We start from the raw sequence: 72,089 nt of genomic DNA on the forward strand, positions 1-72,089 counted from the left end.
TGTCATTCTACTGTAATTATCACTTATCATCTTAATAATAATTTTAAATAAGTTATTACTTTATTCTGATTTAATTCTCGTGGTTTAGATGGAACATATTTTGCTTTTAATTAATTTATGGGTGAAAATCATTTACATCCCTCATGTTTACTCTAAAAATCAAACTCATCCTCCAACTTTAAACAATTATCATTTTCATCCTTTTATCCTGCGCAATGTCTTACCCTTTGACATTTTCAACTCCCCATATACGTAATTCCTTTTTATATTATCTAGATATTTTTTAATGAAGTTATTTATTCATAATTTAAATAATATTATATCTTATTATGTAATTCAATCCAAGTTCAAAAACATTATAAATAAAATAATCATATTATAAATTTATTATAAGATGTATTGCTGCTTTATTATTATTATTATTTTAATATTATGTAGATTAAAATGCATATAACGTATGTCGGTGTGTGTGATTTAAGTTCTACTATTTTTATTATTCTTCATGTGTATATAAAGTTCCGAGTTTTGATTGTTATTAGTAGATTTTTTCTAAATTATAATTTAAGTTTAGGTAAAGTGTAATAGATATTTTTTGCAATTTACTATATGATTTACCTCTAATTTACGCCCATCATTTTTTTATTACTTGCATTGTATAGTTTATAAAGAATTTTACTCTTTTTCTTATTGTAAATAGATTGAGTTTTGATTGCTATTAATAAAATTACTGATAAGAGTAAATTATTTATTGTAATTTTTTTTATTTTTCACATTATTTCACTACTGAACGTCATTAACTTATGTGCTTGACTACTTCTTACTTTTTTTGGTTTCGAAAAAGTTTCTTTAATTTGTCTATAGGTAAGTCGATAACATAAATTGAAATTTAAAAAAATCATTATATTAAAGAATAAAAATAAGAGATAAAAATTTTAGAGGGTAAAATAGGTATTTTAAGAAGTCACCTTTAATATGAGGAGCAGAATGATAATTGTTTAAAGTTGGAGGATGAGTTTGATTCTTAAAGCAAACTTGGGGAATGTAAATAATTTTCACCCTTAATTTATGTGTAGTTCGTGTCTTCGTGAAGCTAACGAACAGTTTAAAACTTGAAGGATTTATTAAATGAAGAAAAGAAATATAATAATTTCGTGAAGGCGCGGTTAAGATTTCCTTCACCTTCTATTTTATTTTCTATTGTTCTAAATATGTAGTTATGTACTAATAATTATGTTACTGTTATAAAAAAAAATCAAATTATGATGGATGTCTACTCTTCCTCCATGATCTTCTCAAATTCTTAATGACATATTCAATGACATATTTCTATGCTTAATGACATATTCAATGACATATTTTTCTTCACTTTTCATGCTTATATAAAGGCCTTGTAATAGATAAGAAAATGCACACAATTGAAGAAGAAAATCTCTTCCTTCTCTCTATCTCTATTTCTTGTTCATGTTTTATTAAATAGCTTTTATTTCATAACAACGTGTCTTGTTCATGTTTTACTAAATTATTTTTATTTTATAACACGTTATCAGCACGAATTGCTCATTTCATGATCTTCTACGTCAAGACTATGTAAATTATAAGCAGACAATGAGATCAAGTACAATGAAAAATATCTTGGATGATAATACAAAGATAAGTTTTACATCCATCTAAACCCATTCATATTTTTATATCTTTGCATTAACTTTATGTGCAGTATTTAGTTAAAATATTTTTTTCAATTGCATCCACTGAAATAAAGAACTGGAAAGGTATGTCTTTATTTGCTACATCTCTTATAGGACAAATATAATATTCCAACGTATATATATGTTCTGACCTTTTACATACTATGATAGATAATTATTAAGGTAATTTAGTAATAATATTTTTACCATCACATGATGTATTTCATTGAAAGTAAAATTATCAAATATGTAGGCGATTTTACAGTACCTTGCAAATTTGGCATTCGAATATACAATCAATATAAATTCATTATAGTTATAATTTATAATAGTCACAGTTATGCATTAAGCCTTAAATATTTTTGCTGGAAACATAAGGCTCATTCTTCTGTATTGGATTTTTTTGGTGAAGTTCTTATAGTCTTTGAAATATAAGTGGTTATAGGTTATCTGCATCTTTCCCCTAATTAATTTATTAAAATATAAAAGTGATTGTATCATTTTAAAAAAAAATGGCATATATCCTAACTAGCATTTCTATTGCAGAGAAACTGTTTCAAGATTGAAATAGTTATATATGTCTTCTTGAAACTTAATTTACTTATGCCTATAATTATTAAGTAATAATATTTTAAAGGCTCGAGTGCGAGTCCTAGTGAATTTTGGCCTATTATGTCAAAGATTGAGGGTAAGATTATGGGTTCAAGTCCCAATGCACTATGTTGATAAAAAAATGCTGGATTCAAGTTACAACGTATTATGGCCTAGCATGCCTTTATATGGGTAAGGCATTGGGTTTGAGTCCTAATGCACCATATTGATAATAATAATAATAATAACTAAAGAAAAAAATATATTTTTCATGAAAAAACATGAAGCTTGTCCCACTTGATTTGCTCCATTCTTGAAGTGAATGTGATAGCAGTGCATGATAAGTCTAAATAAAGACAAGTGATTGAAAAATGAATGTTGGCATGCGAAAGGCCAAAATAATAATAGTTATTACTATGGTAATTATAAAAAGGGAGAACAAGACAATGTTTACTATCAAATTGGTATGAAAAAAATAAAATAAAGCACATTGTATGATTATACTCCATTCTTTGAAGAGAATGTGACCTGTGATAAATATTGAGAATGCATACTTATTCCTGAAAGTGAATGTGAAAATATATATGTGATAAAGATTATGCATAATAGTGTACTAGTGCATGGTTGGATAAATACTATAACTCACCTCTAAGGGGGGTTTGAGACAAAGAAAGATAATGAATATTATTGTATACTTATATGAATATATCATTGGTCGCATACATGTGATACGCTAAATATTTTGTCAAGCCTTATGAAAGTTATTAAAAGTAAAATTAAAGCAAGAAATTATTTTGCTTATGATGATTTTGAACATGACAATTATTATGATATGATTCTCTGTGTGAAGGAGACATTCATTATATGGATGGTGTGACAAAAGATCTTGTAGTAAAAAAACAGTTAAGAGATCTGAAAGAACTAATTTGTTACTACCCGAATGAATGAAATTGTTCATGACATTAATCTTGTAGTAAGTCTCAAAAGAAATATTTTGATTTACAAATATATTAGCCAAAGTGGTTGGCATATTGAGACTATAAATGAAAAGAAGATTGAATATCTTTATATTACTATAATCATACCGGGTAAAATATGAAATGTTACCTGACTTTTCTTCTATTTGTACTACACAAGTATAAGCATGATGATGCAATCACAAGCCACAAGTAAACTAGAGATTTACTGAAATAAATATTAGTTGGCATGACCGGTTGACCATCTCGGTTCAATTATGATGCAAAAATTTAATTGAGAATTATATTGGCATATATTGAAGAAATATAAGATTCTTCAAGAATTCTCTTCTGCTGCTTATTCTCATGATATACCAGTTAAGGTTGGGATTGAATCCCTTGATTTATGGAACGAATTAAAGGTGATAAATATGGGCCCAGTCACCTTCCATGTGAACCGTTTACTATTATATGATTTTAATAGATGCATCTATTCTATGGTCACATGTGCATTTGTTATCAACTTGCAGTTTGGCTTTTGCAAGATTGATTGCTCAAATTATTAGAGCACATTTCCATAATATAAATTATGATGATTTATCTTGATAATACTGGTTTAAATCCAAGTTGGTTTAGCAGAAATTGTATGCCTCCAATTATATCTAAACCATTGGTTATGAGAACAAAATTGCCAAAATAAAATTTGATATGTGATATATTATTTAATATATAATAACACTTGTACGCATCTAGCCAAATTATGATTAGTTTTCCCTATCACAATCGGTTCAGGGTCAGAAATCAAATAATTTCCATCTAGAAATATGAATGTGCTATATGATTTAATTGTTCCACCATAATGCACAAAGATGGATCCCCAAATAAGGCTAGGGATATTTGTTGGTGATCCCAACAATAGGGGGAGAAAATGGGCAGCTGAAAAAGTAATGCATGTAATGAATTATTATAAGTACATCTAGATCCTCGTACGAGAAAATGTGAACTTGAAGTTCAAGTGATAATTCATTTGCAAAATATTGCCAGGCGTATTTGCTGACCCAAAACTAAATGTCATATTCAGCTGCTAATGCTCTAAATAAAATAAAGTTCATAATTAATAGAGTCTATGGCATGCATGAAGCATAATAGACTAATCGGTTCCAAAGATAAAACTCCTTGAAGAAGGAGAGGAGCAAATGTTCAAGATGGTCATAATAAGGAGGCAAGTGCAAGAGCACCACGACATAACACTCCATAAGACCTCATGGGAGAGGCTCAGGTACCTGAAGATAATAAGATAAAGAGATCTCAATAAGTTATGCCTTTATTGGGTAATAGTAGAACCAATATAAAATGATCGTTGACGATATTGTTAATATAATGTAGCGCTCAATATTATTAATATTGACGAGGATCTTGAGCTCAAATCTTTTCATGAAATTTGGACAGATAAATGATTGGCCAAATGAAAAATACGCAATGAAAATTAATTTTACCTGAAAAATATGAAGTTGGACGGATAGTCCCAACATCTGAAAGTATAAAGCCAGTGGAGGTATAAATGTGTTCTTGTGCGAAAAAAAAAGGTCAAGTCGATAAACATAAAGACTACTTGTGTCACAAGAAAATTTATAAATATCCTGGCATTGATTATATAGAGACATGTTCTCCTGTGGTGGATGTCGCCATTTCAGATTTTAATCTGGCAATACAAGAAAAATGTGATATGCGTATAATGGAAATTATTGAGGATTTAAATTATTCTGAAGCATATTAAGGTTTCCAAGAAATTTATTAAATAAAGCTTCAAAAATTCTTATACGGATTGAAACAATCAGGGCGCATGTGGTATAATCGCCTGAGTGAGTACCTGTTGAAAGAAGGGTACAAGAATGATTCAATTTGTCCTTGTGTCTTTATAAAAAGATCTGGATCTAAATTTGTTATAATCACCGTATATGTTGATGATTTAAATATCATTGGAACTCCTAGGGAGCTTCCTAAAGCAGTCGACTATTTAAAGAAAGAATTTGAAATGAAAGATCTTGGAAAGACGAAAATTTGTCTTGGTCTACAAATTGAGTATATGAAAGATGAAATTTTTGTCCATCAATCAGCATACACTAAAATAATTTTAAAGCGATTATATATGGATAAAAGCACATCCATTCCGACCTCATGAAAATAACGAAGAGCTTCTTAGTCCCGAAGTACCATATCTTAGTGCAATTGGTGCACTAATGTATCTTTCTAACATTACAAGGTCTGACATAACTTTTTCAGTTAATGTCTTAACAAGATATAGCTCTGCTCCTACAAGGAGACATTGGAATGGAATCAAACACATATTGCGGTATCTAAAAGGGACTACCGATATGGGATTATTTTATGACAATGATTGCAGTCCCGATCTTGTTGGTTATGCCGATGCTGGGTATTTATATTACCCATACAAGGCTCGATCTCAAACAAGCTATGTGTTTACATATGGAGACACTGCCATATCTTGGCGATCGACTAAGCAATCAATCGTGGCTACTTCATTTAATCATGCTGAGATAATTGCTATTCATGAAGCAAGTCGAGAATGTGTATGGTTGAGATCTATAATACATCTTATTCGAGACAAATGTGGTTTAAAGTGTGACAAACTACCCACAATTTTGTATGAAGACAATGCAGCATGCATAGCCCAATTGAAGGAAGGATTCATAAAGGGGATAGGACAAAGCAAATATTACCAAAGTTATTTTTCACACATGATCTTCAAAAGAATGGTGATATCAATATGCAACAGATCCGTTCAAGTGATAATATGGCTGATCTGTTCACCAAATCTCTACCGACGTCAACCTTCAAGAAATTAGTGTACAAGATTGGGATGCGAAGTCTCAAGGGTGTGAATTGATGCTCTCATCAGGGGGAGTTAATACGCGTTGTATTCTTTTATCCTTACAAGGTTTTGTCCCACTCGGTTTTCCTTGCAAGATTTTTAACGAGGCAACCAAAAGGCGTATTTCTAAATATGTGTACTCTTTTTCCTTCACTAGGATTTTTTTCCCATAGTGTTTTTTTTTCCTAATAAAGTTTTAACGAGGCACATTATCTATGGACATACAAGGGGGAGTGTTATAAGAAAAATCAAATTATGATGAATGTCTACTCTTCCTCCATGATCTTCTCAAATGCTTAATGACATATTCAATGACATATTTCTATGCTTAATGACATATTCAATGACATATTTTTCTTCATTTTTCATGCCTATATAAAGGCCTTGTAATAGATAAGAAAATGCACACAATTGAAGAAGAAAATCTCTTCCTTCTCTCTATCTCTATTTCTTGTTCATGTTTTATTAAATTACTTTTATTTCATAACAACATGTCTTGTTCATGTTTTACTAAATTATTTTTATTTTATAACAGTTACGTCATTTAGCACCATTCAAAAGCACATATTTAAATTGATTGAAGAATTCGATAAGAAAAGATTGATTAAAATCAACCACACCGAGTTCAATAAATTAAACTTGGATAATGATTTCTGTTAAATTTTTTTCGTAACGAGTGTTTTTAATCAATTGTAATGGGGCTTTAGAGGGTGTTTGGATTGGCTTTTAAGCTGGTCAAATTAATTTTTAAGTTCTTTTTTTTTGCGTTTGAAAAAATTAAAATGTGCTTAAAATAAGTTTAAAACTGCTTAAAATAAGTCTAAAATAATATGTTGGGCAACCCCAATTTATTATTTTTTGGCTTAAAAACTATTTATGCTGAAAAGTCATTTATTTTTGTGATGACCCAAAAGGGTCATCTTTAAATTTAATAATAAATTTTGTGTTCTAAGACCTCAAAAAGCACTATTTATCATTCATCGACTTGCGTGCACAGTTCGTATAATTTTCCGGAAAGTTTTTATGTGAAAAATGGATTAAAATGTCAAATAGAGCCTTAAAACTCAACTGAGTTCACTTTGGTAAATATTTTGAGCAAACGAACTCGGATCAGTATTTTGACAGTTCCAGTAGGTCTGTATCGTGATTTGGGACTTGGGCGTATGCCCGGAATTTAATTTGGAGGTCCTTAGCTCAAGTTATGATCATTTAAGGGAAACTAGAAATTTAAAGGCCAAAGATTTTCAAAGTTTGAACACGGATTTGACTTTTTGATATCGGGGCCGGAATCCGATTCGAAAAATTGAAATAGATATGTTATGTCATTTGTGACTTGTCTGTCGAATTTGGTGAGAAACAGAGTTTATTTGACGTGATTCGGATGTTCGGTTGTGAAAATAGAAGTTTTAAAGTTTTCTTAAAAATATCATTTGATTTGGTATCCGATTCGTAGTTCTATGAGCTATTTTGGTATTTTGTTCGCGCGAGCGAGTTCGTATGAGGTTTTTGGACTTGTGTGCATGTTTGGTTTGGAGCCTCGAGAGCTCGGGTGAGTTTCGGATAGCCTACAGACTATTTGAACTTTGAAAAAAATCTGGTTTTTGAGCTTCTACTGTCATCTGGTGCATGGTGCTTCGCGATCGCGAAGAGTAAATGTTAAGCCGTGAGTTTTATCTTTCGTGTTCGCGAAGATAGGCACGCGATCGCGGAAGGTTAGCTTCCAGTGCACTGCGAACGCGTAGAGTGGGTCGCGTCCACATAGAAGGAATGAAGGCAGAAGCTGGGCACGCATTTGTGCTACGCGATTGCAAAAATCAGTACCCGATCGCGTAAGGTTGAGAAAATGTTCTCCGCGATCGCATGGCCATTTGCGCGATCGCGTAGAGTTAAAATTCTGGGCAACCAAAACATGATTCGCGATCGCAAAGAATTATCCGTGATCGCGAAGATTAAAATGGACCTAGGCAAAAATTGTTCGACGCGATCGCGAACGAATTACCGCGATCGCGATGAGTAAAAATCTGGGCAAACATAACTTAAGTTCTAGAAATGGGATTTCGTTCTATTTTCCAGAACTTTCTACTTATGATCGTCATGAATTGAATTATAATCAAATCGCTTTGGGTCGCTTACCAATGTCAGTAATTAATGATTACACAATTCGAACAATTTCGAATTTACCTCAAATAAAAAATGAATAAACCCTAAATTCGAAAAAAAAAAAATTCCGAATTACGAAGGCTTAGTTCGGATCTAAAAGAATGATATTTTTGCTTGGTCAATTCAAACTAGTGGTTGGTTAATGAGACTCCTAACTTAATTTAGATTGGAAAACAAAACGGATTTCTATATTATAGTTATAATAATAGTAATGGTTTCAAAGTAGATAAATGATATCAAAAATCGATAGGCTTAAACTACTCGTTCGACGAATAAAGAATTGATAGTGGTCCAATAAAATAAAAGCATCTACGTCAATTCATACCCATTACAATTTCATTCAATTAACAATTAAGAAGTATCATAAAAAAGTGAAAAACTTCTTTTTTCCTGGTCAGGTCAATAAAGTCATGAAATTCTTCGTTTTTGATTTTTTATAAAAAATGGATTTATCTGAACCAATACATGATTTTCTTTTAGTCTTTCTAGGATCGGGTCTTATATTAGGGGGTCTAGGAGTGGTATTACTTCCCAATCCAATTTATTCTGCCTTTTCCTTGGGATTGGTTCTTGTTTGTACATCGTTATTCTATATTCTATCTAACTCCTATTTTGTAGCTGCTGCGCAGCTACTTATTTACGTAGGAGCTATAAATGTTTTAATCATTTTTGCTGTGATGTTCATGAATGGTTCAGAATATTACAAAGATTTTCATCTTTGGACCGTAGGAGATGGAATTACTTCGATGGTTTGTATAAGTCTTTTTATTTCACTAATTACTACTATTTCAGATACGTCATGGTACGGGATTATTTGGACTACAAGATCAAACCAGATTATAGAGCAAGATTTTATAAGTAATAGTCAACAAATTGGAATTCATTTATCAACAGATTTTTTTCTTCCATTTGCTTCTATTGGAACACAAGATTCCCCTTTTCTGTGGAAAAGCCCCGTATCAATAATTCTGATTTTACGTATGGACAATTCCTCAATATCTTGTTCATTCGCAACAAAATATTTTCTTTGTGCGTCGGTAAAAAAAACATGCTTTTTGGGGGAGAGATACTATTTCACCAATCGAGTCACAGGTATCTAACATATTCATACCTAACGATTTTCCACAAAGTGGTGACGAAACGTATAACTTGTACAAATCTTTTCATTTTCCAAGTCGATCCGATCCATTCGTTTGTAGAGCTATTTACTCGATCGCAGACATTTCTGGAACACCTCTAACAGAGGGGCAAATAGTCAATTTTGAAAGAACTTATTGTCAACCTCTTTCAGATATGAATCTATCTGATTCAGAAGGGAAGAACTTGCATCAGTATCTCAATTTCAATTCAAACATGGGTTTGATTCACACTCCATGTTCTGATTCAACATTCGGGCTCAAGCTGAATATTAATAATAGAGGAATGGGGGTAGAATAGAAGATCTAGGGCAAGAGTATTATACAAGATACTTAAATGATTACTTCAGTTTGAAATATACTTTAGAAAAATCGTTGTATTTTACTATGACTTTGCTTTACTATTACTTTATTTTCTTGATTTTAATCTTTTACTTTTAGAATTGGATTTCAAGTTAGTAACTTCTATTTTATCCTTTCTTCGTTTTGAATCGAAAATAGAAGAGTTGAGTAAATCAAAAATCCAAAGGAGGTTCATGGCCAAGGGGAAAGATGTCCGAGTAACGGTGATTTTGGAATGTACTAGTTGTGTCCGAAACAGTGTTGATAAGGTATCAAGAGGTATTTCCAGATATATTACTCAAAAGAACCGGCACAATACGCCTAATCGATTAGAATTGAAAAAATTCTGTCCCTATTGTTACAAACATACGATTCATGGGGAGATAAAGAAATAGAGCGAACCAAGTACCTGTGTCTTACCCTTTCAAGAAAGGGTAAAAAATGCCATTATATATATAACATATTTAAATAGAAAATAAACAAATCCTATTTTTTAAAAATCCTATTTTGGGTGGATTTAAACTGAAATTTAAACTGAATTAGAATTAAGGTGGACAATTAGCTAGAGCAGCGGGTGCTGTAGCGAAACTGATTGCAAAAGAGGGAAAATCGGCCACATTAAAATTACCTTCTGGGGAGGTCCGTTTGATATCCAAAAACTGCTCAGCAACAGTCGGACAAGTGGGGAATGTTGGGGTGAACCAAAAAAGTTTAGCGAGTCAAATAACGCTGTTTAGGAATCCATAATTCTTCAAGAAGACAAGATTAACCCGGAAGGGTTTTTAGAAAAAAAGCGTACCAATCCGGCAAACAAAGCAAAAACAACGGCTCCTACATAAATACAATAGAATTGAAATGCTGCCCTATTGGTCTAATTCCTGCTTCCCCTTGGTATCGGTAAAGGGGCTGGTAAGCGCTTCCCGAATAGATTCCTTTCTCTTCCCCGGACACCGAACAAAGGGAACCCTGGCTTCACTTGTCGTAGTAAGACCACCCCTCTATAAGCTTTCCCTATCGCTCTGATGAACCTCTTTCCGCCTGTTCTCTAGAGTTCAAGAACAGATTCTTGCCTATCCCTTATTTGTCACCCTGAAGAGGAACAAGGATCTTTCCCCCGCAAAGGAGGCGACTGTGCACTTTTTTGAAAGGAAGCTTTAGCATCAGAGAAAGCTAGTTCGGGGTCGGTGAACAAAAGAAGGCTAGATCTTCAGTAGAGAAAGAGATAGACTGAGATCAGTCCCAGTGTTGGGCAGAGCCCATTGTCAAAGGATCGTTTCACTGGAATGCTTGCTTGAATATAGCTACTCCCATTAAAAGGAATTTTTCACTCTATACGGTATGGCTACAAACCGAATGAAGAAGTCGGAAGCAGTTCATCGCCTGTGGGAGCTTGCTGATAGTGAGGAAGCCATAATCTATCTATCGGATTGCCTATTTGTCTATCTGTCTGGTGAAGAGAGAATGGAAGAGACTCTCAATAGGGCAAGCACAAAATACCTCGTTCGAGTCCCCGGACGAAGGTGAGACCAACCTTATTATGATTAGCGAAGTCCTTTCCAACTCCGTCGAATGGTTTCACTCCTCTTTTCCCCTTCTGTCAGTTCCTTGTCAGTCAGTCGACTCCCCTCCCTCAAAAGATTGTCGAACTTCACTAATTAGGCCGGTCTCATCATTCACGCAATTCCCCCGTCCATCGATTGATCACGCGAGTACCAGAGTCTGTCCGGGTGGGTTCAAGCTAAAGCAGGAGAAGAGAGTTAGCTTTCTGCTGAGTGAGCCCGAACATGAGCGGACGCACACTAGATCAGAGCAAGTTTAGCTGGCCCAATGGCGCAGACTAACCGGGCAAGGTAATCGGCTAATCGGGAATTCATCTTCAGAGCTAAGTCCCAAGGAGACAGGTTGAAATGTACGGGTGTAGGTTAGTGTCTCGTCCTATAAATGATAGCCTTTGAAGGCCGCCCACGGGATGCGCTGTACGGTAGTAGTTTATGTTAGCTGCTTATCCGGTGCCTTCTTTACGACTTTCGACCAAGCCATTATTGAAGAAACTCTTGTTTAGTCAGGACGTCGTTCCCGTCCCTTGTGGTGCTTTTTCAACCCCTTGCTTTGACTTGGTAAATTTCATCTGGATTCGCTCCAATTCCAAGAGATACCGCATTATCTGCATCACCAGTTCTAGGCGTATACTATGTTCCAGAGCCTTTAGTTTAGTTGCAGAGCTAGAAGCTACTATATATAGATAGTGCCCGAAAACTAGGTGCAAAGAACCAACCAGACTGACCTAGTGGATAAATCAGAAATACAGAAACAAAAACAGCAATTGGACCAGAGAATGCGATTGCATTATAAGGTCTCAATTGAACAGATCGAGCAAGCCTAAAGGCCCTTTACTAATATAATAGAAGGTAAGGCAGTCAAGCCCTATCTAAGTAAAGCTACGGCTCCTTGGTGGGAATGAAAAGGCGGTACCCCTATCACAACAAGGCAAGTTCAGTTGGCGGACCACTTTTTGCCGGGGGAGGAATCGTTTTTGTAGTAAAAAAAGCTTATGCACCTAGCTCGCTGGAAGCTAAGAGAAAACCTTAAAAACTTATTTCGAGCAGGGTCCTCTGCTGGCATATTCATTCTTTTTCTTTATTATATTATGTATGGCGTTTCCAAGTTGATGTTTTTTTTAGCACGCGTGCCTCCGTCCCAAAAAAAGATGTATATTCCGGACATTTTGTCGTGGGTGCTACTAGAAAAAATTGTTATCCGACCGATGGATTCCCCGGTTTTTGGATTTTCATTTCTTTATGTAAAAAAGAGTTGGATCAAAGGCCTCGTCTTTGTACCCTTCCGTAGAGGAGGGGCCTTCAAGCGTACAAAGTGTTAAGAAAGATTGGTTTTTTCCTGAATTAGCCGGCCCACACTTCGGCTACTAATAATGGGATAAGACCTTACTACTATATAGGATATGTTACCCTCTCTCCAGTGAGTGCAGTGAAGGACTCTCGCCTCACCCGCCCGTTTGACTTATGGCATCATCGACTTGCTTTTCAATCAAAGCGATTTCATAACCATAAAGAAAGACCTCTCTTTCGGGATCAGTCCCGTCCCTAGATGTAGTAGTCAATCAGCGGGACATTCAAAGAAGCTATGCACCTTCACTGAATGTTAATGAAAGAAAGCCCTTTCATCCTAATCTCATCTACTGAAAAGGGGGCCGGGCGTAGCACGTTCTTTTTTGGGACACATAGGCAATTTGCAGGAAGTAAACGAAGTCTTTCCTTACGAAATCCACTCCTGAAGTCACGTCTTTCAGTACTGGGACTGAAGTAAAGTACTTTCGAGTTGCTCTTTGCCCAAAGCCCTCCTTCCGACTTAGTTAGAAATACCAACTCTAAATAGCTTTAGCATTTCTTGAGTGGAAAAGGTATTTATAGATTCTAGAGCTCAGGGGAAGGTTTGGAACCCTAGTAGCAGAATGGAATCAGTTTACCTCTCTGTACTTTGTTTCAAATAAGCGCCTTGAAGCTAGCTAATCCAGCCAGCAAGCCATAAAAGAAAGGGGAAAATTAGTAAAGGTGCCCTGCGCGAAACTAACTCTTCTAAAACCTGAAATGGGGAAGGAGAAAGAAAGGAAGGACTAGCTATTCGATTGATTGACTTTTTATTACCCCGTCTGCTCTCTTGTTCATATATTGGTTTTTAGATTTGATTCCCCGTATGCTCTAGTATAGAGAAAGGTAGCCTTTTTTTTATAGGTAAGACATGGGGCAATAAGCCCGCTTTCACAAATTCCCGTCTTTCTCGATCGAAAGCTAAGCGTGCCAAACCATCTAAGCAAAGTCCTATTTGTCAAAGAAGAGAGCCAAGACAAGCTCAAGTCATCCGGGATAAGAGAAGGTCCTATCCTAATAAGCCGGGGTAGGACCGGTCGAATAAGCAGTAATTCATCTTTGCGTAGATGAAGAATGGGCTACTTCCTCACAGATTGAAGACTTTAATACATCCTTTCATGTAGGAGAGTCTTTGATGGGCTTTGAATTTGGATAGATCCAGTGGGCCTTCTTGCATGGACTTGGGCTTGCTTACTGGCTTCGCTGAGGATGGGATTCCCTACCCGATGAGTCTGGCTAGGCTATTAGGCACCTTTGGTCTAGGCTTTCTCAGGCCTATCCAGAAGTCTGAAGTTCCGTCTACAGAAGGTCTAATTCTGAGCCGAAGCTCTATTTATTGCCCTATTCCCTTTCCTGACCAAAGTCACTAAGGAGGGGCCGGGGCGGACTGCAATTCGTCTGAGCTTAGTCTTCTCTTCTGAGACGATTGGAGGCTGGGGAAAGGGCACTCTTGAAGAAGGGCCTGCCGTACGTAATTTTTACAATTAATTGTTACTTGTCATTGTTTGTTCATAATTAAATTATAATTATTATATGCTTGTTGTATTATAATTTTATATTAATTGTTGCATTTATTGGAGTAATTCCTTTTATAAGAATTGGCAATGGATATATTGGAGGAGCGAGTTGCATGCCGCAACAGAAATGAAAGTGAATATATTGGAGGAGCGGGTTGCACGCCGCAACAGAATTGATGGAAATGAATATATTGGAGGAGCGGGTTGCACGCCGCAACAGAATTGATTGAAAAGATATATTGGGATCGGGTTGCATGCCGCAACAAAATTGACTATGAATATGTTGTGGGATCGGGTTGCACGCCGCAACGAAAACTGATTGAAATAATAATTGGTTATGACTGCCGAGTTGGTTTCAACTGTTGAAAAGAGATACTTGTTTTATTTCTATTATTGTTGTTATTATTGTTATTGCATACAGGTTAATGTATGTGACCTGCCTTAGCCTCGTAATTACTTCGTCGAGGTTAGGCTCGGCACTTATCAGTACATGGGGTCGATTGTACTGATACTACACTCTGCACTTTTTGTGCAGATTTCGGAGTTGGTCCCAGCGACGTATCATAGACTTGCTCGGATTCAGCTACCAGTGGAGACTTGAGGTATAGCTGCACGACGTTCGTAGCTCTGAAGTCCCCTTCTACTGTATTTTAGCTGTGTGCTTTCTTTCGGACAGCTTTATTTCGTTCAAACCCTTGTTTGTATTATTCTAGAAGCTTGTGCACTCGTGACTCCAGTTCTGGATGGTATTTAGATATCGCGATTATTATGGATTATTCTCTTTATTCCAGATTTTATTTTCGTATTTGTTTTTTTGTTATTAAATAAATTAAAATGGATAATTATATTCTAACGTTGGCATGCCTAACAAGTGAAATGTTAGGCGCCATCACGATCCCGAAGGTAAAAATTTCGGGTCGTGATAATTTTAACCCAATCCAAAGCGGCTCTTAATCAAGTTAAAATTTCCAAAACTGTTGCGCATGTTCGTAGTTATGGTCCTAATCGCCTGTTTTTTGTTATGATACAACTGCTTTTTTAGAAGGAAAATTTACTTAGCTATACTATAATAGAAACATATTTATCACATTTATTTAGGTTCCTTCTTAATTACATTGTATATCTATATTTACAATTTATGTACAAAATCATAAAAAAAAAAAAAAATTGAAGATCCCTTAAATTTAATCATTATCTGTTACTATGCAAGATACCTATCCCCATTTTCAATAACCCCCTTACATTTCCGATTCTTTTCCTTTTCCAACGAATTTCAAACACAATCTCCCTCCTTCTTACTAATCACCCAAAATCTCTCTTTCTTTTTGATACAATACCGACGAAATTCGCTATATTGCTGTAGAATCAAGTTGTGGGTAAGTTTTGAATCTAGTTTTCTTTCTTTAATTTTTCTAATTTTCAAGCTTTCTTCTACATTAACAATGGCTCTGTACCAATTTCTCTATATTTTCTCTTCTTCATGTTATCTATCTATTTAAACAATATCTCTTTAATATTGTGGAGTTGCAATGGTTTTTTTGGCTTCGACCTTGTTTGAATTAACAAGGGGTAAGAAACCAAATCATGAATCTTAGAGAAAACATAGCGAATAATACGTTGGTAATACACCAATAGGTAACAGTTCGAAGATCTCCCCGAAAATATACTGAAAAAGTTGTGGTTAACACACCTAGTTTTGACTTAGGTGTACGTATTTACACAAGAAGAACACATCACGATTGTAGATTGAAACTCAAAGAAGAATACGGTTCAGAATTGTATCACGATTGTATAATAATTGTATCAGCTTTGCATATGAATTGCATCTAATACATCAATACCTAAAATAATACATGATATAATACTAATATAACTATAATATACTCCTTTCGTTGCGGTTTATGTGAACCTATTTTTTTTTGGTCCGTTCCAAAAAGGATGACCCCTTTCTAAATTTAAAAATAATTTAGCTTAAACTTCCAATTCTACCCTTAATGAGAAGCTTTTATAACCACAAAAATACTCTGGACCCCTTTTTGACTTGTTTAGAACCGCAAATTTCAAAAGTCTTATTTTTTCTTAAATTCCGTGTCCAATCAAACAGGTTCACATAAATTGGAACAGAGGGAGTAGTATTGTATTATAATTTAAGTTTAGAGTTGGTTTTAGGAGAAAATTTCAGATTGAAACTTGAAGAAGATAAAGATCGGAGATGTATCACAATTTTTTTGATTTGTGTCACGAAGCTATCATAATTGTATCAAACTTGTAGCTGATGTATCAATACCTAAAACAATACATGATACAATACTAATACAAGTATAATACAATAGGTATCAGTTTAAGTTTAGAGTTAACTTTAAGTTGTATCATAATTGTATCAGAATTATGTCAGAATTCTTTCAGGATTGTATCAAATTTGTATCAGAATTATTGTATATGATGTATCAATATGTGAAACAATACATGATATACTAATGATACAAGTATAATACAATATTGTATCAGAACTGTATCAGTTTTTTAGAGTGTTTTTTTTACCAAAAAAAAGAAAAAGATTGCAGTGTTTCTGTAATTAGAGAAAACGATAGTGAATTTTGTGTTACTACTCATCTTATAATAGTTGTCGTCGTCCGGTAGGTATACCTTTCCACAAACACGTCATGATGTCAAGACTTAGGCAATAGGAAAACCCTTAAGGGACGTTTGGTTGTTGTATTAGAGTAATTAATTTCTGCATAAATTTTCGTATAAGATATTGCAATATGTGGTTGGCTGCTTAAACAAAATAATCGTTAAATAACTCATGCAGTGTTTGGTTTACGATATAAAATAATATCTGCATTATACATGCGAGAATTTATGTAGTTTTTATTTGGATAATATATAGAAAAAGATGAGTATTAGAAACTTATGAATTAAGCTATTTAAAGACAAAACTATCCTTTTAAAATAAGTAATCCATGTATAATAAATGTTTCTTTATTGATCGGCCCATACATAATATTTGTATGGGAGAAATTTAAAAATAGTCAAATTTACAAGTGGTAATTGAAAAATAGCCACAGTTTTAAAAATAATCAAGATTTAGCCACTTTTCATGTAAAGATAAATCTGAACGAAAACATTGTTCAAAATCCGAAAAATATTCCAGCATAATATACTGGAGTTCTAGTATAATATACTAGACTTCCAGCATAATATACTGGAATTCCAGCATAATAAACTGGTCCAGCATAATATACTGGAAATTCATACACATGTGTTCAAATCTCCGGTATATTATGCTGGAACTTTCCGTGTGTTGGAGTTCCAACATAATATGGTGGAAGTTCATACATAGATGCACTAATCTCCTGTATATTATGCTGGAACTTCCGTGTTGCAGCAAAATAATGACTATTTTTCAATGACTTTGCAAACGTTAGCTATTTTTTAATTACCAATCCGAAAACTGGCTAGCCCGTACTATTTCACCTATTTGCATTGTGTCCCACATGTCTAGTAGGTGAACCTTTACGACGTCGTTACAATCCATTTCTAGGCAATCCACGCAATTCTCAAATTATCCATATTCTTCATTGGAATCTGTTTCACAATTACGCACAATCTTTGATCCGGGTGTCAGCTTTCTTTGTGGGAATTTACTTGGATCCTTTTCTCTGGTGATCTCCCATTTCCATTGCCGAGTTTCTTTACCTATTTGTTCCATTTTTTCGTATGTTAGTATTCCACTAATTGGATCCTCAGTCTGAAATTTTCATTCTTAACTTAAATAAACCCTTACATTGGCATTAATAGCTTGATTCAGTAACTTTTGCTGTCTTATTTTACCTGTTTGGATCATTGACTTCGTGTAATTTGGTGGCTTAAGCTGATTTTTGATGAGTATAAGAGGATTGACTTCCCGTGATATTTTAAGGTACTGAATTTATGCGAGATAGTTTAACTCTTCACGAATTTTAGGAAAAAATATTTTTTTTTGAACTTATGGTCTTAAACATGCCCCAAACATCACTTGTGGGATTACATTGAGTTTTTTTTTTTTTTTTGGTTGTTGTTGTTGGTCTTAAACATGCCGTAATATTTAGTGGTTATAAGACATCTTGAAACTTGCGGTATTAAACATGTCATATTATTTTTGTGACTATAAAAGTTTCTCATTAAGGATAAACTAGTAAGTTAAGTTGAATTGTTTCTAAATATAGAAGTGTATCATTCTTTTAGAAACGGAGTAATGGGAGTGTGACATAAATATTCTATTGGGAGCTGTCATTTAGAGCTGCTTAGAGGCTTTGTTAAATATATTTGGATGCTTTCAAGAATTTAATCTATTAATATTCGTCCTGCAGATTTTCATATAAAAGAAAAGAATGCGACTTCTGGCTTCCTAATATACTTTTTATTAAGCTTTTAAAGTGTTCCTTTAATATTGCAAGTTGTGTAATTTTTCGATGTAGGTGAAATCTTTAGGTTTTATTTTCAAAGACAAATCAATCTGTGTCTAATTTTGCTGTTATCGTTGACATGAAATGCAGAGATCTAATTTTACTGCAGAGGTTTCTTAAGTTTATTTAAGACTTAATTTGTTTTGGAATATGTGATTGGATTAATCAGCATTTATAATTGTTGTTTGGATTAATCAGCATCGAGTTTAAATGGAGTAACGTGATTAGTGATGATTCATGTGGCTGACCTCAACTGGTTGTTGTTTATGATTGCCAAACAAAGTTTCTGCTATAATTATAAATGCAATTGGGGTTTATCCTTTTTGATTGACTGTATCCTTTTCAATTTCCTAGTAGTTTTCATTGAAGTATGTAAATATCATCTTTATCTCATCAGTCTCCTGGTAAAGTTGTTCCCATGTGACCAGGAAGTCACGAGTTCGAGGCGTGGAAACAGTTTCTTGCAAAAATGCAGGGTAAGGCTGCGTACAATAGACTCTTGTGGTCCGGCCCTTCTCCAGACCCCGCGCATAGTGGGAGCTTAGTGCACTGAGCTGCCTTTTTTTTTTTCCGTCAGTCTCGTGATATGTAAGAGGGATATTCAATGCGGGTCCTATCAGTTTTAGGCCTTTGATATATGATTTTTAATCTGTATAACAGCAGCATAGGTGTTGAATTGAGAAGAATTATTGACAGATAGTCCAAATTTGATGGATTCTGAGTTGTTTCACCTCTTTGTTTTAGGTTAGCAGCAACCGCTTTTAATCACAGTATCTTGACCTGTGAGCTATGGCCTCAACCCTGGAAAATGAAGCTCCTTCCCCCCAAAGTATATTCATTCTATCTGGCCAAAGTAACATGGCTGGTCGTGGTGGAGTAGACAAGCATAAGCATTGGGATGGCGTCGTACCAAACGAGTGCTCTCCCGATGCTTCTAGAATCTTCCGTCTTAGCGCAGATCTCCACTGGGAGGTTGCACGTGAGCCGCTCCACCATGATATTGACGCCAAGAAGACTTGTGGTGTTGGACCTGGAATGTCATTTGCAAATGCGGTCAAGGACCGTGTAAAAGCTATTGGGTTAGTGCCATGTGCTGTAGGTGGAACTGCGATAAAAGAGTGGGCGCAGGGGGAGCATTTGTATGAGAATATGGTAAAGAGAGCAATAGCTTCAGTGCATCAAGGTTTAGAAATCAAGGCACTGCTTTGGTATCAAGGGGAGAGTGATACATTATCTCAGCATTGCGCTGAGACCTATAAGGCTAATATGGAGAAGTTAATACATAATGTTCGCGCTGATTTGCATCTGCCATCTCTGCCAATTATTCAGGTTAGCTAATATAGTTTGCTTTCTTTTATGGAATATTGATAGGTCCAATGTCATTTTCACATGTACTCGTAACGGTTGCATTGTCTTACAGGTTGCAATTGCATCAGGAGATGAGAAGTACATTGAAAAGATTCGAGAAGCGCAAAAGGGGATTGACCTCCCAAATGTTGTATGTGTTGATGCCATGGGATTGCAGCTTAAGGAAGATAACCTCCATTTAACCACAGAGGCCCAAGTTAAATTAGGCCAAATGTTGGCCGATGCATACCTTACTCATTTTGCACCACAACAACCTTCTGTGGCTTCATCTTGAGAAATTTGCTGTACTATGTAAGCTAAAAGATATTTAATGAAACTAAACTCTGCCAAGAAGCTTCTTGCGAACCAATCTCTTCTACTAAAATTTCCTCAGGTTCAATAGTTTGGGCATTCATTTTTATGCAATTTGATCCCGTCAGTTGGATTACTATTTGAAAGCTGATTCTAACTCTGATTCATGAAATTTGACTAAATGAAGTATTTTACTTTGAAGTAAGTTGACTCATTTTCTGTCTCTTCATGTCTTTACTTTAAAATAAGACTCCTTGCTTTGGTTATATCAGTCACGTAACAAATACTATTATATTAATGCAGTAAATCGTCTGAAAACCTCTTTTCGTCTTTTTGTTAATAACGTCACGTATATACAAAGAAGTCCAAATGAGTGTACCAGTTAGCACCTTAGGCAGCACCATTTTTCTGAGTTGGGTGCATATGCATGGATCGTTTTCTATCTTGGATAGTCATATCAATCCTAAGGAAATGAACAAAATAATACATCAGCAACAGGGGTGGGGTGGGATGGTTTGCATCCAACCACACCCTTCACCAGAGGTCTCGAATTCGAGCACCAGAAATGGAAAATTTCTTGGTAGAGAGTGTTTTACCTCCTTAGTTGGCCTACCCCAGGCATATCACGATTAATTGGGATAAATCATGATTACTCAAATGCAGATAGTCTTATCAAAAACAAAATCACAAACTTGAAGAAATATACTAGGAGAAATTGTTTAGTGTACATGATTTCAGTATCTCACTTCCCCATAAATATCTTAAATTTGCAAAGGATGTCTGCAAAATGAACCAAGGGAATAAAGCAAAGACTTCAATAGTACCCCTTCTACAACCAAAAGATACAAAGCTATTGCATCGTTTTATGCAGGTAATCCACCTGTTCAATTTGGTGTAAGGCCTGCAATGAATATTGCTCGGACTTTTGCAGTCGGGGGATTTCTTCAGTTTTTTTTTGAATGTTTCGTTAAACTCAAACAAGAGATATCATTCGGGTATAGAGTCACAGAGCTCGGAACGAAGCCACAAATACGTTACTCTTCAACTCATTAACAACCTCATGTGCAAGGTCCACCTCTATCACTTGCTTCAAACACTCCACTAGCTTTATAAATTATAGTTGGCCGTCTTCTCACCGAGCAACATCTTCGTATATTGAATTCTACGATCAGAGAGGGAGAAACCATTTATATATGTCATCTACTCTTCCGTTTTTCTGCAACATATTCGTAGTATTTTTCTTCACCATAAAGTTGCCTGAGAGACAATAAATATGCAGTTAGTAAAATATTAGGTGCCCCAGACCACCCAGAGGAAGGGTAAAAATGTTTGAGGAAGTATATGAAATCATATATCAAAGTAATTCAATCTAGGTATAGGTGACATGGCTTTATGTCAGCGCCAGCGCCTCGGAAGCAAATGAGCATGTACAACAACAACAATATCCAGTATAATCCCACCAAGTGAAGGTTAAATGAGCATGTACAACCAAGTGCTTGTTACTCCATTCTATGACTAAGCAATTTTTAAATATCAAACCGTGCTATGAGAAGTGTCCAAAATTCTTAGATAGTCGTACATACAGTATAACCCATCCAACTAAATAAACAATTCATCACTGACCTGAGCGATACTCACTCTATCCCAAACAAAAAGGAACATGCTCGACTGATCCTTCACCATGCCCATTTTGCAAAGAAAGATGATTAGCAAATTTTGTCACACCGTTCACAAATGAACTATCTATTAAACCACAATCTTCCTCTTTTTTTACTTTGGGGAAGATTGTCTTGGATAAGTACTGCTTCAGATGCAGCTTCCCATCCAAGGAAGAAATCTCTAGGGATGATATCTTCCAAATGCCCTCTAAACTCATTTCTGACCACTTACAGAGGGGTTGAAAAAGGTATCAATACTCTCTCTGTTCTCCTTACCTCCTACCCAAAGTAGCACTAACCACAATAACAAGGGCCCCGGGATAACATATTTCAGAACTAACTAGTCCAATCATTGTCACTTGACTAGTTCTATCAATATACAGCTTAAATGCGAAGAGTTGTAACAATGGAAATAGTAGTAAATGTTGTGGACTTATGAACCATGCCCAATGTTGGACAGATCTCAAAGTGAATAATGGTACAAGGATGAAAGAATGATTAAGAACCTCATGAATTGTAAAAGTCACCATGTCACCTTCTCAAAAGTTAAATCCTTGTTTCTATTGAGTCAGAAATTTTGAGCAACTGTTCAAATGAGCAAATAATGTGAATACGTAGAAAATAAAGGAAAGGAGAGAGGGTGAAGAAGATGTCTGTATATATTATGTATATACCAGACCACAGCATCCAAACTACCCATAGTAGGAATCAGAACACGAACATAATTCGGAAACTAACTGAACAGAAACTAAATTTTGCTCCGGACACATGGAACTGCGGATAGAAGTAAGAGCAGCAGACAGCAAAACTTACGCTAGATCAGCCAAGGTATCCGATTTAATTACCGCCTGTCCCTCTGGGAGCCCAAGGGAAGAATACTGCATTATCATTTCCTTCAGGGTGTGCTTTGTGCTTTTGATATCATTATCCCACAGTATACTCTGCAACCAAAGCACCCAGACCTGTTACTTATATTTGCAGTGAAAAACATATAGGAAGCCAATGAGTTAATCCTTTTCACCAAACATATAGGAAGCCAATGACTTCATCATCTTCAATTTCAAACAAATGTTGAATACATTTTAGTCTATTTCACTAATACGCTGGATGGACAAAGTGGCTACTTAATTCAGAGTCTAATTTTAACATGTAATAAAGATTGATTCACATCTGATTTCACAGTCCTAATACCTTTCTCACATACTCTATTTTGACATCTTCCCGTGGTATTTTCCCCTCGGAAGAGAATATAGAAGCATTCCAAATGGCGCCTCTTGCAACCATCACAGATGAAGCACCTATAAAATAAAGTTGTTAAATGTTGCAAACTATAAGCAGAAACAACCATGTAGATATTCATAAAAACAGATAGAAAGACAATCATCAAGTTAATGAGAACAATGCATTTCACACACAGATTGTTCATTATTTGCTGTGTCAATAGGAAGCATGCTTACAAAGATTAATTTTGTATCTCTGGGGCATAAAATCTCTCTGATTATAGCTTTTTGAATTAGAAGCTACATTGCTCGGAACCTCCAAAAATATCATCACCCATGTCGGATCCTCCGGAAATGCATTTTTTGGAGGGTCTGACACGGGTGCAACGGCTTTTTTGGAGGATCCGAACAACATAGCTTAAAAGAGTTAATGGGCCTGAGCTGCAAGCATCCATGATGAATTTGCTAAGCAGTTAGAGGACCTATAAGACTTAGTTCAAGCAAATCAACCATCAACAATTTCGCATGAAGCTATTGTTGTTGCAGAGCTGTGCTAAAACTCCATTTTTAGTGCATTAACATGTTTGTTTTCCTTTAGGGAGAGGGAAGACAATGAAGAAACAAAGCTTCCATTTGACGATCAGTTGATGTTGGACCACATGTAAACCACAACATGCCCCCCCCCCCAAACCCAAAAAAAAAAAAAAGTTCTTAGACTGTACTGATAAAAGCTGGATAAAAATGAAACCTATATATAGCATCTATCCTTAATCTTGAACACCTAAAACTGTCAAATGCATCCACAATTCTTTAGAGCGAAAGAAAGAAGTATCCAGAAGCAAGAATTCAAGCTTTTTCTACATTTTTTGTAGAAGTAATTAACTTAGTGATTGACGGGAAAATTCCTGCATACAAAATGTCCGTATACATCTTTCACAAGAAGGAACCATCAAGTGTCTAAGCATAATGCCAACTAAGCATATTAAAAAATATATAAGCTATTTGATCCTGTTTCCTTAAATCTAAGGACATCTGATGAAAACCAAAGATATATACCCATATACGGATATGTTTATCTTAATAAACATATAATTTCTTGTCATATTGTGACAAAATAGTTGTGCCAAAACATTCAGATCTATTAACATCTAAAGAAAACTCCACCCAGAAAGTGCAAATGGATTCATCAGAGAACAATGTGAGAACAAGAACATTTATGAGAAGTATAAGCACACCTGTTGCATCTCTAATACGTTGAAAATCCTCATATTCAAAAACATCACCATTTGCTATAACTGGAATAGAGAGAGCGGCAGCAACATCAGCAATCTCACTCCACTTTGCAGGATCTCTTGGCCTGTCTTGAACTTTCCTATAGTTTAATCAATAAGCATGTCGCATTTGCTAGTCAGAGGAAATATCAATATCACTTGACCTCAAATTAAAAGCCCCAAATAGAAGAAAGCACAAACAAGCAATCAGTGATGACTATCTATCCGAAACAAAACAAAAAATGACCGATGACCATATTCCATGGAAACAGAGACATAATCAGAGTAGCCGCTTAGAGAACTGTCAAATTGCACCCTCATAAATCAATTCTGACATCATTTCCAAGTATAGCATGTTCAATTTCCGTATTTAAATCATCTAGCACGGACTACACAAAATGACAGCACAGACATAATTCACAGAAAAGGCAATTGTGTGCATCAACCTACCCACTCACCCGGAACAACCCACCCTCACAAATGAAAGGAAGATCAGAACTAAAAACAATCCTGTTTACCAGAGATGCGGTTACTAATTCATTCAAATTTAAACATCAGTTAAAAACACAAATAATGAAAGGACAGAGAGGTGGGGGAACCAAAAACATGAACAGACAATACTTTCCAATATAACCAAGAAGCAGACTAATTGGTCCCCGCCCCACTTATAAGGTGGACTGTTTGAATTTACAGCAATCCCCACCTCATATTGGCAAAAAGACTCCAATAACCATATCAAATAACTTGACCCCCTAAAGAAGGCAATCTGAACGTTCAAAGGGTTGGTTGATGACACAGCACAAGGTTAGGTTTAAAAAGAACAATGAGAAGCAGATATACAAAAAATAACCTACCTTCCATGGACAGCAAGGGCAGAGACACCAGTCCTCTCAATTCGTCGTGCCAATTCCACTGTATCCTGCGGAGATTTTAATAATCTAATCTTGCACGTTACTGGTACATCCAAGTTCCTCCTCAATGTTGTCAAAATCTGAGTTCAGAAGAAAGGAACATCATGAACAGGACATGCACTTCCATACTGAATTAGAAGGAAATTTTACTACTAGGGTGAAGGAGCAAGAACGAATGCATACATCATGAATGAGCTCTGGTTTGCTCAACAGTGCAGCACCCATGCCTCCACTAATAGAGAATGACTTGGGGCATCCCATGTTTATGTCCACTGCTGCTACATCATTACACCTGAGAAGGGACAGACAATATTTTAGAGAAATCTAAATTTTTAGCCGCTCTCAAAACTAATAGCCAACATGCATGTTTTTTTGTATATATGTGTATTATATACAAAAATGTTGTACACTTTTTGGCTAGCGAATGCAATTAGTTTTGACTGACCGGCCAATTTTTTATTTTGCCCAGTATTTTGATCAGATGCAGTAACTTCCTGTTGAAATTGAGCATAATTGCTGATTTAAACTTTCACGCCTAGATCATGATTGAAGACCTCTAGAAAAAAAAATCAAGCAAGTCCTTTGAAGTTTCTTCATTATCTTAAGAAGTAGATCCTGAACCTTACAAGAATGTGATTCGTGGAATTTTACGATAGCTATTCAGTATAAAAAAGAATTCCTAAAGAATAAAATTCTTAACAATGTGGCTTGTTGCAGTTCAACATTAATAAGTTTAGCTCAGACAAGCTTGTTATTTTAAACAAACATCAGCTACACCCATCATCCATATAATGTCAGAAACTTCGATTGTAAATACTGCTAACATGTTAACCTCAAAAACTAGACATCCAATGCAGAAAAAGGATATGATATCATTGAGAAAATGAAAAGCAAAAGCACTGAGTCCGCTTCAAGGACAGTTCCTCGAGCAAATTAGTAAAAGAAATCCAACAAGATCATTTATAACATTGATGTACAATATAGGGACCAGGAATATGAAGTCTACCTATACAACAACAACAACAATCCATCTGCGGAGAGGGTAGTGTGTACGCAGACCTTACCCCTACCTATGAAGGTAGAGAGGCTGTTTCCGAAAGACCCTCGGCCCATGAACGTTAAATTTAAATTTTACCTCACCCCTCATCTCTCCCTACCTGGGGCAGGGGATATTTACTTTTCCACCAATAGGATCTACTGTTATCGAGAAAATGTTTCATGGCACAAGAAGACTTCTGCTGGTACCATTTATAGTCAGAGAGAGAATGGTACAAACTTATTAGGACCCCCATGCCGGTGGAAAGCAGTTATTAACTAATGGCATCTGTATTTGCTCCTGATGAATGCAATTCATTCTTCTCCTCTTTTTTTTTTTTTTGGGGGGGGGGGATTTCACAAGAGAAACTGCTTGATGTTGCATAACCAATGGATATTCTACATAATGCATCACATTACTTTAAGGAAATATCACCAAAATGCCAGAAGACGTATAATAAAATAAGTGGAAATAGAAGTGCAATTTTATCATAGGCATCCAATCCAATCTGGCTGTCTATAGGACTGTGGATGTGTGTATGACCATGTGAACATTAGATTGTGTGTGCGTTTGGGGGTGGAGCAGAAGGAATTTAAGTACAAAGATTATGATAGGGGAAAAAAGAAGAAAGAACTGAATGAAACATACACTATTTCAGCAGCTTTGAGAGCTCTCATGGCATCAGAAGTGCCCATCTGAAATACAACTTGATTTCTTTCCTCGGGGCACGTTCTGAAAACAACATTATCAGTTCCCTTCTCCAATATGTCAGTTGTCCCTAAGACATCTAAGGAATAAGGGGTAAAACTCGTGAGAAACATTTTAGATGCACCGAGTTTAGCAACTTTTTTTTTCTTTTTGCCATCTTAACCTGCACTAAATGCGAAGCTTCACCTGTGATATTTTATCTTTTCATTTCTTTTTCCCCTTAAAAAATAAGTGTCCATGAATCCTATTCATCCATGCTCATAATACCCAAAAATATGAAGTAAAGTAGCAAGGCATAAAGCATAGTGCTAAGTTAATAATACCGATCTCAAAAAACAGCAATTCATAAAGCCTTCGCAGACAAATGTAATAACAACAACAACAACAACCAAAAAAAAAAAAAAGTGTAATACCACAAAGTGGGGTTTGGGAAGGCTGGAGTGTATGCAGACCTTACCCCTACCTTACGAAGCTAGAGAAAATGTTTCCGATAGACCCGTGGCTCCAAAAAAAAAAAGCAGAAACGACAAGTAGTAACAACTAACAACAACAAGCAAATGTGATAAGGTGATAGATTAATCGACGCGAAGGAAACAACATTTAGTAAAAGAAATTTGCGAATAAAGAGAAACGAAAATACAAGACTAATACTAATGCTACCAGCATGAAAATGAGACATGCCCGCCTAACCACTAACCAACTACCCTAATTCTCAACCTACATACCCCCTATAAATGGTCATGTCCTCAGTAGGCTGAAGTTGCGCCATGTCATGCCTAATCACCTCTCTCCGATACTTCTTTGGCATACCTCTATCTCTCTCCAGCCCCACCATGGCCAGCCTCTCTCACCTCCTCACTAGGACATCTATGCACCTCCTTCACATGCTCGTACCTCTCAACCTAGCTTCGCACATCTTGTCCTCCACGGGGGCCACTCCAACCTCGTCTCAAATATCATCATTCCCAATCTTATCTATCCAAGTATACCCACACATCTATCTCAACATCCTCATTTCTGCTACTTTCACCTTCTGGACATGGGTGTTCTTAATAGACCAACACTCCTCCCTATACAACATAGTTGGTCTAACCGCCACTCTGTAGAACTTACCCTTAAGTCTTGGTGACATCTTCTTATCGCACAAAACCCCGAAAGCGAGCCTCCATTTCATCCATCCTGCTCCAATTCGATGTGTGACATCCTCGTCAATCTCTCCATTACCTTGGATTACAAATCCAAGGTACTTGAAACTCTCTTTCTTAGCGATAAATTGTGAATCCAGCCTCACCCTACGCAGAAAAATGTCTTTGAATCAATCTTCTCCACTTGGAAAGCTACTGAATCAGTTATCATATGACATCTATACTATGTCAATGTACAGGGCCTAGATAATAGCTTACAAATCTGTGTTTGGTATTCGAGGGGCAATGAGCACTCACACTAAAAACATCCAGTTTTTTTGTTGTAAAGTTCTGATATAACTATCATCAGTAAAGGTTCAATCATCTCTCAAATATTCCACTTAAGCTACGTATACAGGTACAACTTCTCATCATCAAATATCTTCAATTAAAAGGCTCAATTTGGGCAATGACCACTCACACTAGAAACATCCAGTTTTTTGTTTTAAAGTTCTGGTATAACTATCATCAGTAAAGGTTCAATCATCTCTGTAATATTCCACTTAAGCTACGTATCCAGGTACAACTTCTCATCATCAAATATCTTCAATTAAAAGGCTCAATTTGGGCAATGACCACTCACACTAAAAACATCCAGTTTTTTGTTTTAAAGTTCTGGTATAACTATCATCAGTAAAGGTTCAATCATCTCTCAAATATTCCACTTAAGCTAAGTACCCAGGTAAAACTTCTCATCATCAAATATCTTCAATCAAAAGGCTCAATTTCTTGATAGAGAGAGCCATAACATAATGAAGTTCAGAGTCCTCATCCTTCATTCACTAACATATACTCCCTCTGTTACAATTTAGATGATGTAGTTTAACTTGGCACAAAGTTTACGAGGAAAAAAAAAAAAGTCTTTTGAAACATGTGGTCCCACAAGCTTAAGGGTAAAAGTTTTGTGGTATCATGTCATTTGCGTGGCTATAAAAGCTTCTCATTAAGGGTGAAGCGGGTAAAATAAAAAGTTTAAAATTAAATTATTTCCAAATATAGAAATATGTCATTCTTTTTGGAACAGACTAATATAGAAACGAGTCACCCCAAGAGCAAGGTGGGGAGTTCTTGGAGGAAGGGAGCTGAGGGTCTATCGGAAACAGTCTCTCTACCCGAGGGTAGGGGTAAGGTCTGCGTACACACTACCCTCCCCAGACCCCACTAGTGGGATTATACTGGGTTGTTGTTGTTGTTTTTGGAACAGACTAATAATGAAAGCGTGTCATTTAAATTGAAACGGAGGGAGTAACAACTTGATAATCCACTAAATATAGAAATATTTGACATATACAACACATTCAGAGCAAGGTTATACTCATCAAATAAAGGATCTTGCATAAAATCAAGACCGGCAATGTCCTTGCTTCATTGGTAGTTTTTGAAGTTGTTGATTTCATCCTTTCACATAAGTAGTATATCTCTACATACTACATGATACTTAAGATATATAACAAACTTAAGGTTAAAGGACAATACGGATAGAATGCCGCTAAAAATGATGAATAAGAAATTACCATTAACTCTCCGCTCACATTTGATGATTTTATGATCAATAATCTCCTCTCCATAGGTTATGTCCGCACCATATTGGGCAGCAAGCAGCCTAAACGGCAATGTACCCTGACAAAAAGTCAATGAAAGCATAAGATCCATAAGCATCTACGAACAACACATGATAAAGAACAGACATACTAAGAGCAGTCTTAACTATGTTCCTAGTGAAGTTAATAGCTCCTAGAATGCCAGAACTGAGTTTCAGAAAGAGAAACACAGATCTAGCGACAAGGAACATGAATAAGAAAGCAACCATAGAAGAAACAAGTAACAGGTATCAAAAAATGAAAAAAAGAGAAAGAAAGAAAGAAGCAAAAGATGCTCTAATTCATCAATTTCAGTTGAAGATGCTTACCACTCGGACCATTGGAGCCAAGACAAGCTTGTTTCTGTACTCCATCTTTTCTGATAAGGCGGATAAATTAGTACAATCCCTGAGATAATAACAAATGCTGACCAAATTGAGTATCTTGACCAAAAGAGTTGCAGTTTAGGTTATAGCCGTTATGCTTCTAATTGTACACAATTCCTCTAACGTCGTACACTGATCTACTGGGCAGCCTGCTACAGCTCACATGCAGAGTGCCAGGTAAAACGGAAGGTGGCTAAATCATAAAGACGATCAAACTAAACCTGGATGCTCTAATTATTCAAAATAAATATGAGCAACAAAGTATTCCCAAACTATGCTTCAGCAATTGCAAATTCATAGACAGCTAGGCTTCAACAGACACAATGTATATACAGTTTTGGATCTTACAGCATATGGACAGTAAGGAACAGAAATTTTATTCAATTTGAAAAATTATTAGCTGTCAATAAAACCAGGATGCTTTCTAATTATTCGAAATATATACATGAAATAACTCGGCCAACCTCAATCTACGTTTCATCAATTGCAAATATATAGCCTTCAACAAATACACTGTAATAGATAGCCTCGGATCCTACAGTATATGGCCAGTAATAAAGAAAGGAAAATACGGGAAAATAAAAACAATACAGCCCCATCTTTATCTCTAAACAAATTGACCAGAAAGGAATGAGATTAAAGAGCTGGTCAACAGTTTATACTGATTACTGACCTTGACTTGAAAAGAGAGGAAGAATTTGCCAAGCCGGCGGCAAACCAACCACGGCGGAATATTGGTGTGGTTGAAATTTTGGCCTTAACGCCTTTCCTACTAACACTCGAGGATTAAAATGTCATTTTATAGAATTTGGTGGCTAAAAAGATTAATGAATTAAACAACAAAACTTAGGAGTCGTTTGGTTGTATATGTAAGAATAGTACTGTTTTAGTAATGCTAGAATTAGTTTTTTTGAGATATATTTTTTAGCTTTATATACTCTGTTCGATTATGCGTAGAAAGTTGCACACATATAATGAAATAATAAGTCAAAACATATCTAGAAACAATTATTCTTAACGATACAAAGATTACTAATACATAAATTAGTAATGCATAAATTCGTTATGTATAAATTAGTAATGCATAAATTATTTCTTGATGAATTATAGTTCGATAGATTAGTACACAATATTTAATTTATAATATATGTTTACTCTTTTTAAACCATATAAAGCTTTATTTACTACATAAGTGTTAATTCTGTTATTTTAATTATTTTAACATGTATATCGCTGATACCAAAAACTTGCAATAAAAATATTTTCTAAACTTTGTGCAACTAACACAATCCTACCTACACAACCATACCGATGATTCTAATGTATAAGGCAAGGTTCAAGTTTCCCATTTGATTATTCACAATTCTTTTTTCAATCAGTCACTCATCTAAATGAACGAGTACTCTGATCATGTTTTCCACACCATATTTCAAATTTACATAGCAGTCGCTCGCTTGTTCCCAATATATAGTAGTATTGCGCTCATTAACGTTTCTCATACCATGTTTCAGTTTCTGACCTAAACTTAGTCTCCCGCTCCAATCTACCTCTCGAGCTTATTCTTATAAATGGCAATTACGAAGGATAATATGAATTCAATACTCTCAAAATTTTATGATATGATATTTTCCTTACAAATCTCATGGAAGATCTCGAAATGGATCGATCGCACATGTGCGAGAAATATGAATTTACTGATCGTCTCATTTTCTGAGGGAACTAGTGGAAAATTTTAAAAAATGACAATGGTCCTGAATTAGCCGCCAACGATATGAAAAGCATATAAGCGCGAGATCAAACAATTAAGGCAGTCGCAGCTGGACAGGACGAACAAAAATAATAAGATAATCCATTACTGTATAGGTTTGAAGCTTGTGAAGACTGATTTGGAAGCATTTGTCGAATAGAGAGAGATTATTGTAGAGCCGGATGAGTTTGATTGTATTTGAAATAGACTTCTAAACTATAGATTCCATCAACTCATTCAACGCATCGAAAGGGAGATGGAGAAACTCAGCAGGAATCGTAATGCAATAGTGTCATGACCCAAAATTCAAAACATCGTGATGGCACCTAACCCAACCCGCTAGATAACCTAATTAACAAAATAACATAATATAATAAAATTGATGTGAATCAAAGATAAGATAACTGAATTTTATATAACTCCCCAAGGACTAGTAGTACAAATCATGAGGTTCTAAGATTTAGAATTTACAAAGCTGGTATGAAATAAAGTACATCATTTGTTTGAACTATTCGCGAACAGATTAAAATTCTAAAGTAACCAAGATCAAGAGGGAAGCTATGACCGGAATGCAGGCACATCTTCAAATTCAGCTCCCGCCGTACACAGCAACATCAACATCCAACATCTGCACGCAAGATGTAGAAGTGTAATATGAGTACAACCGACCCTATGTACTCAATAAGTAACAAACCTAACATTAGGTTGAAAGTAGTGATAAGTTGGAACAAGGGTCAAAGTCAAACTTCAATAACCAGCAATAGTTCATAACAATATAATAAAGATAGTTCAAGAAATAGCTCATCTCGTTCACAGTTACGGAAAATAGGCATGCTTTTCAAGTATAACAGTAAATCTCAAATCTTTCACCGAAAACACCAAAAATATATGTAAGTTTGAAAACTATGATTTCTCCCAAAAACTTTCAACAATAGTTAAGAAGTCTCATTATCAGATGGCATGAGGAAAGTACATCTCTATGCCTACATGTCAATGTGCATGTGAATATCATAAATGTCACAAAACTGTGTAACAAGAGGGGATGCATCTCTATGCCTGTGTGCCAAGTATACATGTCAATGCAATGCACCACAGTGATGAACTCATATACCCACACTCTTAGAGTACTCAATCTCACTGTCTCACATTCCCACTCATCACGCTCAATCACTCAACACACTCGGTCACTCAGCACTGTACGGTACCTGCTGTGGCGCGTAGCCCGATCCCATCATAATCAATAGAACCTGCGCTCATTGTGGGTGTGCAGACTCCGGAGGGGCGGATCCTGCCCAAGCGCTAATATAACCTGCTGCGGTGTGCAACCCGATCCACATATAGCCGTAAGACTTATTGCTACGCGTAACCCGATCCACATATGTATAGCCATAAGGCTTGTTGCGGCATATAACCCGATCCACATATATATAATACCTGTTGCGGCGTGTAGCCCGATCCCATCAATATCACTCACAATCCGGCCCTCAGGCCCTAACTCAGCAATCAATCTCTACAGTCTCTCGGGCTTACAAATTTCATGCCAATCAGCCCAAACAATGACAACAATATGATGTGACAACGAATGATAACAGAGACTGAGATATGATATGTAAATGAATGAACATGACTGAGTATATAGATGAAATTTAAGCAAATAAGTCAATGGCAGATATGATCTTAGTAGGTACCAACAGAATAAGCATATAGCCTAAACATGATTTCTAATATGATTCACAGCTCAATTTCTCTAACACGTGAAAATTTCATGGATAGAAACAAGATTAAGTAACTACACAGTATCACAGAATCAATCGAGTCATAATTCACGCGGTGCATGCCAATACGCCTGTCACCTAGCATGTGCGTCACCTTAACACTAAGCGCATAACATGTATATTCAGGGGTTCATATCCTCAGCACCAAGTTTGGAAGTGTTACTTACCTCAAATAAGCCAAATCCAATACTGAGCAAGCCAAGCGATGCTCTAAAAATGCCATCCTGTGCGTACCAACCTCCAAACAGCTCGAAACTAGCCAAAAGTAACTCAAATACATCAAATAATGCCAAAGGAAACAAGCCCAATTGATAAAGGTCGAATCTTTACTCAAAAGCCCAAAATCAACCAAAAAATCAAACCCGAGCCCGCACCTCGGAACCCGACAAAACTCATAAAATCCGATAACTCATTCAATTACGAGTTCAACCATACTAGTTTTACCCAAATCCGACTCTGAACTGATATTCAAAACTCAAAAACTCTCTCTATGAAACTTTAGGCTAAAACCTCCAATTTCTCTGTAAAATTCATAATCCAATTACCAAAAACGAAGATAGAATCACGAAATATAATCAAAACCGAGTGTATAACACTTATCCTAATCCACGTGATGAAAATCGCTTCAAAACTCGCCTCAATCCGAGTCCCAAATCTCAAAATATGATAAAATAATCAAAAGCCTCGATTTAATATTGTTCTTCCCAGTCCTCGTTGCATCTGCAACATCCCAGCCGCTTTTGCGGAGTCGCATGTGAGACCCTGCCTTCGCTCCTGCGAATAGGCCCAAACTCAGCAGCCACCGCTTTTGCTGTCGCACTTCTACGCTAAATTCACTGCATTTGCGACCCTCTCGCCCACATTCCATTTCCGCTCTTGCGATCAAAATGTTCGCACCTGCAGACCCGCTTCAGCGCCCCAACTTTCGCACATGCGGACTCTGCTCCAAGGATAAGACTTTCGCTCCTGCGCTGTAAATACCACGTCTGCAGTGCCGCACCTGCGCCCAAGGCTCTATATGTGCGGTCACACCAGGATCCCTACCAAACCAGCATAGTCAAAAATGATCCAAACGATCTGAACCTCGTCTGAAACTCCTACGAGCCACTCGGGATCCCATCCAAATATACCAACAAGTATCGTAATATAACACGGACCTACTCGAGGCCTCAAATCACGCATAACAACATCGAAACGACGAATCACACCTCAAATCAAATATAATAAACTTTGAATCTTTCAACTTCCAAAACTCGTGCCGAAACATATCAAATCAACTTGGAATGAACTCAAATTTTGCACACTAGTCCCAAATGACATAATGAAGCTATTCCAATTCCCAAAACCACAATCCAAACTCAATATCATAAAAGTCAACTCCCGGTCAAACTTATGAACTTTCCAAGCCTTCAAATTTCCAACTTTTGCCAATTAGTGCCGAATCCTTCTAGAAATATCCAAATGCAAACCCGGCCATACACCCGAGTCCAAAATCACCATCCGGACCTAACGGAACCACCAAAGCTCTGTTCTGGGGTCAATTTCACAAAAGTCAAATTTAGTCAACTCTTCCAACTTAAAGCTTCAACAATAAAGTTTATTCTTCCAAATCGATTCCAAATAACCCAAAAACCAAAATCGTCGATTCACACAAGTCATAATACATCATACGAGGCTACTTATGCCCTTAAACCACCGAGCGAAGTGCAAATTCTCAAAAAGACCGGTCGGATCGTTACAAATAGATTGAACACTCAATCGACTCGACGGTTATGTGGTACATCTTATGCTGATTCAGGAAGAATTTAACTTGAATCTGTTTCTATTGAATGTGGGAGATGATTAACAATTCAATTCGCATGAGCCTAACTATAAAAATGAGAATAATGAAGCATATAAGATTTGATTGCTACAATGCAGACGCCGTCATCTGATTCGAGATATTGACTCTGATATCTGAAAAATTAGGGAGAGTATTGAATAAAAGTGTGTAGAAATTTATGATATAGAAATTTTCTTTCAGCATTTTGAAGGTATAGTTTTTTTGTATTATTTGGATTATAAATTTAGAAATACTTAGGAAGTCTATTTATGAGTACTTCGTATTGTTTTTAATATTCGGAGATTAACCTACAAGATAAGAAGTCAGATTATAACTTCATGGAATTTACATGGATGCAGTTATTTCAATGTGGTTCAATTTATGGGAGCAATGTGAGATATCACTGGGGGCCTCTTTTCTGTTCAATTATTGGGTATGATTGAGCCTCTTTGAAATCAAAGAATTGATGAAATAACCCAACTCACCCAAGAGCGTTTTTTTCACAAGGGGACTAATGGGACTTTGAAGAACTATATGTTTCATATAGATTATTCAATTTAGATTATTTCATAAGATTTTTGATATTTAGGTTTGATTTTTTTATGTTAGATCCATTTCTCTAAAATTATATACATAAATATGCTTCTTTGCTATATATTTTATGAAAAAACAAGTTTAGATATTTGAAGAAAATACCTTGCCTCAAGCCTTAATCCCTTTTTACCATGAGCACTTAACATTTTTTTTTCTTAGTGTTTTTGCCATGAACACTTAACATTTTCTTTTCTTAGTGAATCACTATGTATGCATGACAACATGAGCCATGTCCGCGGCCCCAACGCTATAAATTCCTGAAATTTTTTGTTTTGGTATACTTTACAACAATCATTTAGGAAAACCTAACATGCTTTTTAGCAACAAAAAAAAAGAGAAGAAAAAGCAATATGTTTTCTGTGGACAAGTGAATTAATATGTCCCACTTGCTACCTTTAAAACATAAAACCAAAAGAAAACTTTATAATCAAAGATTTTCTTAAGTAAGATACTTAATTAAAGGAACCGAGAAAAAAAAAACAAGACCAATGCATTAGATATATAGGGTAAAATATGTTCATATTAAATGCTCGCATAACAAAGCGACACGTGGAGACAGAAGATGGAAAGCAAGGCAAATGGCAATTAGGTCCGCATGCAGCAATCTCGTTTATTCCCAAAGGGAATGATGTTCATAAAGACAAAATAAATGCCTGTCACCTAGTAGCATTTAATGAAAAATATTCTATAACATTAATTACGTCATCTGTTACGGAGAATATGACATTCATTGCCTATCGTTACACATTCTTCAATGACCCTCATAATTATCATTTAAGAAGGGCTTGATCCTAGGACCTTATTCTCTAGGGACAACTATAAATAGTGAGCTCAATAGCCATTGTAGAGGACGAATTTTCTAATAAGATTATACTATATACTGTTCAAAGCTCAATAATATTTTATCTTCTTGCTTATTAATATCGTTACTACTGCCTCCGGAAGCTTTTCTCCCAGAACCAGGATTTCTGCTGTCTTATCTCGATTTCAACGCTAATTATTATATTCTTGTTTAATTTATTTATCATTTTGGGATCAAATCGATTCGCTTGGCTATAAACCATGTATAAATTCAACTGTACCATTTTACGAGTAAACAGTTTAGCGCCCACTGTAGGGCTTAGACAGTTGTGCAATTGAGTTGATCCTCGTATCTATTACTAATTCGTTTGATTCTTTGTTCTTAGAAAAAATCATAGAAAATGGTTGATAACGATGTCAATATCGCACACAATATTGAGGCCCGAGGAAATTAGCCTCAGCATAAAGATTCAATCAGTGATACTCGCAACGAGGGGGATGAGGCCATGCTGGTCCATGGCTGGAAATAGTCACGACATGTTCGAGAGGCAACTCCTGATGATGCTGAAGACGAGCACGTCGCTGAAACAGTAAGGATCTTGATGGAGCAACAAAAGGCTATTATGGGTCACCTCTCACGACAGGATCAGGTCATGATGGAGTTGAGGAAGGCGTTGTATGGTGCTTCCAACAACGCGAATAGACGAGGTCCAGTTCCTCCCGGTGCTCCCGCAAACCAAGCAACGTAGAGGGTCGACAACAATACCCCGAGGGGCGAAGTCGGCTTTGATAGGGACGGGGGGAACGACATCGGATTCTGTAACAACAATGAGAATAATCCCTTTAAAACCGAACTCGTGCAGTTTATGAGGGAAATAAATGCCCAAATAGATCAAATTTCGGGCGCACCACCGGTATTGAAATAACCGGACTCAAAGAAATACACCTAGTTGTCGTTCAAACTAAGTGTGGTACCAAAATTGATCCCGAAGCGGTTCAAGATGCCAGACGTGCCGAAGTATAATAGGACTTTGGATCCTTAGGAGCACATCACCACCTATACAACGGCGGTGAAAGGGAACAATTTAGCTCCGCACGAGATTGAGTCGGTCTTATTGAAAAAATTCGGGGAGCCCCTCAAAAAGGGGGCCCCTGTCATGGTATTCTCTCTTGCCCGATGTCACGACCCAAACCGATGGGCCGTGATGGGAACCCGGTGCCTTACTCAATCGAGTACCACCGTAACGTATCTTTCTTATTATTATCATCATATACACATGACATACAGGCCTAATAGGCCAATATCATCATTTATAAACTCAAAACATAGGCCGATAAGGCCGTACAATCTTTCACGTACACGACATATGTCTACAAGCCTCTAAGAGTACATAACTATCATAAAGGTCGAGACAGAGCCCCGCCATTCCAAACCATACAATTCTAAATCATACTGACCAAACAAGCAACTCCGGAGCAAATGGAGTGCACCAATATCTTATGTTGAGCTGATCGCTTACTTGGAGGACTCTCGACCTGTCTATCGAGACCTGCGGGCATAAAACGCAGCGTCCCCAGGCAAAAAGAACGTCAATACAAATAATGTACCGAGTATGTAAGGAATGAAAATCAGTAAATAATAGACATGAGAGAAATATGGAGTAAAAGACTCGACATGTACGTGTGCATAGCTATGTGAGTCATTTCATTTTTATAATGTCATGCATATGCGTATAAATATCATACCATGCATAGGTATATGCATTCATAGCATCATCAAGCCTCTGAGGGCATCCCATCATATCATTTCAGCCACTGTGAGCAAATCATCAACGTATACCAGCTGATCAGGTGGTGGTGCGTATATAACGCAGTAACCTTTTTTCATATCACATATACATATATATATATATATATATATATATATATATATATATATATATATATATATATATATATATATATATATATACGCGTATATAACGCCATCTTGTCATGGGTCAACATATATGTATAAATGCATAAGAAATATGTTAATAATATTTTCTCGGAATGTCATAAAAATAATATGCCTTAAGAAATACGTTAATAAGATTTTCTTGGAATGTCATAAAAATAATATGCTTGTCGGATAAATTTTATCAAATACGTATTTTTCTGAGACCCATGAACAGAAGATATAATAATAATTCACATCGGGAATCAAGAATATAGACACCCCTAATATTTCTATGAATAGAGTCATTTATGGAAATTGTGCATTTGCTCGTTTCGTATAGATCATGCCAAAAGGAAAGAAAGGATAGCCTTAACATACCTGGAGTATGAAAAAATCTGTATGATATTCTTGGAAAAGGTTGCACCGTACTTCTTTAGAACTGCAGAATTTCTCCGTTGCTAAGACTCTAAACATTCTCGCTGGAATTTGTTGCAAGGAGAATTGCTAACGTTTACTTCTGGTTGTAAGGTCTTGGTATTGAGATTATTAGGAATGAGGTTTAGGATCTGATTGTAGTTATGGTTTTGTTTTGAAAGATCTTTGGAATTGAAGTGTTTTTGTAACACTTCACGTTGTTGACGTGTTTTGGTAACACATCATTTTGCCACCTATCAAGAATGACTAAGAGTCATCTCTTTATGAAGTGGCTTGCTGCCACGTGGGGGTGGGGGGATAATTTTAATCTTATCCCATAACCAATTAATTAATTAGGTATTATTCCGTTACCCGATAATCAATCAATTACCCGCATAATTAAGAATTACCTAAAATACTACTCTTTTTAAATATATTTTATACATCATACTATCATGGCTATATGGTACCTTGTATGGCACTAATTCATAAATATCGAGTATTATAGCTCGGACCGTATTTTATCCCAAATTGTCAAACTTCGAGGAATTTCATTTTCTTCGATTCGCTTACCCTCTCTCCTTCATGAATATTTTCATCACTTGTTTGGAATAACATAATACTTATAATCCCAAAATAATCTCGTTCTGAGCTTACGTCGATTAACTTACGACGAAATATTAGCGTACAAAAAAAATACGGGATGTAACATCTCATTTACGAGCTCTCATCATTTTATTTATGGCGTGCTTTCATATACGAAAATGTGGGGTGTAACATCATTCCCCCCCTTGGAACATTCGTCCTCGAATGTTGACTGATGCACTGATCATTTTCATAGACTATGTCTTCCAAATACTTTATTACTCTCCTTGCCATCTAGGCAACTGTTCTGTGAATAAATCCAATGGCCAGGGCATCCCCTCCCTTTAGGCCTCTTTCTCATACCACGACTTGTGGTCGGAATTCTTCCAATCTCGTAACTGTTTCTACCTTCTATCATGCATCATGTACGACTCTGACCTTGTAAATGCGCCGATGCGACTCTTTCCTTCGGCTTTTAGCCAATCTCTAGGTCTCACTTTGTGAATATATACAGAACTAAAGATGTCCCTCTAGGCATTTATAGGTATACTGAAGTCCTTCCCTCGGTACTTTGTCGAACTTACTACTATTGCTACATATTGTTTCATAGCCCCAGTTATCCATCCGTGTGACTTTACTGCATCTAGGTAGGTCATAATATACCATAACACTTACTTCGATTTATCGTTACTGAGGCTTGCTACCAAACTCCAGGTTATTCTCGTTGCTTATCCCATATGTATAAATCTAAGTCCTCTAATGCTTCCTCATTACTGTTCATCTTAAGAACGACGGTCTAATCTCATCTCGTACTTTGTGACTTTTGTCCATCCATTATTGATTCACCTCAATATTGATCTATAATATACCACCGATAGCCTGAAACTTCTTACGTAAAACCTTTCCACTAGGGCTTATGTTGCATCAAGGAATATTTGAAGTGATTTCTGTAATCGTATTTCATAGTATCTCGATATGATTCGCCTTATGGGGGTATTTTGATCTCGTGTCATTCGCGAAATCTTTTCTCCTTCTCCCATTTATTTTTCTTTCTTCAAATCATTATTCAGTCGAAGGCCCAACCGTTATCTTTTATCTGTCACAATTACACCTTCATTTCACTACCGGGGCATCATTCCATCTCTTCTAAATGCTACTAGTCTTAGACTCTTTTGAGTTTATTCAGGCTATACTGAGCCTTCTATAACTTAGAGAACCCATCGGCTCTCATGTTTTCATGAGCTTAATCCCGAGAACTGACCTATTCTTGTCACTTTCTTACTCGCCCTTTCTCATCCTTACTCCTGTCATAAAACCTTGTCGCTTTACTATACTTTAGCTTGTGACCTCTACGTATCTATTCATACTATTCATAACCTTCCTTCAACTTGCTTGCACCATTGATTCCCTTATGTTATTCTGGAACATTAAGCGAGACATCACATCGTCTCTAACTCTTCTTTACTCTCTTGACTAGATCTGTTGGTACTTAGAAACCATAGGCCAGAAGGTACGCCACTGACGACGCTGCTATCGTTCTTGGGCATTGAATACCAGTGCTTCTAGCCTTCTATCCTAAGCATGGACAATTCACGATCTTCTGCCTTTGAATATCTTGTACGTTATTCACCTTTACCTTACTTACCTTAAAATCTCGCATCGTATCTTCTATCTCTTTCATGACCTCCCTTCCACATAGGTATAATTCACGTACATAACTTGAAGCTCTATTATAATACTTGCACCTCTGGTGCATATACAATCCGGTGGGAGTTTCGTACTGACTTCTTATGAGGCTGGTACTTTTCTAATCGGCTTTATCGTAGGGCCGTTATAGAATATGGTTGTTGTACTATCCCTATGGTACCTCTGATATTAAGAGTGATCCTGTAATGTTCTCAATCACGATTTCTATAATTTTCTGGGTCCAATAATCAGATTCTTGATTTACTTTGTTGATATAACTCTTTAATTTCCTCCTTCTTCTGATCAGCCTTTATGTAGGCTTAAGCTATCTCTTGATATGTGACTCATGGTATTAGTTATTACGTTTAACCTTTCATGGGCGTTGAGGAATGTCCATGATACAATCCTTTAATTATACAATCCTTCATCTATGACCTGGGCTCAATTCTTTCTTTTAACTTGTACCGGAATCTTCTACGGATATATATGTTGCATGTATAAAACTTTCAAACTCTTAAGTGCATTCATAATGTAACTAACTCTGGATCATGAATCTAATAATTCTTTTTGTTCCATCTCAGCTTTCTTCAAACGTAAGCAATTACTTTTCCTGGTCTTTCTGCCCCTTTTTTGCGTACATACTTAGCTTATCTTCGTGCCCATGCATATTGGAATTCCATACAACTCATATGATCTTGAATATCACTTCTGATTTTACTTCCCGTTCATTAGCCACAGTAGGTGCTATTTTCTTATGGAGTGCATACAATGTTGTTGTGAAACTGTTGTTATAAGACCATTTCCTCCTTAGGTCACCCAGCTTAGGTTAAAGCTTCCTTCCTTACTTTCTCAGCCAGTCTTTCATTGTAGTATTTAGGGAGGATTTTCTGACTCTTGTAAAGCTGCGAGCTAATTACACCGAATACTTAATGTCCTTTCTCTCCTATAATTATCCGTAGTTTACGCTCGTGTACTTGTAGGGTTGCTTTTGAACTTAAATTTTGTCTGTTTCCAGTGGCATCCTCTTTTATTTTCGTAACACTTATACGTCACCTTTAACTACCCCAACTTCTATCTGAATATTTCTCAAGGGTTCCGAGGTCATATCTACGAGACTGAATTCCCCATATTGGGTTTTACTATGTTTATCTTGCACGGTCTGCTACCTCGTCTGTAACCTCATGTTTAGCCATAACTAGGCTCTTCCTGAATCAATTACTAACTACTCGTTGGCCCATTATCATATCAATATTCCGCGTAATCTTTCTTGGGTCATTTCCTTTATCTTAACTTATGTCTTGCACGTGCTCCTTATCTATCAATAACATCTCAGGCAGGAACCCTTACTTCCTCTCCTTGACGTCGTGCTTGTATATTATTCTGGAATCGTAGCACATCTGTAGGATTTGAATAAGTGCAATCTCATCCCCTTTTCATTTTTGTCGCACGCTTCCTTTACCATTCCATAGTTACTAGAATTACTTAATTCCGACTTAATGCCACGTAACTCTATATTCCCCATTTAGGGGAGTACTAAGAGCTGAAGCCACGAGGATCTACCTATAGATGTTTTACCTCTTCATCTTTGGCATCGTTTTACAATATCAATGACCCTTACTCGCCTTGCGGCAATCCTTCTGTACCAAGGATAACAAATTCCCTTACTCGCAATGGTGACACTTAGTGCAACTGGCACATACAATCCCTTAAGCTTAACTTTGCTCATATTGCTTGCTTTAGAGAAGTGTCTCCCTGAATGACCATATTATGAATTTCTCATGAATCGTCTTCTGTTGTCCATTCTATTATCGCCGGAACGGAAATCTAAAATTCTCGTGATGCTAACTATTATCAAGTCACTCAGTCCCTAATTCATGTTTAATTTATCTTGTTCACCAGCCCATACTGATTTCTATTATTTTGGGGTCTAACTTTTCCTTTCGGTAGTTGCGTTGGAGTCACAGATTTATTTTTTGAACTGAGGATATGACTTTATGGCCTATACTCTTTTGTTGCCTCAAGGCCTGTCACCTCTCGTATTTTTCTTCCCCTGACTATTGACTCTATAATACTGCAATTTTTGTTTTGATCTACCATTGTCATCTATGTTGACATCTTACCCATAATGCTTCATTAACTCTCTTCTTATTTCCCTGCTAACATCTCTGTCTATCACCTTATTCTGAAAACTTCAACAAGACATTCTCTTTCTTTTAGCTCCCCTTGCTCCATCTACTGGCTCTTCGGGTTGCCTAACATTCTCTCTCTACTAGGGACGGGAGCCATACTAAGATAATATTTATCCTTTCTAGGCTTCCAGTGCTTATATTTGTAGTACTCATATCTAGCTGTACTATTTTAGGGTGCACCATCGAGGTGTCTCACCAAGAGATCCATTACCATGTTTGCACTATCCTTCGGAAATGTCAACCAATTCAAATATTCCATCCACCCTTTTTGGGTCACTCTAACCCCAGTCGGACCTTGATATCCGTCCTTCTCTTATACTACTTCTATTAGCTTCCATATGGCATAAATGAGATGGGTGTGGCCAGTTGTATACCTCTGCTACTATTGAAGGTAACTCAAAATACTTATATCTCCCGTCATGAATGGTAAATAATGATAGTCTTTATTAACTGGGCGCCTCGTACCCTTCTTCACCTTGCTTCATTTACTTGTTGAGACTTGTACTATCTTCTGAATTCTCATTGCCTTTCACCATAGGGGTAGATAGATATCCTTGCCTTAAGGCTCTTTATCAAGAGGCTTAAACGTTTTAGTACACACATGATCTACTGAAAACCTTACATTTTCTCATCATAGGCATTATGAAAAATCGAGTTCCTCTGACTCAACTCTTCCACAGCTATATCTCTTACCAACCGCCTTTCTGAATATAGGCATCGTTGTATTACGAATAGGATATAGTTTAGGAAATTGAGTTCTTACAACTGAGCTCTACCACACGATATAGAGTAAGAATAAAGAGTGACAGTCATAAATGCCTTGTAGCCTCTTGCTTATAAGTGTGGTGCACAACACACCCATAAATAAGACTCTACTAGACACGCTTGTAGACTACCTAGGACAGAACTGCTCTGATACCACTTTTGTCACGACCCAAACCGATGGGCCGCGACGAGCACCCGGTGCCTTAATCAACCGAGTACTACCATAACATATCTTTCTTATTACTATCATCATATACACATGACATACAGGCCTAATAGGCCAACATCATCATTTATAAACTCAAAATATAGGCCGACAAGGCCGTACAATCTTTCACGTACACGACATATGTCTACAAGTCTCTAAGAGTACATAATTGTCATAAAGGTCGGGACAGAGCCCCGCCATACCAAACCATACACATCTAAATCATACTGGCCAAACAAGCAACTTCGGAGCAAATGGAGTGCACCAATATCTTCTACTGAGCTGATCGTCTACTTGGAGGACTCTCGACCTGTCTATCGAGACCTGCGGGCATGAAACGCAGCGTCCCCAGGCAAAAGGGACGTCAATACAAATAATGTACTGAGTATGTAAGGAATAAAAATCAGTAAATAATAGACATGAGAGAAACATGGAGTAAAAGACTCGACATGTACATGTGCATATCTCTCTGAGTCATTTCATTTTTATAATGGCATGCATATGCATATAAATATCATACCATGCATAGTATATGCGTTCATAGCATCATCAAGCCTCTGAGGGCATCCCATCATATCATTTTAGCCACTGTGGGCAAATCATCAATGTATACCAGTTGATCAGGTGGTGGTGTGTATATAACGTCGTAACCTTTTTCCATATCCCATATACACATATATACATATATACGTGTATATAACGCCATCTGGTCATGGGTTAACGTATATGTATAAATACATGAAATGCATAAGAAATATGTTAATAATATTTTCTCGGAATGTCATAAAAATAATATGCCTTAAGAAATACGTTAATAAGATTTTCTCGGAATGTCATAAAAATAATATGCATGTCGGATAAATTTTATCAAATACGTATTTTTCTGAGACCCATGAACAGAAGATATAATAATAATTCACATCGGGCTATATACTGTTCAAAGCTCAATAATATTTTATCTTCTTGCTTATTAATATCGTTACTACTGCCTCCGGAAGCTTTGCTCCCAGAACCAGGATTTTTGTTGTCTTATCTCGATTTCAACGCTAATTATTACATTCTTATTTAATTTATTTATCATTTTGGGATCAAATCGATTCGCTTGGCTATAAACCATGTATAAATTCAACTGTATCATTTTACGAGTAAACAGTTTAGCGCCCACCGTGGGGCTTAGACAGTTGTGTAATTGAGTTGATCCTCGCATTTATTACTAATTCGTTTGATTCTTTGTTCTTAGAAAAAATCATAGAAAATGGTTGATAACGATGTCAATATCGCACACAATATTGAGGCCCAAGGAAATTAGCCTCAGCATGAAGATTCGATCAGTGATACTCGCAACGAAGGGGATGAGGCCATGCCAGTCCATGGCTGGAAATAGCCACGACATGTTCGAGAGGCAACTCCTGATGATGCTGAAGACGAGCACGTCGCTGAAACAGTAAGGATCTTGATGGAGCAACAAAAGGCTATTATGGGTCACCTCTCATGACAGGATCAGGTCATGATGGAGTTGAGGAAGGCGTTGTATGGTGCTTCTAACAACGCGAATGGATGAGGTCCAGTACCTCCCGGTGCTCCCGCAAACCAAGCAACGTAGAGGGTCGACAACAATACCCCGAGGGGCGAAGTCGGCTTTGACAGGGACGAGGGGAACGACATCGGATTCTGTAACAACAATGAGAATAATCCCTTTAAAACCGAACTCGTGCAGTTTATGAGGGAAATAAATGCCTAAATAGATCAAATTTCGGGCGCACCACCGGTATTGAAATAACCGGACTCAAAGAAATACACCTAGTTGCCATTCAAACTAAGTGTGGTACCAAAATTGATCCCGAAGCGGTTCAAGATGACAGACGTGCCGAAGTATGATGGGACTTTGGATCCGTAGGAGCACATCACCACCTATACAATGGCGGTGAAAGGGAACAATTTAGCTCCGCACGAGATTGAGTCGGTCTTATTGAAAAAATTCGGGGAGCCCCTCATAAAGGGGGCCCTGTCATGGTATTCTCTCTTGCCCAATGTCACGACCCAAACTGATGGGCCGCGATGGAAATCCGGTGCCTTACTCAATAGAGCACCACCGTAACGTATCTTTCTTATTACTATCATCATATACACATGACATACAGGCCTAATAGGCCAATATCATCATTTATAAACTCAAAACATAGACCGACAAGGCCGTACAATCTTTCACGTACACAACATATGTCTTCAAGCCTCTAAGAGTACATAACTATCATAAAGGTCGAGACAGAGCCCCGCCATTCCAAACCATACAATTCTAAATCATACTGACCAAACAAGCAACTCCGGAGCAAATGGAGTGCACCAATATCTTATGTTGAGCTGATCGCTTACTTAGAGGACTCTCGACCTGTCTATCGAGGCCTGCGGGCATAAAACGCAGCGTCCCCAGGCAAAAGAAATGTCATTACAAATAATGTACCGAGTATGTAAGGAATGAAAATCAGTAAATAATAGACATGAGAGAAATATGGAGTAAAAGACTCGACATGTACGTGTGCATAGCTATGTGAGTCATTTCATTTTTATAATGTCATGCATATGCGTATAAATATCATACCATGCATAGGTATATGCATTCATAGCATCATCAAGCCTCTTAGGGCATCCCATCATATCATTTCAGCCACTGTGGGCAAATCATCAACGTATACCAGCTGATCAGGTGGTGGTGCGTATATAACGCCGTAACCTTTTTTCATATCACATATATATATATATATATATATATACATACACACACACATATATATACGCGTATATAACGCCATCTGTTCATGGGTCAACGTATATGTATAAATGCATAAGAAATATGTTAATAATATTTTCTCGGAATGTCATAAAAATAATATGCCTTAAGAAATACGTTAATAAGATTTTCTCGGAATGTCATAAAAATAATATGCCTGTCTGATAAATTTTATCAAATACGTATTTTTCTTAGACCCATGAACAGAAGATATAATAATAATTAACATCGGGAATCAAGAATATAGACACCCCTAATATTTTTATGAATAGAGTCATTTATGGAAATTGTGCATTTGCTCGTTTCATATAGATCATGCCAAAAGGAAAGAAGGGATAGCCTTAACATACCTGGAGTATGGAAAACTCTATATGATATTCTTGAAAAAGGTTGCACCGTACTTCTTTAGAACCGCAAAATTTCTCCGTTGCTAAGACTCTAAACATTCTCGCTGGAATTTGTTGCAAGGAGAATTGCTAACGTTTACTTCTAGTTGTAAGGTCTTGGTATTGAGATTATTAGGAATGAGGTTTAGGATCTGATTGTAGTTATGGTTTTGTTTTGAAAGATCTTTGGAATTGAAGTGTTTTTGTAACATTTCACGTTGTTGAAGTGTTTTGGTAACACATCATTTTGCCACCTATCAAGAATGACTAAGAGTCATCTCTTTATGAAGTGGCTTGCTGCCACGTAGGGGTGGGGGAATAATTTTAATCTTATCCCATAACCAATTAATTAATTAGGTAATATTTCGTTACTCGGTAATCAACCAATTACCCGCATAATTAAGAATTACCTAAAATACTACTCCTTTTTAATACACTTTATACATCATACTATCATGGCCATATGGTACCTTGTATGGCACTAATCCATAAATATCGGGTATTATAGCTCGGACCGTATTTTATCCTAAATTGTCAAACTTCGAGGAATTTTATTTTCTTTGATTCGCTTACCCTCTCTCCTTCATGAATATTCTCATCACTTATTTGGAATAACATAATACTTATAATCCCAAAATAATCTCGTTCCTGAGCTTACGTCGATTAACTTACGACGAAATATTAGCGTACAAAAAATAATACGGGATGTAACATCTCATTTCCGAGCTCTCATCAATTTATTTATGGCGTGCTTTCATATACGAAAATGTAGGGTGTAACACCTGAGTATTCAATAAATTCCTTCGAGATGCTCGCAGATTCTTTTATCAAGGCCCATGTCGGGCCCAGAAAGGTACATGCCCGTAATGCTGACATATTCAAGATTGCACAAGGAGAGTCTGAATTGCTATCAGAATTCGTGACCAGATTCCACAAAGAAAGGAGGATGCTACCAGCCGTACCAGATGAATGGACAGCTGAAGCATTTACTAAAGGGATGAATCCGAGAAGTTCCGATGTTTCCCAGAAATTGAAAGAAAGTCTGCTCGAGTTTTAGGCAACAACATGGGTGGATGTTCACAACTGGTAAGAGTCAAAGATAAGAATTGAGGACGATCAGTTCGCTTACCCGACATCAACCAAGGGTCGGGACCGGGAGAAGAACAAGAAGAAGTCAAAGGATAATTTTGACACAGATCGATGGTCTTCAAGAGGTCAGTTTTTGCCTTATGAAAAGGCCGAAGGATGCGGCAGAAGTTTTTGGTCGATGGATAGATTCACTACCGATAGGAGAGCTGATCGTGGCAGGAATAACAGATCATTGCTGGACAAGGAGATATCGGGGTTCCGAGATTCCTCCTGCCCCAGGCTATCCGAATAGAACTTCAACGTCAACATAGTAGAGGTAGTGTTGGCCATGAGGAACATTAAGTAAGCATGATTCCTGAAGCCAATGAGATCTGATCCCAGTCAGAGGGATCCTAATTTGTGGTGCAAATACCATGGGACCAATGGCCATCGGACACGAGACTGCCGACATTTGCGCGAAGAGGTGGTGACGTATCTGAAAAACGGCCATCTCAAAGAGTTCTTAAGTGATTGGGATTAAAACAACTACGGCCGCAATCATGATAATGCAGAATCCTCGAAAGCGGGAGAAGACCCTCCTCGTTTGACGATCAACATGAATTTTGGGGAGGGGGGGGGGGGACGAGATTAATGGTGACATTTTTGGCGGCAAAAAAAAATGAAGGTATCAGTAACCCACAGTAAGAAACTTCGGGAAGTCACTGAGGACGACATTACTTTCACGGAGGAAGACGCAGATGGACTAATGCTGCCGTACAATGATGCCTTGGCAATCTCTCTTAATGTTGTAGATTTTAAAATTAAACGCATTTTGGTAGACCTAGGAAGTTCGGCCAATATTATCCAGTGGAGAGTGCTGGAGCAAGCCAAGCTGACCGAAAGTATCATTTCATCTACAAAACTCTTCGCTGGATTCAATTTGGCAAGCGTGACAACCCAAGGAGAGATCCTGCTGCCCACAAATGCCGATTGGGTAATGAAGACGACCCTTTTCGAGGTAGTAGATGGCGATATGGGCTACAATATTATCCTGGGAAGACCATGGTTACCCGAAATGAAGGTTGTGCCATCAACATATCATCAATTACTGAAGTTCCCAACCTTCGAGGGAGTTAAACAAATAAGAGGATACCAACCGGCATCGAGGGAGATGGATGTAATCTCAGTTTGCAGTAGCAAAGAGAAGGAGCATGCGGCATAGCAATTACAGGAACCGACATTTGTTCCCGAGCCGAGCGAAGTCAACCAGAGGGATAAGTCATTGGAATCCTATCAGATACCAAGATATTTTCAGGTACCAGAAGAAACGGACGCAACAAAGCCCACGACGGAAGAACTTGAACAAGTTGCGTTGTTCGAAAAGTTCTTGTAGAGGAAGTTCCACTTGGGGAAAAGACTAAACCCCGAGCTCAGGTCAGGATTTATAGAATTTCTTAAATTTAACATTGACTATTTTGCATGGTCGCATGCGGATATGACAGATATTCCGTCAGAAGTTGCCATGCACAAACTAAGCCTAGATACTAACATCCCTCCGGTGAGGCAGAAAAAACATCATATTGCCGAGGTCATAAACAAATTCATCAAAGAAGAGGTAACCCATTTGCTTGATATCGGTTCAATTTGAGAGGTAAAGTGTCATGACTGGCTAGCTAATGTAGAAGTAGTTCCAAAGAACAATAATAAATTTCGCATGTGCATAGACTATAAGGATCTAAATAAGGCGTACCCCAAAGACTCATTTCCATTGCCAAACATTGATCAAATGATCAATGCGATGGCCGAGCATGAGTTAATGAGTTTCCTCGATACTTAATCCTGGTATAACCAAATCAAGATGAACCCAAAGGATCAGAAAAAAACTTCGTTCATAACGAACTTCGGCACATATTGTTATAATGTGATGCCTTTCGGGCTAAAGAGCGCTGGAGCCAGTTATCATCGGCTCATAAACAAAATGTTCGAGAAACAAATAGGGAAATCCATGGAAGTTTACATAGATGATATGCTAGTTAAGTCTTTGAACACATGCAATCATTTTAAACACCTACAAGAAACCTTTGACATCCTAAGGAAGCATAACATGAAGCTTAACCCCGAGAAGTGTGCATTCAGAGTCAGCTTTGGTAAGTTCTTGGATTCTTAGTGTCGCAGAGGGGGATCAAAGTTAACCCCGATAAAATTAAAGCCATCAAAGACATCTCTAACCAACTATCAAGTGTGGAAGAGGTTCAAAGGTTGACCGGAAGACTGGCCGCTTTAAGTAGATTTATTTCCGGTCTTCAAAAAAATGCCATCACTTCTTTTCACTCCTCAAAAAGAAGAACAACTTCGAATGGACTCTAGAATGCCGATAGGCTCTGAAGGATTTAAAAAGGTATTTATCGAGTCCTTCATTACTATCAAAATCGGAGGAAGGTGAACATCTGCTGATTTACTTAGCAGTCTCGGAGGTAACGGTAAGTGACGTTTTAGTCTGTGAGGATGAAGATACGTAATCTCCTATCTATTATGTTAGTAAAATTTTAATGGGAGCAGAAAATCGCTACCCGCATTTGAAAAAATTGGCCATAACTCTCATGTTCGTCGTTCGAAAGCTTAGGCCCTATTTCCAATGTCATCCGATAGCCGTGGTGATAACATTTCCCCTGTGGAATATCCTTCATAAACCTGAACCTTCAGGTTGGCTGGCCAAATGGACAGTCGAAATGAGTGAATTTGACATAGAGTATAAACCTAGGACCGCAATTAAGTCACAACTTTTGGTCGACTTTTTGGCCGATTTCAGTCCGGGACTGTTACCTTTGGCTTCCAAAGAAGTAGTGTTGGTGTCAAAATGACATCAGGAGTTTGGACTTTGTTCACGGACGGAGCTTCCAATATGAAAGGGTCCGGGCTCGGCGTATTGCTAATCACGCCTTCGGGGGAAACCCTAAGTCAGGCCTTAAGAATTGTTCCTCTGACTAACAATGAAGCATAGTATGAAGCTTTGATTGTAGGACTCGAGCTAGCCCGAAGATTGGACTCTGAGGTCATAAAAATCAAATACGATTCCAATTAGTAGTAAATCAGGTTTACGAGATCTTCGAAGTCAAAGAGGAACGCATGCAACAATATGTAGCGAAAGTCAAGACTCTGCTCGCGCGGTTCAGGGAATGGTCAATTACTCACATCCCGAGGGAAGAAAATGCTGAGGCAGATGCACTAGCCAATCTGGGATCGTCCACCAAAATGAAGAGATCATAGTCCGGTACGGTCGTGTAACTTATGTATTCCGTATTGGACGTAGATGGCTATTTATGAAGTAAAAACGACCAATTTGGTCTGGGACTGGAGAAATGAGATCATTAACTATCTCGAGCACAAAAAATTGCTTGAAGATCCTAAGGAATATCGGGTACTGCGCCCTAAAGTAGCTCAATACAGCTTCAAAGGGGGTCAATTGTACAGAAGATCTTTCCAAGGCCTATTGGCCCGATGTTTAGGAGCTTCCGAAGCTAATTATGTCATGAGAGGAGTCCACGAAGGGATTTGTAGAAACCACTCAAGTGTGGGTTCCTTAGTGTTAAAGCTCATTAGGGCAGGATATTAATGGACCTAGATGGAACAAGACGCCAAAGCTTATGTTCAGAATTTTAATAAATGCCAACGCCACACATAGTTGGTACATCAATTAGCAGAGCTACTGAACTCGGTTTTGTCGCCCTGGCCATTCATGAAGTATGGAATGGATATAGTCAGTCCGCTGTCGTTGGCCCCCGGTAAGGTAAGATTTCTTTTGATTCTAACTAACTATTTTTCTAAGTGGGTTGAAGCAGGTCCTTACCAGAAAATCGGTGAGCGCGAATTGGTAGATTTCTTGTGAGAGAATATAATTTGCAGATTCAGGATATTAAAAGAGATAGCCTATGACAACATGCCATAATTTATAGGCGCAAAGGTCACAAAATTCCTTGAAGACTTGAAAATCAAAAGGATCACATCATCACCCTATCACCCGAGCGCAAACGGTCAAGCATATCAACAAACAAGGTGATTATCCAAAATCTCAAAAAGAGATTGGAAGCAGCCAAAGGCAAATGGCCCGAAGAGCTACCAGGAGTATTATGGGCATATCGAACAATATCCAAATCAAGCACGGGGGAGAATCCTTTCACTCTTGTATACGGAGCAGAAGCCTTGATCTTGGTGGAAGTAGAGGAACCTACCTTGAGATATTTCTGGGCAGACGAAGAAACAAACAACGAAGCATTGTTGGTCAAATTGGAGCTGCTCGACGAACGCAAGGACTTGGCGCATATAAGGATGGCATCCTAAAAATAGAGAATGGCAAGATATTATAATTGAAGAGACAACCTCCATTATTTCAAAGTAGGAGACTTGGCTTTAAGGAAAGTAACTCGGAACACTCAGGAGCTCAACGCAGGAAAGCTAGGTCCGACGTGGGGAGGCCCCTACCGGGTTTCAACTATCACCTGGAAAGGGTCATACAAATTGGAAAATCGAGATGGAGTAAAATTGCCAAGCAACTGGAAAATGCCACACCTCGAAAGGTACTGTTGTTGACGAGCGTCGCCTCTACTGAAAGTATATGATGCACTTTTTTTCCCTTCGTCCAGTTTTTGTCCCGATTGGATTTTTTTGGCAAGGTTTTTAATGAGGCAGCAACGGAAAGCATACTACGAAGGAAACTTCGTTAGCAGAAATAAGACCTTTAAATGACAAGGCATGCAGGCAACGATCCACTACGGAGTAGTTAGATAGTCTTTTGCTCGGTGGCAAAGTTCCTACGGGAAGTAAAGTTAGCTATCGGGCAAAGGATTACCCGACCGTTCACAAGTGCAAGACACTAGGGGATTGTTAGATAATCTTTGGCTCTACAGCGAAGTTCCTAAGGCGAAGTGAAGCTTGCTATCGAACTAAAGATTATCCAACCATTCATTAGTGGAATCTTCAAAGGAGCAAGACTTCTAGTGTTCAAATTCGTATTATTCGCATTCGAACACTTGGGAAATGATATGAGAATATGGCAATGACTGCAACATCGACCGAGACTACGAAATCCGGGAACAAAGTTTTATCATCGGGACCGGAGACTACACGACCAGCCCAGTAAAAACACATTGTACAAGTTAGCCATAGTAATGACAATTTCTTTTTAGCACAATGAATGCTTATGTACTTTTGAAAATGGAAGGAATAATGTAAAGTTCTTTTATTTTTATCTTGTTTCTTGTCCTATCGGTGAATTAATTTTATCATTTGAAAGTTAAACAAGTACTTTAAATGCAAGTGATGTAATGAACAGAAGACGCCCTCTTCTAGATCATCGTAAACATAATAGGGCCCTCTCTTATGAAACCCTTACAGTAAAGAGTTGATTTCGGAAGAACTTATGCCCTCCAAATGCTATCGGGAAAAAATACACCTGAAGCCTTGCATAACTCGACGCAAAAAAGTAAAACATGCACAATACTTAAATGCAAAGTACGCAAAGAGAAATACTTGCACAATACTTAAACGAAAAAGTACTTCTATATACAACAAACGTTCCAAGCAACACAAGTACAAAAGTATGGAAAAGAAAAGCAAATTCATGAAAAGAAAACAAAAAGCTAAGCTACTGCATCCCCAAAATTTGGAGGGAGAGAAGCATTTGTACCCCAGGAGAAGTAGTCGGATCCGCCGCTGGCTCAAGATCTTGGCCTTCACCATCATCCCATTTAGTTGTTTTTCAGTTCTCGAGAACTCGAAACCGGAACCAAAATAGTCAGTAACATCAGGTTAGACCAGGAGAACTCTTCGGGCAGTTGACTCCAGCTCACGGGCCTTGGCGATCTCGGCATTAAAATCAATGACACATATTTTGGCCTCTTCCAAGGTTTTTCTCCTCATGCTATACATAGAGTACATTTTTTCAACAATGAGGGAAGATGCTCGGCGCTGAAGCTCTTCCTTAAGCTGTTCAAACTCAGTTGAAAGGTTATTCCTCTGAGACCTAATGGCTTGAAGGCTGACATCGAGGTCACAGATAGTGGAGTTAAAAACTTTATTATGCTCTATAACTCTCTTATGCCGCTCTTCCAACCGACCGTACTTCTCCTCAACAGCAGAAACTTCTTCAGCTTTGGAGTTCAAGGCTGCCTCCAAATTATTCAATCTTTCAGTAGAGGCAGCCTCATGATCGGATGTAGCAAGAACGACATTCTGGACCTCAAACCACTTTGCCTTAGCTTCTTCAAATTTTACCCTTAACAGGGCGGCCTCTTGGCCGAGGGTCACTACATCTTGCTCGCTTTGTTGTAACAGAGCCTCCAACTCAACGGCCTCAGCAACTTGCGCTTCCAGTTTCGGGAGGCGAGCATCAATTTGATTCCCGCTCGGCCAACAATTGATCCTGCTCGTAGGTGAGTTTCTTCTTCTCAAGGATCAACTTCTGAAGGACCTCAGAAACAAAGAAGTTAGCCTGAAAAACAGAAGTACAAACTAAAAATCCTGCTAGAACAAAGATGAAAGAAACAATAGAGGAAACAAAGATTATACCGCCGTTGCGTTATGCATGGCATTGTTCACCATACACTCTATCGAGAGAGATTGTGTTTTATTCCTATACTTTTCTGAAGCTAGAGGCTTCAGATAATTAGTAAGTTCCACCTGCTAGGACATCATATGACATTCAGTAGAAATCAAGAGGGAAACACTCCTCCTCCTCCGAGGATGTCACGACCCAATTTCCCTACAGGCTGTGATGGCGCCCAACGTCGCCGCTAGGCAAGCCAACGATGTACTAACCATGTGTGTATTCTTTAATATTTTAGAAATAGTTGATTTTTAATTATTAAGTAAGTAAGAGGTGAGAAATTTAGTAAAATGAGGTGTAAACAATTATAAGAACAAATATGGTGTAGTGAAGTAAATACTCAAAGTCATCAAGTGTCTACTAGTGAAATTTCAAGACCTAGTGTCACAAGTGTATGAGCTACTAGTAGAATATACAAAACACTAAGCTACTGTCTGAAATAAAGTAGACAGAAAGTAAGTACAAAAGAAAGACTTCGGGTGCTGCAGAACGTTCTTGGGAAGCAGCTCACCGTTAAGTCTTGGAGTATCAGGAGTGCATGCCGGGAAAACTACCAGATGCACCTGCATCAGAACCTGCACGGTTAGTACAAAAGTGTAGGGTGAGTACATAAATAACATGTACCCAGTAAGTATCAAGTCTAATCTCGAAGAAGTAGTGACGAAGGGTCGATATCAACACTTACTATGGGCTAACAATAAAGAAATACAGAAGTTCTAAATAAGCATGGGTTATGTAAATAATAATAATAACTCAATAACAAACAGGAAAATAAATAATCCTTTTAAAAATGATACATCCCAAATCAATTTCTCCCTTATGTAATTTTAACCTCTCAAGCCATTAAAAACATATCAAATATAATCAAACTCTGAGTATTATCATGCACGATTATGTCGAGGTCGCACGACCCGATCTAGAATAACATATACACTACCGAGGGTCGTGTGGCATGAACTATAGATGCATCTATATACTGCCGAGGCGTTCGGCCTGCTCCACAAGAAGAGATGATACTTTATGACCGTCCGATTTAAAAGTTATTACAAGGTTAATACGCAAAGAAGCACAATTTCTATTAACGGTCAAGTAACCCGCCAAAACTCAAGTAAGTAAAATTCGGCCTTTTACAATTCCTTTATCAAGTTCCAATATAATTTAGGCTTTTTAATTAACAAGTATGGTGCAAAAATTACAAGTATTTCATGATTCAGGTCCTAAACTACCCAGACATAAGCATAATTAGTAGCTACACACAGACTCTCGTCACCTCGTGCGTACGTAGCCCCCACAATTAGAAGCAAATAGCAATTTAGATCACCTATGGGGTAAATTCCCTCTTACAAGGTTAGGTAAGAGACTTACCTTGTCTCAAAGATCGCTTTGCGGCCTCAAATTCACTCTAAAGCCTCAACTCGGTGTTGAAAAATCCGAAACTAGTCAAATGTTGTATAAATTAATCAATACATGTTCAAAAGTTCATAATTTAACTATTAAAGTAATTACCCAACCCAAATTGAAAGATTCCTAAAATTCACTCCCCGGGCCCACTTGCCCGGATTTTAAAAATTTTCAAAGATAAATATTACCCATAACCTCATGAACTCAAATATATAATTTTCACTCAAACTCACAACCATTTTCGTGGTTAAATCCCATTTTTATCAAAATCTAGGTTTTTCAACTAAACCCATAATTTCTACAATGTTATATGTTAAAATCTACCCATAATCTATGTATTTAACTTACATTAGATAGAAATTACTTACCTCCAATAGCTAGGTAAAAACCCCTCTCTAAGAAGCTCTAAAATCGCCCAAGAAGTGAGAGAAATAGGTTAGAAATGGCTTAAGTCCCGTATTAAATGAAGCCTTCTGCATCCAGGACTTCCGCATCTACGGTCACAGGGCCGCAACTGCGGCACTGCTTATGCGAAACAAGGCCCTCTTCTACGGAAATGCCTAGGCTGGCTGGCTTCGCTTCTGTGGTCCCGTTTCTGCGGATGGTGAAGCGTATCTACAGCCCCCTCGCACCTGCAGGCTACTCATCGCAGAAGCGAGGCCGCTTCTTCGCGTGTTTCTCCACTTATGCAGACCACTGGCCAAATGCCCAAAGCTACTTCTGCGGCCAAGAGCTCGCATCTACGGGCTTGCACCTGTGGCCAAAAGCTCCCAGATACGGTCACACCAGAACTGGTGCACCAATGGCCCTTTTGTGCTCTAAATCGATCTGTGCATCGTCCGGATTGCACCTGAGCCTCTCGAGGCCTCGTCCAAACATACCAATAAGTTTGTAAACACGAGACGAACTTGCTTGAACCCTCGGAATGTGGAAAACAATATTAAAACTAATAATTGCAACCCAAAACCAATAGGATCAACTTATGAACTTCAAATTCTTCCAACTTACTCCGAATGCGCTGATTCATACTTAAACTACTCAGAATGACACCAAATTTTGCGTGCAAGTCTTAAATCACCATACACAATTGTTCCTAGGCTCATAATCCCAAACGGACCTCGATAACACCAAAACCTACTCCAAACCAAATTTAAAGAACATTAAAACCTTCAATGCGCCAACTTCCAATATTAAGCGCCGAAACGCTCCCGGGTCATCCAAAACCCGACCCGAACATACGCCCAAGTCCAAAATCATCATACAAACCTATTAGAACTGTCAAATCCCAGTTCCGAGGTCGTTTACTAAAAATGACGACCAAAGTCAAACTTAGCCTTTTAAAGCTAAACTAAGGAACCAAGTGTTCTGATTTCAACCTGAACCCGTCCAAATCCCAAACTAACCATCCCCGCGAGTCATAGAATAGTAAAAGCACATACGGGGTATCTTATTTAGGGGAACATGTATCTAGAAATCAAAACGATCGGTCAGGTCGTTACAAGGGATCTTAGGTGGGGGCAAGATAATCATGCCCCAAATTTTGATGAACTGGTGACTGGGGAAGAGGTACATATTCCTCTCGGATGACTGCGGCCGGTGGAGATGATGTAGTAGTTGCTGGTGGCTAAGGCAAAGTTGGTAAAAAAGGAGATGAAGTTGATGGCATTGTAAGTTGAGAAGCAGCTGCGGCAAAAGCAATGCTATTTGTTGGTTTCTCATCAACTGAAGATAGAAGAGACCTAGTACCCAGCCTCACGGTACCGGGAAAAGCAACTGGGACTCGGAAACGAGAGTTAGCATCTTCAACTACATCATATTCCCCTAGTGCACCGGGACGTCATCCTCGATTGGCGTAACTAGCTCAACAGATTAAGCATTCTGTTTAAGCTGATGAAGGTCATCGTCTTCTATGTAGAGAAGCCCTCTCATCACTGGCTCTCCATTATCATCGATCACCACAGTGTTTATGGCTGGCTCGGGCGAGGTGCTCTTCGCCTTTTTATTTTTGCCCTCGGCCGTGGAGTAACGTCACCTTTTTTGTTGCTTGTTCTCCGGCCGGGGACTCCGAGAAGAAGCACTTGCATCGAAAGCAGGCCTGATGATACCCGTTTGGGGGAAAGCCTCCTGCATCAACCTCGCCGTATCAGTAAGATCAGCCAAATCGTCCTCATCGGAGACGATAACAGAGCCTTATGGAAGACCTGAATTCAACAAGAAAGAAAAGTTAACCAATTTTCCTATACAAAAAGTAAAAACAAGATAAGTTCAATCTACCATGATTTTTGGCCTTCTACCCGTATTTAAGAGCCAGTTCTTTTCACTTGCGGGTTTTAGGCGTAGTGACATCTAAAATCTTCTGGACCCACTAGTCCAAGCCTTCAACCCCTTGGAGGTGTCCACCGAGTTGCTGAAATAATGAAAGAAGAAGGATCAGTAATAGCATGGGGTAATCTTTAACTAGAAGGAAAGATAGACGGTGAACTTACGAGTACGGTTCCATGATTTAGGAAAGGATGGAGTCGTGGTGGGGGTGATATCCTTGTTGGCAACTGCAACAAACCACTTCATCCATCCACGCTCATTGTCATCATCCATGCTAGTTAGCAAAGCACGATGACCACGTTTGCTGAAGTTTATCATTACCCCACAAAAAATCTTGGGGGAATAAAGGTTCATCAGTCGAGCCAGGGATAACTCTTCTCCCGTATGTTAGCATAGACGCCGAAGACAAGCAACGGTCCGCCACACATAAAAGCTCACCTGTGCTAAACATACTTGGTAACAGAAGCAAAATTCCAAGATAACGGAGTCAAGCCCCCGATCAATGAGAATGGGCCCAAAGTGAAGGGGTACGTATAAACATACATAAAACCCTTTTTGGATAAGGTTACCCGTTCTGCTAGGTCAGGAGCGATGATGTTCAAGTCTTGACAACCACAGTCTTCCTTCACAACATGGATGCTAGAAGGAAGGATGGAAGAAGGATATACCCCAACAACCCATGTGCGGGGGTTAACAGAAGTGTATTTCTCTTTGAAGTCTTTAGTTGTAGTAAGCCTTCTGGGGGATAATGGTGATCACCATCGGAGGAGCATCATCATCAGTGTTTTCTTTATTCTTTGAAGCACTGGAATTTCTGGAAGAGGAGACCATTGTTATCAGAAGAAAGTAAGGGTTTTTTTATCTGAAGAAGAAGATTAAAGGAAGTTGAAAACAAGTGTGATTTGAGTAAAAAGAGTTTGAGAGAGTTTAGAAAATTATGAAGCGTAAAAAGAGAAGATTGATACGTATAAGTAAAGGAATATGCGGCTAAACTCGTGGCCATAATTACCTCGAGAACTGGAGAAAATGTTGCTGAATCATGGGATGATGCGTGTTTGGGGCATTAAATGCGGTGAGACATGCGTCTAATCAATCGTCAAAAACCTTTCAGAGGGGGTTAGAGAATTTTCCGCCAAGAAAGGTATCTTCGCCAACTTCCCGGTGACTCAAGGATGTACCACCGGAAAGCAGGGAGACTATCTGTATAGGGTAAAATATGTTCATATTAAATGATCTCTTAATAAAGCGACACGCGGAGACGAAGGCAGATGGAAAGAAAGACAAATGACAATTAGGTCTGAAGGCAATAATCTCGTTTGTTCCTGAAGGGAATGATGCTCATAAAGACAAAATTAATGCCTTCCACCGGGTAGCATTTAATGGAGAATATTCTATAGCATTAAGTACGTCATCCGTTACAAAAAATATGACATTTATTGCCTACCGTTACACATTCCTCAATGACCCCCATAATTATCATTTAAGAGGGTCTTGATCCTATGACCTTATTCCCTAGGGACAACTATAAATAGTGAGCTCAATCCATTGTAGAGGACGAATTTTCTGACAAGCTTATACTATATACTGTTCAAAGCTCAATAATATCTTATCTTCTTGCTTATTAATATCGTTACTATTGCCTTCGGAAGCTCTGCTTCCGGAACCAAGATTTCTATTGTCTTATCTTAATTTCAATGCTAAGTCTTACATTCTTGTTTAATTTATTTATTATTTTGGGATCAAATCGATTCACTTGTCTATAAACCACGTATAAATTTAACTGTACTGTTTTACGGGTAAACATTAGATGGTAACAAATATGTTTTCTATCTCTTTCTTCACCTTTTTAAAAAAAAATCGAATTATCACATTATTCAAAACAAAAGAAAAAAAAAGGTTAATTATACTAACACCTCTATAATATGACTCAATTTTAGATACACCTTGTATATTTTAATATCACACATTTACGACCTCTATACTATGAAAATGAGAAGACATAAGAGCGAGTGTGTAAGTACATCTCCCAATACGCAGCAGGCTTTATATGTCTTAGGAGGGTGTTAATTCCACTTTGAACAAGAAAAGGGAGGTCTTAGGACACCCATAAAGCGTGAAACTGACTTTGTACAAGATGCAATTATGTATTTTTCCAAAAAAATAAGATGCGTGAAATAAATAAACTTTATCCTTTGACCTTAGAATAGTAATAAATAAACTTTATTCTTTTTTTTCTTTTGTCTACTTGTCGGAGCTATCGGCTAGCTCCCGCCCCATTTTCAACGAACTAACCAGCAAGTTTGGCTCGTCGCTGGCAATAACGGCGTCACGACCAGAAACTAGATTCAATTCTAATGTTTCACGGGACCTAAGCTCATACCAATCAGCATGTGAAAAAGATACAGAATTTCAATGGTTTTGATTCAACTCTTCAAGCAAGAATAACATCATTAGCTCTCAGTTCCCTAACTGTTAACATGAACCAAGGAATTGTCAATTTCATTCTTGATAGTTGAAAGCAAAAAAGACATATGGAAAGACCCTGCTATGTTTGATCTTGTTGATTAAGGATTTATCTTTACAGTAGTAGTCACATTATGAACTTATGTTCTTTGCTTGATGATTGTCTTGAATGTGCACGTAATACCCAGTCATTAATTCTTGTGCATTGACAGAGTTTGAGAATGAGAGCACTGCAAAACATGTCTAATAAGCATATTTGAGGTTGGGTTCAGGTGTCTAATAGATACGATCATTAGTTCAAGAGTCTAAATAAAAAATCTCGACAAATTTAAGGGGTTGTACATGTATTCATCCTAAAAAAATATTACATCAATGTGTACTCATAGGGAAGAAGAAGTTCTATATAATTAACTGATCAGTAGTACTGAATTTTCTAATGGTTATTTTAGGGAAATTTAACGATCAGCAAGTATTGAGACCGGTGGATACAAATTATTTATTGTTATAAAAGGATATTGTGCGGAGAAACTTAGGCTAGCATTTGGACATAGATTTGATTAAAACTTGAAAAAATGAGTTGATAGGCTATATGTATATCCCTGTTATGTTTTGATGATCTAACAAACTTACTATCAAGAACCAGATAAGGAACCTCTGTTACACATTCTCAAGACCTTAAGATCAAAAGGTTCCAGCTTGGGATATGGTTCAACTCTTCATAGTCAACTTCCCCAACTCTTCCAGCAGTAACAACAGAGGGAACAAATAGCTACCGTTTCCCGAGAAAACTGCACAAGTCAACTATCCCAACTCTAAAGTTGTTGTCTGCACACGCTACAGTACAAAAATAGTGCAGCAATCAACTTTATGAGGAGTGTCTTTTACCTACCTTGCTTACATCATCCTAGTGATGTCACAAATGCATTATTAACATCAAGGAAGGTAAAACAAATGACTAAAACACTTAGAGAATTTACTCAAGCACACTCACTGTGATTAATCATCAAGAAAATGATTCTCAAGTGCATCAAGAACAAAGAACAACACTACTACGGACCAGTTCCCCATATCAAGTTATTGTATGTCCTTAGTTGAGTTGTAACTTTGTAATAGTTCTTCAATTGTAATTCCTACTTAGCTTGTTTAGAAGCATTGCGTAGGAAACCCTTTATAAATTATAAACCCTTGTGTTTGTGTCTTGGTTAGAGTTAGTCGAGTTATAAAGTCTTTGTAATAGAGTTGTTACAAAATGGCTTGTAATAGAGTATTACAAGTTAGTGAGGGATTAAGAGGTTAATTCCTAGGTTACATAGGTTGTAATCTGAAAGTTGCTCAGTAGTGAAGTTGAAATCCTACAAGGGTAGGTCGTGGTTTTTATTCCCGTTGAGCTGGAAATTTTCCACGTAAAATTCGTCCTGTCATTTACTCACTGCAGTTTGCGTGGTTTCTGTGAAAAATTATATCTGTGGGAACTTATAGAGAACCTGCTATATAGTTTGGTGGACCCTTAAATTTTATCAATTGGTATCAGAGTATATTCTTTCTATCAAGCTAATACCTAGAAAGGATCCTCATGGCTGCTCCACCAAACTTTGAAGAAGGTCAGTCCACCTACAGGCCACAAAGGTTTAATGGCCAGTATTATGGATGGTGGAAGACAAGGATGCACGATTTTATCATGGATGAAGATTCCGAGCTCTGGGACGTCATCTTTGATGGACCTTTCGTTCCCACAAAAACCAGTGGTGACCCTGCTGTAACTATTCCCAAAACAAGAAAAGAATTTAATGATGCCGACCGGAAAGCCATAGAGAAGAATTTTCGTGCAAAGAAAATCCTTGTCTGTGGTACTGGTCCTGATGAATACAATAGGATATCGGCATGTATGTCAGTCAAGGAAATTTGGGAAGCTCTCCAGACAACTCACGAAGGAACAACACAGGTCAAGCAATCCAAAATCCACATGCTTACAACTGAATACGAGCTCTTCAGGATAAAAAATGATGAATCCATCCAAGATATGCTTACTCGCTTCACCTCTATCATTAATGAGCTCCACTCTCTTGGTGAAATTATTCCAAAAAACAAGCTTGTCAGTAAAATTCTTAGTGTACTGCCCAGTTCTTGGGAAAGCAAAGTGAACGCCATTACAGAAGCGAAGGACTTGCAGAAGCTGACCATCGATGAACTCGTTGGCAATCTGAGAACATATGAAATGAAAAAAAAGAAGAACAATGAAAGAAGAGAGCACAAAAGAGAGAAGAACCTGGTCCTCAAGACGGACAACAATGATTCAAGTGGTAAGGATGGTGATATGGCTTACTTGACAAGAAGATTTCAGAAGATGGTTCGCAGAAATGGAGGCATTCCAAAAGGGTGAGTTCTAGCATGCCAAAAAGCTATGACCTCTGTCATAAGTGTGGCAAGCTGGGACACTTCATCAAGGACCGTCCCCTCCTAAAGCAGGATCAATTCAGGCAAAACACAGATAAAGCAGCCAAGAGGAACCCGGTTCCTGATAAACACTTCAAGAGAAAGAATGCTGCTGACAATGTTGTGAAACAAGCTCTTGCTGCACGGGAAGATTCCTCCAGCGAATCTAAAGAAGAAAATGATCATGGTGATAGTTCAATGATGGCAGTAGAAAGTGAAGCAAATGATTATGACTTAATATTTTCCTTGATGGCTCAGTCTGATGATGATGAAGATGACGACGATGATGAGGTAAATTTTCTGGATGTTGAGAGAAATCTGAAATCTTATTCTCCTAAAAAACTCATGTCTTTGGCAAATGTATTAATTGATGCTTATCACAGTCATATAAATGATAAAGATACTTTAACTATGGAATTAGGAGAAGCAGGATAGACCAGAGATGACCTAGTATTCGTTGTAGTTGATTTAAAGGAAACAATTGAGAAACTGAAGAAAGAGAAGGATGCCTTAGATGAAAAAATTACAAATATAGAACATGAAAGAGATGATCTAATGGTCGTTGTGGTAGACCTAAAAGAAACCATTGAGTGTGTAAGAAAAGAAAAAGAAGTTTTAATTGAGAGGGCTGCTAACATTGAGCATGTGAGAGATGACCTATTAGTGGTGCTACTGGACTTGAAGGAAATAATTGGGGAACTTAAAATGGAGAGTAGGCTTGAAAATTGTCAAAAGGGAAAGAAAGTTGCAAGTGAGGCACACATTAAGCTTGAAAGTGAGTTAAATTCAGTGAAGTCCAGTCTGTGTGCTGAGCTTGATAAAAACAAACAACTTCATGAAGAACTAAAAAGAGTGAAGAGTGACCTTGAGAAATCAGTCAAGTGGACCTGGTCCTCTGATGCTATCACTGCCATGTACACCAACAATGGGGGAAACAGGCAGGGGATTGGGTTCCAAAGGGAAAAGATTCCTTACAATCCTCATAGCAAGTACGTTACTGTACCTGATAATTGGCTTTGCACTCACTGTGGCAACACTGGGCACTTTAAAGAAAATTGTAAGGCCAGATTTCAGTCACAGCAGAAAAATAAAGTTTTCGCTGAAAAAGTAACTACTAGTAGAGAACCCAGTCCCTCATATAAAAAACGCATGATACCTGCTTGGACCAGAAGATCCCTCATTCACCCCTTTCCTCATTACAAGGGACCCAAACTCATTTGGGTTCGTAAATCTAACTCCTGAAAGGAAAGGAAGCAGCCTATAATGGAAGGGAACAGTGAAAGGAAGCAACCTACAATGGTACATGAATAGCGGCTGCTCAAAGCATATGACTGGAAGTACAAATGATTTCCTTTCACTTAAGGTCCTGCAAGGAGGGAGTGTATCCTTTGGAAATGGCAAGAAAGGATATATTCTGGGAGTTGGAAGGATTGGGAAGTCTCTCTCACACTTAATTGAAAATGTGTACTACGTGAACGTGTTGAAGTACAACTTGCTAAGTATTTCTCAGATCTGTGACAAGGGAAACAAGGTGGAATTTGTGTTAAAAATATGTACAGTCACAAACCTAGTGACTGGTGAGGTAGTGCTAGTAGCAAAAAGATACAAAAATATCTATATTGCTGATTTTGAGTCTCTGCAGAATGGTGATCTCAGTTGTCTAAGTGTTGTTGATAATGATGCTGAATTATGGCATATGAGGCTGGGTCATGCAAGCTTCACGTTGCTGAACAAACTGGTTAGGAAGGACCTGGTTCGTGGTCTGCCCAAGTCAAGTTTCAAGGATCACAAAGAGTGTAATGCATGTGTAAAAGGCAAGCAAGTCAGATCCTCATTCAAGCCCAAAAGGGAAATCAGTACCTCAAGGCCACTTGATCTTCTTCACATGGATTTATGTGGACCCATGAGGGTGGAAAGCAGGGGATGAAAGAAATATATCTTCGTTATAGTTGACAATTACTCTAGATTCACTTGGACTCTGTTTCTCAGAACCAAGGATGAAACCTTTGAAGTGTTTGTTGTCTTCGTCAAAAAGATTCAAGTGAAGATGGGTAATAATATAGCCTGCATCAGGTCTGATCATGGGATAGAGTTCGACAATGCCAAATTTGATGAGTTTTGTACTGAAAATGGTATCACTCATAATTTTTCAGCTCCAAGAACACCTCAACAAAATGGTGTTGTGGAGAGGAAGAATAGAACTCTTGAAGACATGGCAAGAAAAATATTGGTTGACAGTGGGATTTCAAAGAATTTCTGGGCAGAAGCGGTCAATACTGCTTGCTACTTGGTGAATAGGTGCATGATCAGGTCCCTTCTGAACAAGACTCCACATGAACTACTGAATGGAAGGAAGCCCAAACTGACTTATCTAAGGACTTTTGGGTGTAAATGTTTTGTCCTCAACAATGGAAAGGAAACTCTTGGAAAATTTGATGCCAAAAATGATAAAGGAATCTTTTTGGGATACTCATCTCAAAGCAAAGCTTATAAAGTATACAACAAAAGGACTCAATGTGTTGAAGAGAGTATACATGTGATCTTTGATGAATGTCACCTCTCATGTGAGAAGGGCAGACGTGTTGACCAAGATGGAGAACCTTTATCTGTTCCAGGTGAAGTTATTGACATGGCAAATGGAAAGGCAGACATACTGAGTCATGTCAAGGAATCCAGTGAAGATGGTGCAAATACATCTCCATCCATTGGAGAGGAACCTAGTCCCACAATCACAACAACTGAAGCTGAAAATAGAGTTATTGATGCAGTCCAAGGTACTCCACTTGCTGAAGTAAGAAGAGGCCAAGAACCTCAGTCAGATATACATGGCTCCTCTACCAATAAGATTCAGGTACCAAATTGGAAGCACAAAATCTCACATCCTCTTGACAACATAATCACTCCTCTCGACTCAGGAATTCAGACTAAGTCAAAAGCTAGAAACTCACTTGCCTTCTCAGCCTTTCTTTCTAAAATAGAGCCCAAAAACATCAAATAAGCTTTGAAAGATGCAGACTGGATCAATGCCATGCAAGAAGAGCTGCATCAATTTGAAAGAAACAAAGTATGGCACCTGGTTCCTTGACCTACAAATCGAACCGTTATAGGAACCAGGTGGGTATTCAGGAATAAACTTGATGAGTTTGAAAACACAATAAGAAATAAGGCAAGGCTTGTAGTTTAAGGCTACAATCAGGAAGAAGGGATTGACTATGATGAAACTTTTGCTCCAGTTGCTCGAATGGAAGCTATCAGAATCTTTATAGCCTTTGCATCACATATGGAATTCACACTGTTCCAAATGGATGTCAAAAGTGCATTTCTGAATGGCTTCCTAAAAGAAGAAGTTTATGTCAAGCAACCTCCTGGATTTGAGAGTCATGAGCATCATGAGCATGTGTTCAAACTGGACAAGGCACTGTATGGGCTAAAGCAGGCTCCCCGGGCTTGGTATGAAAGGTTGTCAAAGTTTCTTCTAGAAAATGACTTTACAAGAGGGAAAACTGACAACACTCTTTTTCTGATGAAACTAGGGAGGAACCTACTCATTGTTCAAGTATATGTTGATGATATCATTTTCGGAGCCACAACTGACTCTCTTTGTGAAGAGTTTGCAAAACTCATGGGAGTGAGTTCGAGATGAATATGATGGGAGAATTAAATTTCTTCCTGGGACTTCAAGTGAGGCAATCTCAAAAGGGGACATTGATAAGTTAACAGAAGTACATCAAGGAGCTGCTGAAAAGTTTGACATGGAAGCATCAAAAGTTATTGACACTCTTATTGCCACAACTACTCATCTAGACATGGACGAACCTGGTTCCCCTGTAAATTAGACCATGTATAGAGAGATTATAAGGTCACTCTTGTATCTCACTGCAAACAGACCAGACATTGTATTTGGCATGGGTCTTTGTGCAAGATTTCAATCTAATCCAAAGGAATCTCATCTGAAGGCTACCAAGAGAATATTGAGATATCTCAAAGGAACGCCGGACCTGGTTCTCTACTATCCCTCAGGTGACAGCTTTAATCTTGTTGGGTATGCTGATACTGATTATGCAGGATATCTGGTGGACATGAAAATCATGTCTGGAATGGCACATTTCCTGGGTTCCTGTCTAATCTCATAGGGTGCAAGGAAGCAAAACTCCGTGGCACTCTCAACTGCAGAAGCGGAATATGTAGAAGCTTCTTCTTGCTGTGCTCAATTGTTGTGGATCAAACAATAGTTGGAGGACTTTGGAGTGTTCTCTGACTGTGTGCCCCTCCTGTGTGACAATACAAGTGCACTCAATATGGCCAAAAATCCAGTCCAACATAAGAGAACCAAGCACATTGATGTGTGTCACCACTTCCTCAGAGACAATGTTGAAAAGGGGCTTATTTGCATGAAATTCTACAGCACAGAAGATCAAATTGCAGACATATTTACCAAGTCCTTGAGCAGAGAACATTTTGAAAGAAATAGCCTGGCACTGGGGTTGATAAAACCCAATTGAGAACCTGGTCCCTCGATGATTGGCTATGAAAGAAATGTTCAGGTAAAATTAGTTAAAAAGTATTTTCTGGCTAAGTCTAACTCATCTCTATACCGTTACAGATAGACACGCATGATGATTACAAAGCAAATAGGTAGTAGATGCAGTACACGCTGGTAAAAAAGGGCAAAGCTTATAGATGCAAGATTGGTCAGGGAACCTGGTTCTCCTGACACAGGTTAGTACCTTTTTTGTTCTCTTATGCACAATTTTGAACGGTTAAAACAAGTGCCACATCATCAGTGCGTCAGTTTCTTTTCCTTGCTTCTTTTGAACCCAAACGTCTTACCCGTTAATAATCGACCCGACTCCCAAAACTGCCGCCCTTTCTTAACCGGTCCCTCATCTATCTTAAATACATCCATCACTGTCACAACTCTTCACATCAAACTTCAAACTCTCCCTTCTTCTTCCTCTCTTCAAACTACCCATTCCTTTTCTTCAATTCATCACTTCTCACTATGGATGAAAATCATAAAAACTCGAGTGTTCCAAGTAATACCCCAACTGAGTCCTCACCAGTTAAAACACCAATGCTGGACTCCTCGCTCCCCACTACTACTAGCTAAAACCCTAGGATAGAATCACCCCCACTCTCAGTTTCCTCTCCTACCTAATCAAGTTCTGGTTCTCATAGGAGTCACAAAATCTCGACTCCTAAAAGGTTTGTGGCTACGAGCTCTCCTCCTGCCTCTCCGAAAAATCTGGGTGAAAAGGGTACAGTTGACGAAGAAGAAAATCAGGAAATCTCCAGTCTTCCTTTGTATGAAGGCTCAAATGCAGACCAAACTGTTGGTTCTGAGAATGCTTCAGTTCCTAATCTTGAGCCCACAAGTACAACTTCTTCTTCTTTTGCGTTTTCCATAGAGTTACAAGAGAAAGAAGAAATAGAAAACATGCTATCTATAGCTAATAAAGGGGTTATTGTCGAAGGAAGTGCGGATGGGTCTGAGGCTCAGGGGGAAGAGTCTAAGACTGTGGTAGAGGGTAGAGAGCTTGTACCTGTTGAACAATCGGCACACGACAATACTACTGGGGTACCAAATGAGGGACCCGATCCCTCCTCAGAGGATCCAACTCAGGGGTCCTCTCAAGAGCCCCAGGTCAGTATTGATCCTGCTCCCTCCCCTCATTTCGATGCTGAGCCTTTGTCTGTGGTTGTGCTTGAGATAAGATCTGATTCTGAAGAAGTAGTTGGGGAAAGTGAAGAGAATTCTGATGATATGCCAATTTCTAGCTTGACTAGGCATAGACCAATAGTTGCTCAAGAGTCTACTCCTAAGCGACCTACTACAAGGTTGCAAAGGAAGGAGGCTCTTGAGTCTGCGCTCAAGAACAACCAAGCTAAGTCAAGGAGAAGAAAATTAGTGAAATATGGAAAAGTTGTGAGCGAGAAGGCAGTGCCAGTTGTGAATGTGGATGATGAAGTAGAAGAGGAACTTTGTTCCTTGACTATAAAATGCTCACAGAAGCATGGTCTCCCCAAGCCTAAAAGGGTATCTCTGTGTCTGCTAAAAATCCGAACAAGTTCGATGATGTTGTCGCTAGTGAAAAAATGGTGAAAGAATCTGGTGATAAGTTGGTAGAAGAGTCTGCTGTCAGGGTGATGGAAGAATTGAGTGAAAAGTTTGTGAATTCTGATGAAAAAGGAAAAGTCTGCTAAGAGAAAAACTGATACTGATGAGGAACCTGGTTCCTCAAAGAAGGCCAAGGTTAGTGATCAAAGGAGTGCATGGAAAGAAAAGTTGAGGAATCAAAAGGTTCTATGGGCCGCACATTTGCCCCTGACATTTTGGAGAAGGCTGGTATGAGACAGCTGGTTGAAATTTGTGAGTTTCAACAGTGGACACATTTGTTCACAAGTGATGCTCCAAAGGTGTACGAGGAGGAAGTTCAAAGTTTCTATGCCGACCTCTTCAAAGTTGAGGATGATCACATCTGCGTGCTGGTGAATAGAGTTGATATGGTAATGGACTCTGCTTTGTTGGGATCTATTCTGGGTGTGCCTGCTGAAGGGATGTCTAGTGTTCAGGGATCTTGTTCTCAAAATTTCAGAAATGCCATCTTGAAGGACAGAGCAGTTCAGCAAGGGAAACAGGTACAAAAGAAGGCCCTCATTCCAGTGTACCAACTGCTATTTGAGATGGTGAACAAGGTCTTGCTCCCTCGTGCTGAGAGAAGATCTATCACTTCTCGTGCAGACCTGTTCCTCATGGAAGCACTGGACAACTTCACTACCATCAACCTGCCTGGGATCATGATAGAGCAAATGCAGAAAGTGGTAGATTTTAAAGATGGTAATCATGGGTTGCCTTATGGGTTCCTTCTCATAAAGGTCTTTGAGTACTTCAAGGTTCCTCTGGGACAAGCTAAAGTGGGCACTAAGAAGCAAACCTTCTCCAAGTCCACTCTGGAAGAATGTGAGTGCATTGATAGGGTTGGAGGAGTTGGAAGCACTTCTACCATTTCTCAGTTGATCAATGCTTAGAACAGTGCTACTGCTTAGATAAGGCAGTTGAAAGCAAGAAATGCTATTCTTGAGAGTCAGTTGAGTCAGCTTCAGGAGGCACCTGGTTCCAGTATCTCTTAAAGTGAAGAGGTTGCATGTCTGACCAAGGAGAATGCTGAGCTCAAGAAACAGGTGGAGGACCTGAAAAAGAAACTTCTCAATGAGCAAATGTCGGCGAATGCTCGAATGGATCTCGTCCTCCAAACCCTTGCCTCTGACTCTAAGCCCTCTCCTTCCAGTGCTCCCTAAACAGTGTCCCCTCAGTGTCAAGTCTTAAGTATTGGTTTCCTATGATTATTTTTTTTTATGATATTTGTGGTATTTGTTTTTGTTGTTCTGAATTGTGGATGGTTGTCAGTAACATTGACTCTGCTCCCCGTTTTCAAATCCAAATTGTTTAATGGAAGCTTTTCCTTTTTTTGCTGTATATGTCTTGTCTTTCTGCTCTATTTTTAGTCATATTGTGTGCACACAAGTGGCATGAGTTAACTCAAGCTAGACTTCTATCTGCTATAAGGCTGTTACTAATCTTTTTATGATGCCAAAAAGGGAAAAAATAATTCAGAGAGAACAGGATGGGAAACAGATTCAGGGGTAATTCAGGAAATGCTGGTTCTTAGGGGGAACTTGAATTATAAGTTTGTCATCATCAAAAAATGGAAATTGATAGGCTATATGTATATCCCTGTTATGTTTTGATGATCTAACAAACTTACTGTCAAGAACTAGATAAGGAACGTGTTACACATTCTCAAAACCTTAAGATCAAAAGGTTCTAGCTTGGGATATGGTTCAACTCTTCAGAGTCAAAGGAACAACAGAGGGA

The 72,089-nt window shown here is 37.9% G+C and overlaps 4 protein-coding genes across 10 annotated transcripts; 3 read left to right on the forward strand and 1 right to left on the reverse strand.

Annotated features, from left to right (window-relative positions):
* Nucleotides 1–15,382: 15,382 nt before the first annotated feature.
* On the forward strand, nt 15,383–20,362 carry LOC104102780 (probable carbohydrate esterase At4g34215). 5 transcript variants are annotated; one of them, XM_009610600.4, is made up of 4 exons: nt 17,715–17,830; nt 19,042–19,089; nt 19,358–19,942; nt 20,034–20,362. In XM_009610600.4, exons 3-4 carry the CDS (start codon nt 19,403–19,405, stop codon nt 20,253–20,255), a joined length of 762 nt encoding a protein of 253 aa, XP_009608895.1. In that variant the 5' UTR covers nt 17,715–17,830; nt 19,042–19,089; nt 19,358–19,402; the 3' UTR covers nt 20,256–20,362. The 5 variants fall into 5 exon arrangements, with proteins under 5 accessions (XP_033513735.1, XP_009608894.1, XP_009608895.1 ...); XM_033657844.2 differs by lacking the exons at nt 17,715–17,830; nt 19,042–19,089 and adding an exon at nt 15,383–15,541; XM_009610599.4 differs by lacking the exon at nt 19,042–19,089 and having other exon boundaries at nt 17,674–17,830.
* A 579-nt stretch (nt 20,363–20,941) lies between these two features.
* LOC104102779 (uncharacterized) lies at nt 20,942–31,037 on the reverse strand. 3 transcript variants are annotated; one of them, XM_009610596.4, is made up of 10 exons: nt 30,900–31,037; nt 30,170–30,248; nt 29,775–29,880; nt 27,017–27,155; nt 25,516–25,624; nt 25,276–25,412; nt 24,386–24,522; nt 23,122–23,228; nt 22,744–22,871; nt 20,942–21,529 (listed from the first exon to the last, which is right to left on the reverse strand). In XM_009610596.4, exons 2-10 carry the CDS (start codon nt 30,212–30,214, stop codon nt 21,469–21,471), a joined length of 969 nt encoding a protein of 322 aa, XP_009608891.1. In that variant the 5' UTR covers nt 30,215–30,248; nt 30,900–31,037; the 3' UTR covers nt 20,942–21,468. The 3 variants fall into 3 exon arrangements, with proteins under 3 accessions (XP_009608891.1, XP_009608893.1, XP_009608892.1); XM_009610598.4 differs by having other exon boundaries at nt 30,170–30,219; nt 30,900–31,000; XM_009610597.4 differs by having other exon boundaries at nt 30,170–30,214; nt 30,900–30,996.
* Nucleotides 31,038–49,672: 18,635 nt separating this feature from the next.
* On the forward strand, nt 49,673–50,215 carry LOC104102781 (uncharacterized). The gene has a single exon (XM_009610604.1). The coding sequence runs from the start codon at nt 49,673–49,675 to the stop codon at nt 50,213–50,215; it is 543 nt and encodes a 180-aa protein (XP_009608899.1).
* Nucleotides 50,216–63,353: 13,138 nt separating this feature from the next.
* LOC138894467 (uncharacterized) lies at nt 63,354–64,160 on the forward strand. Its single transcript, XM_070179163.1, has one exon. It carries the CDS (start codon nt 63,354–63,356, stop codon nt 64,158–64,160), a length of 807 nt encoding a protein of 268 aa, XP_070035264.1.
* The last annotated feature ends 7,929 nt before the right edge of the window (nt 64,161–72,089 follow it).

The sequence above is a fragment of the Nicotiana tomentosiformis genome, chromosome 6, assembly GCF_000390325.3.
Source record: "Nicotiana tomentosiformis chromosome 6, ASM39032v3, whole genome shotgun sequence".
NCBI lineage: Eukaryota > Viridiplantae > Streptophyta > Magnoliopsida > Solanales > Solanaceae > Nicotiana > Nicotiana tomentosiformis.

Coding starts and splice junctions, on each gene's coding strand:
- LOC104102779 (XM_009610596.4), bottom strand. CDS start 30,214: ATGGAGTACAGAAACAAGCTTGTCTTGGCTCCAATGGTCCGAGTG. Junction 29,881..30,169: donor TGGCTCCAATGGTCCGAGTG/GTAAGCATCTTC, acceptor ACTTTTTGTCAG/GGTACATTGCCGTTTAGGCT. Junction 21,530..22,743: donor GATACCTTGGCTGATCTAGC/GTAAGTTTTGCT, acceptor ATTGTCTCTCAG/GCAACTTTATGGTGAAGAAA.
- LOC138894467 (XM_070179163.1), top strand. CDS start 63,354: ATGGCTGCTCCACCAAACTTTGAAGAAGGTCAGTCCACCTACAGGCCA.
- LOC104102780 (XM_033657844.2), top strand. CDS start 19,403: ATGGCCTCAACCCTGGAAAATGAAGCTCCTTCCCCCCAAAGTATATTC. Junction 19,943..20,033: donor CATCTCTGCCAATTATTCAG/GTTAGCTAATAT, acceptor ATTGTCTTACAG/GTTGCAATTGCATCAGGAGA.
- LOC104102781 (XM_009610604.1), top strand. CDS start 49,673: ATGAAGGTATCAGTAACCCACAGTAAGAAACTTCGGGAAGTCACTGAG.